We start from the raw sequence: 72,089 nt of genomic DNA on the forward strand, positions 1-72,089 counted from the left end.
ATTCAGAGGTCGGTATACTGAGTGTATGGAGTGCTATACGATCACATTTTAAAATAATTGTTTTCTTTAAATTAATTTTAATGAATCTTTAAATTAAAAAAAATCTATTGAAAATGTCTATGTTTTATTTATATTTTCACTATGCACGCAACGCAACAATAAAAAAACAAGTCAGTGTAGAGAAATATTAAAAATAAATATAAAGATTATAAAGAAGAATTAAGAAGAAGGTCTATAAGCCAAAACGCATTACTGCTTCAAGACAAAAGTAGGCAGGGTAGTGCGGGTTCACAAGATACTCTAGCACCCGTGAATGAAGTTTATTTATTTATTGCTTAGATAACGGTAGGTAGCGGCTTTAAACGGTAGGCAGTGGCTTGGCTCTGCCCCTGGCATTGCTGACGTCCATGAGCAACGGTAACCACTCACCATCAGGTGGGCCGTATGCTCGTCTGCCTATACGGCAATAACAAAAAAAAAGATGGGTGGACGAGCTCACAGCCCACCTGATGTTAATTGGCTACTGGAGCCCATAGATATCTACAACGTAAATGCGCCACCCATCTTGAGATATAAGCTCTAAGGTCTCAAGCATATAGGTAGTTACAACGGCTGCCGCACCCTTTAAGCCGAAACGCAATACTGCTTCACGGAAGAAACAGGCCGGGTGGTGGCGCCTACCCGCGCGGACTCACGAGTCCTACCACCAGTCACTACCACCACTCAAGAGGTCCTACCACCAGCAATTACGCAAATTATAATTTTGCGGGTTTGATTTTTATTACACGATGTTATTCCTTCACCGTGGAAGTCAATCGTGAACATTTGTTGAGTACCTACTTCATTAGAAAAATTGGTACCCGCCTGGGATTCGAACACCGGTGCATCGCTAACTCGAATGCACCGGACGTCTTATCCTTCAGGCCACGACGACTTCAATAAAGTTGGAAGCTATCAATTGCATTAACCTACAAACGCCAGCTTAGAGAAGTGATGATTAGGATATGTAGATAATCAAAGAAATGATCAAGTTTTCTTTATTTAATTTGCAAACCAGAACTTGTTAGTATAGCAGTATTTAATCTAAATTACAACTCTTAAATATACTCGCAAAAATGTAATTTACAGTATTTTAGTTGCGGCATTAACAAAGATGTCACAGAGTCATTAAGGCGTCACTAAAACCTAACCTTAAAACTTTCCCGCGCAAGTCACTAACTCCTAATTATCATTTAAAAGTACAGTCGGGTACACAGTGACCACAAAAGTCTAGTTAGAGGAATTAAATAAAACTAGATGCTAGATAAGAACATACTAATGCAAGAACCGGTTTCAGCTCAGGTCAAATGATAAGGCAGTTAAATGGCTCGGCAGGATTAGGTAAGGATCGTAATCTGAATATTTCTCGGCGGGAATGCCACTATGAGGAAATTCGACTTATTTTATTCAACGATAATTGCCTTAGTAATCGAGCGCTATGTCGCGCAAATGTTGAGTCAGTGTTTTATCATTTATTCGGATAAATACGACTGATAAAAGTAATCGTCTTATTTGTTCTTGATTAAGAGTAATTGAGAAATACAGTTACATTTCAATTTAAGTTTTTTGTGCTTACATTTTTAACCATTTTAGTGTTAGTGAAATATTTCAAGAAAGTAACATAAGCACGATAGCGTTAAAAGATTAAATGCCAAATCTATATATAAATAAGTAAAAAGATAACAGCTATAATTACCATTATCACACCACATTATTACAGATACACCACATTACCATTGCCACAGATACCATTTTCTTCTCTCTTTGTCAACTGATTTTATTTTTCTTTACTTAAACGATGAGTGTTGTGCTATCAATCAATTTTTGGAATTAGTTTTATTTTTTTCTTTCAGAAAAGACAATTTCATCGAAAGAAAAACAAAAGAAATGTATTGCATAAAACGAATCTAAGCTTTGAGATGTCAGCGATTATGGTCGAATTTCGAATTTCATTGGGTGAACACTAGTTTAATATTAAAACTCAAAATTTCTCAAGTTTCAGAAATTAATTAAATAATTATTGCAATTGTAAAGTAATAATTAGAAGAAATTATTTAAAAAAAAAATTATTACGGGACTGACTTTTATCAAGAAATAATGGGGATCGGGCGCTAAAAAACATTCTTATTCGAGTCACAGAATTTTCTGGATCTTATAAATCAACCCTATTCACTGAGAGATAAAGTATAATTTAAACATATCATTTATTAACTTCTATTACGTCACTATTAAATAGAAACCAAAATTAGAGACATTATCAAATTACCTCTATGTTTCAAAAAAAGTTGATTAAACCAATCATCACAACATTCTTACGAACAAGTATTTTTTGAGTACACCAATATCGATTTTCGTAAACTTTCATCAAGATATTTACGTGGTCATAAAAAAACGTGATAAAATAGGGCGCCGAAGTGGGTTCTATATAGAATTTTCCACCTTACAACTTCTTTAACTATTTACGAACCTTAAAAGTATGCCGATAGCGCTGAAATCCGAGTTAAGTGACTCTTATCTAGTGCTAGTTTCCTTTTGGGCTGTTTATACTTTGAGAGCTTAATGCTATTGTGAATGATAAAGAATAGTGTGATGTATTAAATAATTTCGATACTTAGCATGTTAAGGACCGGAGCGGTCCCTGTGGGTTGATACTATTACTTTGCCAAAATGCAAACCTGCCTAGAATACCCCTGACCGCAAGTTTTCTATTGAATATGTAAGAATCGCGGACCCCCATGGCTCATCTAGGCACTAGCTATAACATATTGAAGGGGGACTATTCGACAATATAATTGTATAATCAAAAAACGAAAAGTAGGAATAGGTTATTTGAGTAATCCATATGCATTTAATTACTTTTGGCAAAAATCGCAAAAAATCTCTGTCCTTAACTTGTGAAGTACCTAGCTTTACAGTGAGGCGGCCAAGAATACTAACTTCTTCTCTTCCTGCCGTAGTCGTAAAAAAACGGCTAAAGGATTCAAAGGAGAATGTACAAATACGTTTGAAGTCGTCGGGGCCTAAAGGATAAGACGTTTTTTATTATTATTTTTTATTGCCTAGATGGGTGGACGAGCTCACAGCCCACCTGATGTTAAGTGGTTACTGGAGCCCATAGACATCCACAACGTAAATGCGGCACTCACCTTGAGATATAAGTTCTAAGGTCTCAAGTTTAGTTACAACGGCTGCCCCACCCTTCAAACCGAAACGCATTACTGCTTCACGGCAGAAATAGGCAGGGTGGTGGTACCCACCCGCGCGGACTCACAAGACGTCCTACCATCAGTAGAAAGTGTAATAAAAAGAAGAAAGGAGTGGCCACTCCAGGAAGAGTAGTGCTGGAAACATTATTATAACCACAAGGGAACAAACCTACGGTGAGTTCCTAACAAATTACCAATTATCCTATCGATTGCGCTCTAAATTTACGAAAAATTTAAACTAAAGAGTAATATAACCTTTATAATATAGCGTTTTTAAATTATTAAATGACATTTTCATAATTTTTATCCACAGAAATTCTAGATTAGAAGGAATTCTTATAGATTAAGAAAGAATTTGCTACAAGCTGCATTTATTAAAAAAAATCAGAGTTTAATAATTCTCCCTGTGTCTTTGTGACGCTATTCTTTATTATTAAAACACATTTTAAATAATAAAGTCGAATTGCGTATGTTTTACGTGGACGTTCGGTATAATTTTAATTAAACTTTGAAAATACAAAGTAGGCTTCCGAGGCTTGCAGGATTTTGTGAACTTTGATTGAAGTTACACATCAAAGAGGAAAGCATCATAACATAAAATGGAGGATTATTGAAATTCGAAAATTAAAACTTTTAATATACGGCCAAAGTTTTCGAATTTCAACGGTTAGCATATTTTAGTGTTTGTGATATTTTTGATAAGTTATAAGAGCAGTTGAGCAGTTTAACGAAATAATAACAAATTTAAAACCAATTTAATCAACATTTGTTTAAATGATGCGTACCGAAAATGTAAGGTAGCGAAACGACTTATGCTTAAAATTACGAAATAGCGGATTATGCTATTTTAGGTACGCATCATTTAAACAAATGTTGATATACATATATACTTAGTCTGGCCATAAATACTGTTACAATTAAAAATAAACAAAATATTACATTTGAATTTGGAATCTGCCTTTATTATATGATTGCTCATTGAGTTTTCTCATTTTGGCGCCAATACATTGTACAATATTTTGCGATATTAAAATGGAGTGGGGTGATAAAGAGAACCGAATCGCTGTGATTGCATTACACAAAGTAGGTATGGGGCCAAATGCAATTTTTAAAACTCTCCATACGCTTGGTATTAGTAAAATGTTTGTGTACCCGGTTATTAATAGGTGCAATGAGACCTCCTCTGTTTGTGACAGAAAAAGATCTGGCCGTCCACGTAGTGTTCGTACGAAGAAGGTGGTCAAAGCAGTAAGGGAAATAATTTGAAGAAATCCTGTCCGAAAGCAAAAGATTTTATTTCGGGAGATGAAGATAGCACCTAGAACGTTTTTTTGTTCCGACTTCATTAATTCGGTGCTAGTAGATAGGGCAGTGATGCTTACTAGTTCGTCGGTCGGGCGTCCTCGGGGTGACGCCGCGTGTCTGGTTGTAGTGTTGACTGCGGGAACCCCCCTACTTTGACTGGGTCCTGACCCAGGACGGAGATCGGACGTCGGGTGTAAGTGTGCAGGGGAGTCGTATATTGCGGTAGGGCCCTTAAATTCCTTAGGCCCGCAGTTTGCTCCCAACGCCTGCAGATCGTCAAGTTCCCATACCCCGCGCGCCCCCTAGGCGCGGGGACCTCGTAGGAGGTTCGGCCCCGGCCAGAAAAAAAAGTGTTCCTTACTAGTTTATATTTAATCAAAATACGCCCAACAACTAGATTTCAATTTAGTTTTGTACCGCTAACTACATATTTATTCATAAGCGCTGTTATACTAAAAGTGTTGTTTAATAATTTATCACGTAACTCACAAGCTGTCGGCCTCACAAAGAAACTCTGTGCAAGCGAGCTCAGTCCTCCTTACAGAATGCACCTTTCAGAATTAATATCCGCTCTCTTTGATGCTATTGTCATGACGTATTTTCATAAAACAACTTTGTTGAATACGAAACTTTTCATTCTTAATATATATCTAAGATTTTAGCTTCCTAAATTGAGCATTTCAAATTGTAATTGTAAATAATAAAATAAAATATTTAGATCAGATTTTTAGCAACATAACTATTTAAAGAATTCCTTTAAATTTTATAATTCCAGACACAAAACATAATGAGACAAAAAAACTACATGTGAACTAAAATACAATTAAATTCAATATTTATAAATTTATACTTAAGTACTATTATAAAGTGGCACTTTTGGTGTTGTCGTTTAAAGTGGAATGTGACCTACACAAGTACTTGCGTAGTTGGAATAGTCCCTTAGGCTACCAATAAATAGATAGGGAACAAAAAAGGGACCTATTTAAATAATTTTCTCTTTTTCTCCTCTTCTTCAAAGCATATTTAGACACGCCTTTGCTACTTAATTTAGTCTTAAAAATCCTTGAAACCTTTCTAAATCCAAAAGCTCACTCAGTTTGAAATGAAAAAGGACTATTCGATCTTAAAGGACAAATCCCGCACAACTATGCTTCTGGCCGACTTTATCTGTTAGGAAGGACGCATATTTTTAAGGGCCAGGTTTGTACCTGCAACGTCAAACGAGGATTTCGGAGTGACAAGGGTTCAGCCTGTGTAAACTCATCACATTTGAAATGTTCTTGGTATCCATTACAATGTTTAGTGGCGTATCTGAAAATGTGTTCCAACATTATATTATGTAGTGCCAAATAACATTGGCTACACAATTTACATATTATTATTATTATTATTATTGTATTCGAACAGAATATTTATTTCACTAAAAGACGATAAGTAATAAATTGTTATTTTTTAATTCTATTTTATGCTATAGTTATTCATAATTTTCTAAATTTTTTTCGTTATCATCACAATGTTTGTTTCAGGAAGCAGTAGTAACTCAAGGCCGAATCAATTACGGATTGGAATCGTAAAACTTCCCTTCGGCTTGGTTTATGGTTGCGCTCCACTCACATCTGCTCTAAGGGGGCCAATTTTATTGAACACCCTTAATATTTACGCTCAGAAATGTATATTAAGCAGTTCGGCTGTTAAATTGTCATGAAAACGAGAAAGGCCTACCTTCGAAGAATCAATGAGCCCTAATAGGTAATAGTAATAATTAAAAGGCCAGTTTTTTAATGCTCTAAGTTTTGCTTGTGCCTCAGTCTGTTTAAATATTTATTGTGTAAATAAAATATTTAAAAAATGGGTGTGTCTGTGTGTGTGTGCAAGTCACACACGCTACAAGTGAAACATATAAAAAATAAAAATAATCGCAAGGGTCAACCACTCCGCAGTGCAATGGAGCAGCCTCACCCTGGGGGAACCGCCTGCATGATCACGGTATCCCTACGCCAGGTAAATATCATTAAAATTTAGCAAGAGAAATACGAGAACGTCTATCAACTGTGTAACATCTCGTCACCGCGATTCAGGAACTGTTGAATTTACGTGCAGCGACATCTGTTGATAACAAACTAAATAGAAATAAAAGTATCTCAGGGGGTTCCGAGAGCCACGACAGCGTGCACGGACGTCAAAAACACACTGAATTGGTCGGGGACGCGAGACCGTGTGGAGCGCTTTGTGATTTGTCGGCGCCGCTCGGAGCCGCTTCGGTAAGCCAATCGCAGCACACTTATTTTTTCGTTTCGTTACATTTCGTTTCATCGAGTTTGATATCACAACGATTCTAAAGAAGTTTCACTTCAAAAAACAAAAATGAGATGGCTAGTTATACAATTTTTAAATTGACGTACAAGTATGTGGTAATTAGAACAACACTTCACTGAAAAGTTAAGTTGCGAACTGCTCTTCATGAGCATGTGAGAATACGTAAATGAAACTTCACCGTTTCTTTGTGTTAACTTCGAGAAGTTACTTACCTTTATTTCGGAGAAAGTTTCATCCACAGGTAATTGAAATAGCTACATACAAAATATATTATGCGATCGAGTTTCGCGAAGCAGTCGGATTATATTATCTATAAAATAAACGAAGTGATATTAAAATTTTTAGTCATCATGGAACGATTTGTATATGACGGAGTAGGGACGTCCGTATTGTTTGTAAAAAGTGTGACGTCAGCACCGCTGACGTCGCGGTCATCACTTTCTTGACGAATGACTCATGTTTGGGTTTCCGAAACAAAACTTCACGAGAACTTCACGAGAACTTCGTATATTGCACGAGAAGCATAACAACGTTATAGAGATATCCGTACAGTACAACGGCTCGGACACGAATCAATCAGTGCTAGACAGCACGGCCGTATTTATGGGGCTTCGTACCCGTGAGCGTGCTGACGCGTTTTAAACACGTGAGCGTGTTTACACGTTTTTCAAACACGTGAGCGGGTTTACACGTTTTTCAAACACGTTTTAAAGTATTGAAATTACAATAAAAGGAACTGTTTAACATCAATTTCTTATCACAGAGTAATTAGTTGATGATCAGTAGGTAAATAGTCATATTTGCGCCGACACGGCCATACTGACAGGCGGTGCGCGCTCTGCACCAGCCGCCCATGTATGGTGTATCACCAGAGAATTCTTGGAGTCCATCTGAAACAATGGAATGTCTGTTTCTGAGATTGGTATCTGTGTATCTTTTTATGTTACTTTGAAAGTAACTTATTTTGTGTAGTTTTATATTGTGACGTACACTGTGGTACTTATGTAGTGGACGTACACTGTGGTACTTATGTAGTGGACGTACACTGTGGTACTTATGTAGTGGACGTACACTGTGGTACTTATGTAGTGGACGTACACTGTGGTACTTATGTAGTGGGCGTACACCGTGGTACTTATGTAGTGGGCGTACACCGTGGTACTTATGTAGTGGGCGTACACCGTGGTACTTATGTAGTGGGCGTACACCGTGGTACTTATGTAGTGGGCGTACACTGTGGTACTTATGTAGTGGGCGTACACTGTGGTACTTATGTAGTGAGCGTACACTGTGGTACTTATGTAGTGGGCGTACACTGTGGTACTTATGTAGTGGGCGTACACTGTGGTATTCATGTGGTGGCGTACACTGTGGTACTCATGTGGTGGCGTACACTGTGGTACTCATGTGGTGGCGTAATTTTATTAATCAAAAATAAAAACTTATCCTTATGCCGATTGTTGATTTTGTTGTTCGACCATCCTGGTTTGTGAAGTAGATGGTAGAGGTTCATCAGCTGATGCTGGTGGGTAGTCTTCTTCCGCCGATACGGTTATCTGGTCTCCAGGTTGTTGCTCAGCGGAGGCGGCATGTGATCCCACTTGGGCGGTGCACGCTCTGCACCAGCCTCGTTGATTCTCGTAGGTTTTCTTTGATTCCCATTGATCTGCAGGAATAAAAAGTTTCTCTGAGTAGCGCATCTGTTATACTTGCGTTACTTGTAACTATGTAAGTTTGAGACTATTAATGCGATTTTATTGTAGGGTTCTCGGAGGTTTTCGTAGATTTCTCGGAGGCTCTCGTAGATTTCTCGGAGGTTCTCGTAGATGTATTGAAGGTGGGATAAGAATGTGTAAGGTGTTGTTCGTTGTGTAAGGATATCATGGTCTTCAGATGAATTTTGTGGTGAAATTTTAGTAATTAAAAATAAAAACTTATCTTTTGTATTCATTGATCAGTTGATTGTTGATTCCGTCGCTCGACCATGCTGGTTTGTGAAGCAGACTGTACAGGCTTATCGGCTGATGCTGGAGGGTAGTCATTATCCGCCGATACGGTTATCTGGTCACCAGGTTGTTGCTGAGCGGAGGCGGCGTGTGATCCCGCTTCTGATGACGGAGTAGGGACGTCCGTAATGTTTGTAAAAAGTGTGACGTCAGCCTTGCGACGTCACGGTCATTAATTTGTTGACGAATGACTCATGTTTGGGTTTCCGAAACAAAACTTCACGAGAACTTCACGAGAACTTCGTATATTGCACGAGAAGCATAACAACGTTATAGAGATATCCGTACAGTACAACGGCTCGGACACGAATCAATCAGTGCTAGACAGCACGGCCGTATTTATGGGGCTTCGTACCCGTGAGCGTGCTGACGCGTTTTAAACACGTGAGCGTGTTTACACGTTTTTCAAACACGTGAGCGGGTTTACACGTTTTTCAAACACGTTTTAAAGTATTGAAATTACAATAAAAGGAACTGTTTAACATCAATTTCTTATCACAGAGTAATTAGTTGATGATCAGTAGGTAAATAGTCATATTTGCGCCGACATATACAGTAGCAGTTTTTATGACGGTTTTTTTTTTACGGTCCGCATTAAAGCCGCCAGCCATAAGCTAGGATTTTAGCGCCCTTTTCAAGCATTTCTATGTTATTACATAAATGTCACGGACAGTTTCCTGATGTCTCTAGGTAAAGTGGGTGACTGCATTTACGTTATAGATGTCTACCGGTAACCACTTAACACCAGACTAACTATTTCGCCAAAGTACCTAAGTAAAGGATAGATATACCTAAGATAAGACTTCCGGTGCATTCGTATCGAGCGATGTACCGGTATTCGAAGGCAGGCGGGTATCATTTTTTCTAATGAAATACGTATTTAAGAAGTCTTCACAATTGACTTCCACGAGATACCTTAGAACTCATATCTTTTTTTTATTGCCCTTGTAGGCAGACGAGCATACGGCCCACCTGATGCTGAGTGGTTACCGTCGCCTATGGACTTCAGCAATGCCAGGGGAAGAGCCAAGCCGCTGCCTACCAGTGCCTACCGAGCAAAGACGCTGCCTACCACGCCTTTTTTTTTTGGGCCGTGGCTGAACCCCCTGCGAGGTCCCCGCGCCTAGGGGCGCGCGGGATATGTGAGACTCAACGATCTGCAGGTGTTACTGCCTACCGCATCTATCTCAAAATGTCTATGGGCTCCGGTAAAGTCTTAACACCAGGTGGGCTGTGATCTTGTCCGCCCAACTACGCAATAAAAAAATAAAAAGAAACTTTAAGTACATAATAGAATATTATGGTTAACCTTTACCATACCCGGAAGAATGCCGAAGACTGGGCAAAGTGGAGGAGTTTAAGTAGGACCCTGGCAGTGGACCGGGAAAAGGCTATTAAGAAGAAGAAGAAGATATAGAATATTATAGGTGTTAGGGAATGTTTGTATGTTGGGTCTTTCGTAGCTTACTACGTAAAAACGGCTAAACGAATTTCATTGAACAGACAATGTAATGATACATAATTAATAACAAATGGGATATTTTTTTATCGTACTTAATCCGTGCGTCCAATCCTTCCGATGCCAAATATATCTGCATAACCAATACAATGTGTGCGCTGGTTCGTGATTTTATATTCGGGATTTGCAAATCGGCTGGAGTTTACGGACCAGTGATTGACACAAGCTACACTTTATCCTGAGAAAATATATATTAAATAATTCATATAAAATACAAATTTAATGTGAATTCCACTGCGGGACATGTCTAGAATAGAACATCGTTTTTATTGTATTTTTTTCTTCTACCTATTAGCTGGTAGCCTCGAGAGGCTACTCCAGATTCTCTGTTCTAGTGGGCGATCTCTGAGGGCTCAGCCTAAAAGAATTTCCTTATACTTACATTAGCAAGAGAAGCAAGAAGTATTAGAAGAGGAAAATAAGGGCAAAGTGGAGGAGTTTATGTGGGAAAGCGGACCGTCGCACTAGAATGGAAAAACGATAGAAATAATAAGAAAACTAAGAGCAGTGATTTGCTGAATCTACCACCAGAGCAGAATCCTTAATTGATAGTTTTCCATGCCGTTGTGAAGGTCTACATTACTAACTTACCATAGTACTGCAACTGCTAGCGCACATACTTAGATGTGGTTTGGATGACCTGAAGAGTATTTGATATACGCGAGCTTGGTGTTCGCTCACGCCACTGAACCCACATAGACCCGTTTTGCAGGTTAACTATCGGAGCACCGCGGTTCGTGAGGAACGTCGATCTACATGACGATTTGGACCTTGAATCGATCGGCAATACTGAAAGTCCGCTTCGGAATGGTACCTCGGTAAGGCCATGCGTCATGATAATCTCCTTATCGTTGCCGCCACTAACTACTACCCGACTCCAGCTCACACAAGAGCTAGTTACCGGTGATACCCTAGACACGTCCTTACAGATCCATTTGATCTACTAACTTTATTATTAGACTCTTGCAGCTCTAGCACTAGGAGCAGTAGATATCCTGGTAGCTGACGAGTACTCGTACGATGAGACAGTAGTCTTACCTTTCAAAAAATAAAAGGATAAGCTCTAAAAAAGCAAATTGCGTTAACAACGTTTCCAAAAAACAATCAATCAAACATCCAATAAGGTTTCCTAAATAAATATAATGATATGCTAGTAAAAGGTTAGCGAAAAATCTAATGCTCTCGAAAACATTAGTCGTTCAAACCGATTTACATTATTATTTACCGTGGACACTAACACTGTGCCTTCACGCTACGCCACGCTTAAATCAAGACACATCTTATGTGTCGGATTAACAAAAGTATTCCGAAACATATTAAAAAAACTAAAGTATCTAAATGTACCAGAAAAAAAAAACTGAAATGATCAGCAAAGATAGGGGCCTGACCCGAGCTTTCTAATATAAAAGCTGTCGCATAATAAAGCAATGAAACGTACAATAAAATTTCCCTTTTACTGTATACGGACTAAGTGCAATCGAAGAGAAACTGGAAGATATAAATTCGAATGCTCAACGTATTAGAGTATCAAAATGTTTTAGGTGTATTGTATTTCGTTAATTTCATTGGTTGTATCGACAAAATTATAAAAGTACATATTTATTGTGAATATTTGTACAATATATTAACGATTTTTTTGGAACGAAGTTGCTTATGGGACGATGCGGAGGGGTACCCTAACCGGGAAAAAACGTCCGTAACGTAAGATTTTTATTAGTAATGCACATAGTGTACGACTTAACTTTGTAAGAACGTACAAATTAGTAATACACACAGTGTACAACTTAACTTTGTAATAACGTACAAAAAATTACATATTTTTTTATCATTCATTGACCACGATCTCAGAGCGTTCGTTTGCGCAATACACTAAATCTTATGCAAACAACCGTGAATGAATTGTACCACAATTCGTTCGCACGTTACCGAATGACCGTGGGTTTTTGCGAAACCTCCAGTTTTATTTTCTTTATACCTCGAATAGACCTTAAATTTAATATTTTTATAATAAGGAACTTCGTTCCTATTCGGTGTCCCACGACACCACATATCTTTTTTTTAACTCCGTGACGTCGCCGATTATTGTAGGTTGCTCGGTCGTATCCTTCTTAGGCAAGCCACAATTCAATTAAATTTATTGAATTACCGATAAATTTGATTTTTTTTGATTGATTGATAGGCGAACGAACTAACGGCACACCTGATACCCAAATAGTAATCAGACCCTATAGATTTCCCAATATTAATGCCGCCCATTGCAATAGGAAACCTAACTACCTACCTACCTACAATATGTACATGAGGTTGAAGAACCGGTGGTTTTGTAGAACGCCTGTGCCACCCTTTGACTGAAAAGCTTAAGCATCTCGCGAAAGTTACACGCGCTATGATGGTACCTGCCCGGGCGTGCTTATAATATGCTCAACCACCACGCTGCACCACTCAAATGCATACATTTTGTGGATCAGATTATTATAACACACTTGTATACCTTCATTGTGGTATTATTTGGTGAAAACATTGAAAGTGCAATTTTTTTAAAAGGAAAGATGTGTTTGCTTTGAACTCAGACATAATTGTCTCATATTGTATAAAATACCAATTGGTTAAAACTTTGTACTGAAATCTAACGATTTGGGAAGTCAAATGCTTAATCAATTGGTTATAAAAGCTTGAATAGTTTTTAACAAACATAGGATCGGCATTTTTTTTTTTTTTTGTTTTGAAAATCATTTTTTAATAAGTGAAATTAAAAATAAAAAACCTTTACATAATACATATGCAATAGTAGGTAATTCCGCAATGTTGTAATCTTGTGAAAAAACTATAACAAAATTTATTCACCTTGTTTTTTTTAATTCTGATTTAATATTCACAAGAGTAGTAGAAAATTTAAAAGGTTCATTATAAAGTTATAATTGAATTAAAAGTATCTTTCCGAGAGAAAATTGTAAACATTTCAAAAATTAAAAATTACAAATGCGTCAAGTCTTTCAAACGAAATTAGTTAATTGCCTCTGTCGCAATCTTCTTGAATTGCTCCAGGAAGACCAACAAAATAGAGAACAAAACATCATTAAAATTGTCCAATTAATTACGATTGTTATTAACTTTGATAATTATTTCGTAAACAAAATGTGGATTTATTTAAAGTGCTTAAATAAAATTATCCACCAAAATGGATAAATGTCTATAATTTTTGCCGAGCCTGAAAACAAAGCTAGCGGATTGCGAGGAGATAAAAAATGTCTAGTATTTAACAAGATTTTTCTTGTGACATGTTTCTAATTCATCAGCACAGCATCACAGGCTGCGTTTGGAAGGAAACATCTAAATTTATCGTTGCTTTTACAAATTCACCTGTACAAATACGTCTACGGTTGATTATTTTCGTGCAAAAACGTCAAATGCAAAACGAATACAAACATTCAAATATTTGAACTGTCGACTCGACGCGAAACAACTTCGCCTCGTATTTCATAATAATGTATTTGAAAAGTTCAACGTCTCGTCTCGTTTATCGTCAGAGCCCGAGCTCTTTCCGTTCTAGAAATTTCGACTTAAATTAACAATATCTGGTATACGCAATTTGTCGTTCAGTCAGTTTGATAAACGAATAGATAGATACAAGTTACGATGCTTTGCAAGACTTGTCAGTCAGCGAGAGGCTGTAACTCAATCTTGAAACCATAAATCACAGCGGGAAACTTAAATTAGTTTCTTTTAAGGTTTCTCTGCCTACCTCCGCGAGCATCGCGAGTAATTATAGTCTTAATGGGCAGACAATTTACTTTTCCGTCGCATCTTTCAGTTCTGTTGAATTGTGAATTAAGTTTTAATTAATTTTGTGTAACGTTTGTATAACGAGGCTTTAATTAGAATATTTTATTAAATTTACTTATCTAATTAAATAATAACATCCCTTAATAGCTTTTATTTGGCAGAATTGCTGACGAACTTACGAAAGAGATGATGCGATTTAAATTTTTTTTTTTTTTAACAATCTCGCCACGTTAACTGGTCCCGTGATAAGTTCATAAAGAACTTGTGTTACAGGTACCAGATAACGGAAATAAATGTAAGATTTTTATTATACACATACATATATTTAATATACATCCATAACCCTGGAAAATACATTTATATTTATCATACAAATATCTCCCCTTGGCGGGATTCGAATCCGCGACCCCCTTGTGTAGTGACCATGTCACTTACCACCACTTACACCAGACGGCCGTTAAATATATGCAGTGGATACCTATACATATATAGTGTAATAATTAAAGGAAAATAAATATTCAGGTATGATACTGGTTAATTAAGTGTTAAAATGTTCACACCCGCGCAATTCATGATACGTGTTTACATTCAGTCATTGGATATCTTTGAGGAAACAATTGTCTTTTTATTCAGCAATTTGAAAATGAACTGTAATAATATAAATAAGACACTCGCAATACGAACAAAACCTTCCAGCGTTTGTGTCCCTGGGCGCTCTTTATTGTTTCGAAAATAATAAAGCGTTTTAATTTTATGTTAGTAATGCTGATGAGAAATTCGTTTCTCGAGACCCGGAAATTTAGGACAGAAGTTTGTGATTTATACGACGTCTTAGTGAATATTCATTAAATTTGGTAATTAAATTATATAATTAATTACTATCCTCATGGAATCAGCGTTTATTTTGCGATTCACCTATTGAGTTTTTTTGTACTATTTTTTTACTTTAGTGCCACACTGAACCCAGAGATAGCCAAGTTAATATATTAGTATGTGATAATAAGTTTGAGAAAAATAAAGCAAAGCAATTACGGAAATGAGCAAGCATATTCAGAAAAAACTTCCTTAATTAATTACAATGTAGTAGTCACATTATCATTTGTATTGTGACTCGGAAAATCATCTATGACCTTACTACGAATTATACTACTTATTATTACATAATAAATAGAATAACATGAACGAGTTTTCCTGAGAATGGAAGAAAAAAAATTGCTGAGAATCATAGACGTTTTGGTGATACTCAGCTTTAAAAAAAAATACAAAATCAGTTTGAAGTTTGAAATCATACTCATACATACTCGTAAAAGGCAAACATGCGTGTAAAGCTAAAATTCAATTGGCACATAATTACGGACAGTGATCTCTTTCCTTCAAAAGCGAATAACAATTACGAAACACCAAACTGTCATAAAATTGAAAGAACAAATTCTGGCGACAACACGACCTTAATTAACAAAGAGACCAAGCAAACAATTAGTGGCGGAAATAACTTTGTTTCGGCTAATTGCGTACCATTACCATGTTTTAAGTACATTAAATAAATGCCAGAGGTAATTACATGGATGTTGATATTTTATCTTATTCAGGTTCGCGTGTCTTCAACTGTAAATTGCAGTGAAATTGTATACGACGAGGGGTTTTGTTTTACTCACACTGGCACGTTCCAAAGATCAATTGAAATTATTGGTATATCACCCCTCGAACTGATTTCAGAAATCGACAATAGCTTGTATAGGTTCGCACATTTAATATGTTTACATCAAGAAATTCTACCTTTTAATTGAGAGGGTCCTGACAAAAACATAACACGGGAGGGAACTAAGGGAACATGACGCAGATGATATTTGGCCACACAGAACCTTTTGATCTAGAGCTTAAGAAACTAAATAAAACTTGATATTATCGAACATATTTACATAATACATGGGGTCTTTTTATTGTGAAGATGAAACTCCAAGTGAAACAAACTGCGAAGCCTCAAGATTTCTCCAATTATTTTTGTGTGCGACGAAACTTATATGTAAAATAAATCATTTTTACATAGATGACAATTAGCAAAACATTCAAATGTCGAAGAATAAAACCTAAGTTCTTGTTCCTCCGTTACCACCAAAACATAATAATATGTACCCAAAATGTCGGAAATAATAAACCCAAGCTTATATCGCAATAGCAGCTTCAATTATATTGAAAACATGATTTTAGGGTGCAATCGTGTCGTATTTTCCGACAGTATTTCTACTCGAATAAGGAAGTACAAAATACGATGATCAAGTGGAATGAACACAACTAGAGAAGATAAGGGAATTCCAAGTTATTTCTTGCACCGAACGAAGAATCAACGAGTATTCTTTCATACACTTGAATAGCTTGATCAATTTGAAAGAAGTGAAATACATTTTAGAAATAATGTTCACAACTAAAATTATTGGTACATTTTACGTTATTCTCCAGGAACTCGGAATCGATGTTTCGGAATTCAATACGCATAATTCAAAGTTACTCGAGTGAATGGTGATTGTGTATCTGGAATGAAGATACCTGATTAACTAATTAATTGAATCGTGTAATAATGTAAAAGTGTAGCGCAATGGGGATAGCGTCCGTACCTGATGCGGATTTCATGTTCTAACAAATAACTTTCAGATTGTGTCGTCATCGTGGCCTTTTTCCGGATAGAAGCAGTTAAACCTCCCGATTCAAGGAAGAGGTAAGTAGGATATCCTGTGACACAAAGTAATTGAGACCCTGACCTCTGGTCTCAAACTGGAAGGCTTTAGTACTTAGAATTGCTCTTACAACAACTGACCAGAGAGGCAGTTTGGACATACGATACAGATATACGTACACATAAAATAATCGAGTAAGGAACATAGCATTTTTGGAACGTATGGTTTTCCAGTCAACCGATTTCTAAAATAGGCAAGCATATATTATATTGGAACGACCCTTTATTCCCCTCTCGCGACTTTCTGTCAATATAAGCAGTTTTAAGTAAAACAACGCAAAAAGACGCCTTCCCTTTTCTTTTCACTCAATGAAGACAAATGTTTGTTTATTTTTCCTTTACTTTTAAAAGAAACTCCTCTTTCGTGTACTAGTTTGAAATTACAAAGATAGAAAATTACGTTGGAGTATTTCATTGAAAACAGAAAAGCCATGAACGAAATAGAGAATCAGTACGATTAGCACATGATACCGCCATGTTTCAAAGGTAACTAAATATGCCGCGTGGGCATCCCGTGTTTGGTAATATAATCTTGATTATTGGAACTAACCTCTCAAAATCAGTGGCATTTACGTTGCAGTGTCTGATCTGCATCTGATACACTATAGTTGCAGAGAATGATCTTCAGTATGCTATGAGATCAAATTTCAAGTGGTCTCTTTGCAGCAGGCTGAAAGTCTTAGAATGCGAGGTCGTCCTCAACAGAAATAGTGACTACTTCATCCTGTACCAATGGCTTATACTTCAGGACGTCTAAGACTACCAGATACCTACCAGATTGTTCCCTTCTAATAGTCGTGGTTCCCAGATTTTCGGGAAAGTCTTAGTCCGGATCGTTGGATCTCTTTGCATGCTATATCCTAAATTTCGTAAGGAGTGCTCTGTGGAACTTTTTGAAATGGTACCATCTTTTCTTTACCATCATACCACTTGTCGCCGTTATGGAATTCTCCTTTGCTTCCGGGGACCTATTACTAATTGTACAGTTTGCTACCAGAAGTAATTTCGCTCCTCGACCATCAAGCTCCGAAATTTACTCACAGACTCAGTATTTTTTCATTCCTATAACATGTTGCTTTTTTAACGATGCTTAAGGAAAGTTTTTTAGGTTAGCTAGCAACCTAGCTATGCTCGTGATATTGTTGAAGTCCACGACCTATTTGTTGCTAATAGTTGGAACGCTAACTTATAATAGTAAAAAGTCATTGAGCTAGGAACCAGTCACCAGTATTGTACAAAATTTCTACTCATTATTTTCAATAAGGCACCTGAATACAGGATAAGTTAATTCGGAGAAACTGAAACTTATACGGGCAGCGAGACTGCAGATGTATTATCCGTTGTTGTTATTGACGTTCCAAGTCAAACAGGTTCGAACGGGCTGCGTATAAAAAGGTATTAAGTGGAATCTATTGTCTCGACAAACAACTTAACGGGAACAAACTTCTAAGATCTCTGTTTTGTCGGACGTCAGCGGAAACAAACAATGACACCGGATACCTCATCTTCGTTAGATATTGAAGGATTTGAAGGAGTGGCGACTACCACGCGATTATATCATGTACTTTCTTTACAGTACTTGTGTAAATGTGTCACTAATCTTGTGTAATGCCTTCGTAAGTGTTTCAGACAATAGGAATGTTAATATTAAAACGATTAGACTATAAATATATTTTAATTAGGGAAATAGTAAAAGCAGCAAAAAAAGCATTGTGATTGACGTGAAGAAAACACGAGTTGCATTTTCAGCCGTATTCGATTTGTAGGGTCTTATAGGTTTTAAAAAAAAACACTACAAACCTTAAGTAAAGGAGTACGTTTTAAATCACTACATAGTATAAAACAAAGTCGCTTTCTCTGTCTCTATATAATCTGTCTGTCCCTATGTATGCTTAAATCTTTAAAACTACGCAACCGATTTTGTTGCGGTTTTTTTTAATAGATAGAGTGATTGAAGATGAAGATTTATATGTATAATAACATCCATTAAATAGTGGAAAAATTAATAATAAATTACAGTTTCCGAAGCGAAGCGAAGCCGGGTCGCTAGTAAATAATATAAAACGTAAATTATTGTACATTAGTATGTTAAGAAGTTTTTTTTTTTTTTTTTATTGCTTAGATGAGTGGACTAGCTCACAGCCCACCTGGTGTTAAGTGGTTACTGGAGCTCATAGACATCTACAACGTAAATGCGCCACCCACCTTGAGATATAAGTTCTAAGGTCTCATGTTTTAGTTATAACGGCTACCCCACCCTTCCAACCGAAACGCATTAAGTACTGCTTCACGGCAGTTGTGTTCAGAGATATCGATTGAAACGTATATTCCGCATAAAAGTCTAAAGCGACTATTGTTGTCAGCTCGTCCTACCGTTACGAATGCATAGAAAGGAAGTGAAGGCGATAACGTCAACTCCACTACAAACTCGGCAGTGCATTGTTTGAATTGCGCATCACAAAAGAATAACATTTTCATTTAAAAAAAAAATCCACGTTCCTTCGAATCTGTTCGTCGGTTATCTGATCTGGCTTCCGACATTTTTAATGGTGAAAAACATTAGAGCATTTCATCAGGTTTTCCTCGAGATAAAACATTTAGGAGGTTTGTTTTTCTTTTCTTTTTTACGTACTATTTGCTTGAATAATTTTAATTACCTAAACGAATGTTTTTACGTACAATTTTGTACAAGTTTTGGAATTAATCGTGAAATATGTTAGCTTACAGTTACGCAAACTTCCAGGTGTGATAGGTATTGGAATTATGACGAATATAGACAGAAAACTCTTTTATTGTATAATATATATAATATAGTAAATAAGTTACTATTTCAATATATATTTATTTATTTATTTCTTCGATGGGTGGACGAGCTCACAGCCCACCTTTTTTTTTTTTTTATTGCCCTTGTAGGCAAACGAGCATACGGCCCACCTGATGGTGAGTGGTTACCGTCGCCCATGGACTTCAGCAATGCCAGGGGCAGAGCCAAGCCGCTGCCTACCACCTGGTGTTAAGTGGTCACAGGAGCCCAGAGACATACACAACGTAAATGCGGCACCCACCTTGAGATATAAGTTCTAAGGTCTCAAGTATAGTTACAACGGCTACCCCACCCTTCAAACCGAAACGCATTACTGCTTCACGGTAGAAAATAGACAGGGTGGTGGTACCCACCCGCGTGGACTCATAAGGGTCCTACCACCAGTGCAGAAAATAGGCAGGGTGGTAAAATCATAGCCCATCTGAAATTGAGTTGTTCCTACAATCCAGAGATGTCACAGCATGAATGCCACCCACCTTGAAAAATAAGGTCTGATTCACAATTGTTTTGCCTTTCAGGCCATTGTTGAAACCAGAACGCATAATAACTTCAGGGCAGAAATAGGTATGGTTGGGGTTTTAACGAGCTGCCTATACACCTTCCCATTAATAAATGGTTTCATGTTACATCAATACGCATTTAAAGACACTCGAACTTAAGCTCTTAACACCTAGCAGCTTTGTCAGTATTCATTTTCTAGTTTCTTCTCGAAATGTTCGAAAACTTTTCACCGTATTACCGTTGCAAGTTCGGGGTTCTCACGAGGGATACTGTAGATTGAAAAGGATTTTCGTGTTAAATCCCAAGGCTTCTTTTTGTTCGACGAATTATGAAAGAGTTATTAGGTTTCATTCATAAATATACTTTAAATTCTATAGAATATAGAGCGTTATTTGATTCATATTTTAGTAATTCGGTCGGAGCAATTATAAATTAAATTTTTGTATGCCATCTGGCAATTTAGTCAGTGCCTAAATTGAAACTTATGACTCACAATATACCTTATTACGTATTAAGATAACCTCTGTCTTTGAAATTGTTTTTTTATGTTTTATGGTTTTTATGTGAAAACTAACTACAATATAAGTTAATAAATACTTTAATAATAATAATAAAAAAATATAGAATGAATCGTTCAAGATTATAATATAAGAAAATAAAACAATTTTCATAATCTCAATGTATTTATAATCAACTTCCAATTATTATACTAACATTAATATCACAGTTCATAGGTGTTTAAGAAATCATGTCATATCAAATGCCAAGATCTATGAATGATTAGTAATTTAGTTAATGTGTAAAGAAAATAACATTTATTTACGAAATTGTCGTTTTGAAGTGAATAATACTTTGAACAAAAAATAACTACAAGCTATATTACATTTAAGGTAAATTTATCCATACTAATTATCGTTGGGGATTCAGAGAACTTTAAGTAAGTAAATGAAATACAAACATAATTAATACTACAAAGGCTTGGCAGTTTTTGAATGGGGTTTTCGTCTTCGCGATAAGAGAATCTCTGGTGTAAGATAAGCGCCAACTGTATTCTCTATTTAAGTTAGGGTAATTTTTAATTTCAATGGCCTCGCGTGTCATACATAATTATGTCGACTTGACTTGTTCCTTTATTTAGATTTTGTCAAATATTATCAAATGATCGTTATCACAGTCAAGACTATGTAGATACACAGCAATATTGTGCTGCTAAGATGGAAATAGTAAGAAGAAAACAATAAACACAAGATAAATTGGAAAAAGTAGTTTAAATTTGCGTGTGACTTACGAAAACCGAATAAAATACTATGAGACACGAAATAAAATTAAAAAGCCTGTAAAATTACTTGAGCTTATTTATTGTTGGAAAGCTGAAGAAGCTTTCATATTTATTTACTTTAAAACCTATTCCGCTCTTCTGATCATAGCAGTTTATTTTCATAAAAATATTTGGAAACAAATTGAATTTCAGTATTATAAAATTTATAAATTATCAAAACGACAATTTCGGTTAGACATAAAGTTACAAAACTATTTACATCAAATTCGTATAAATTACAAGTTTCAAAATCATTGGCCTAGATAATTTCAGAATTGAGTGGTTTTTAATCTAAGTGAAACGCAACGAACCCAACTTACAAAAGTATGCATGTACAGCGAGTAATTAAATATATATTGTACGTTATTTGTACAGGTTTTTTATTTATTTTATTTATTACTTCACAAAGATATTTATAGAAAAAAATTCACAACAACAAGCTTTTAGGATAGGTAACATGAAAACTATATCTAATGAGCAAAAGAAATATATCAAATCAGATACGGTAACATCGAAATTTGGAATTTCAGTACAATTTTAGAAGAAATCATTACCGAACATATAATAACAAATAAATTATAAATTAATATAGTAAATTTTGGTACTTGAATCATGAGATCTAATTCCAAATATCTTGACAAACTGTACACAATAATAGCGTCACTGCCACATTATTATTTTGCAATTGATAATATTTGTCATATACTATAATATTTATTGTTCAGTTCTTACCGCCTGGTCTGTTTCAAAGCCCATCCACTGCTACCTGTAATGAAATTATTTTATTAATTTTTAATGATTATTATTTGATTACCTATAAATTTATTTTATTAATTTGTCATTAAAGTTAGCCGTCATAATTCATATCATGTCCTATTAATCAAATAGTCTGCTAGTCAAATAATAATTCAATTACAAAGCTAATTGCTTAACTCGATGTATCGACTATATTCTGTGGTGTAAAGTCAAAAGCAGTAAATAAATAAATAATTGCTACTCTTGACCCTACTTGACTCCTTTGTAATTTAATTAATTGTATTGATTGTCGAAGCTTCGACAGTGAAATTAGCTGTCGTCTACAATGTTCCCTAAGGGCCGTATTAATAAGTACGGACCCACGAACGCATAACTGGTGTTAAAGTGTGAGCATTTGGTAATACCGCGTCCTCTTGTGCACGTATAATCTTGATTTTATTAATATACTAGCTGGCCCGGCAGACTTCGTAGTGCCTCAATCGATAAAATATAAAAGACCTAAACTTTTGTATAAAATAAACTTAAAACAAACAAAAGGAATTCGTCCGACGGGGGACGAATCAAAGGAAAAACAAAATTGCTATTTAATTCGAGCATTTTCGTATTTATCTACCTTTTAAACCTTCTCTGGACTTCTACAAATAATTCAAGACCAAAATTAGCCAAATCGGTCCAGCCGTTCTCGAAATTTAGCGAGACTAACGAACAGTAATTCATTTTTATATATATAGATATCCATGGGTTTATCCATAAATAACCCGGAGCAGTGACTGGTAATGAACGCAAAGCGCAAGAATATATTTTATTTCCACAAATGATTCACAAAAATTTAACGTACAGAATAACAGAATCTGTAGACAATTCATGAATAGCACCTAACGATTTACACCAAGAAGTTTTCCGTGATATCAGAAAGAAAACTGTAATTGAGGTCTTCTCTTTGAAATCGTCTGAATCGTATTTAATAAATAGCAAGGGGGAAATAAAGTTAAGGCTTCAAGTAAGTTTATTTGAAAACAAACATTTCAACAAATATTTGATGTATTTTATTTGTTTTAAATAAAATAACACTTATTGCGGCATAACTATAATAGATAGACGTAATATGCTGTCGCGACACTTTTTGTAAATAATAATGTGTTCTACAAAGTCGTAGTACATTATTTTATTCTATCATCAATAGTTTTTGCAGGGCACGCGATGTAAATAATATTTCAGGTATTTTTTTTACACTTTGGGTTATATTATTGGAGTTTTAGTAATTTCCCTAAATCCCTAAATTAATAAATATCCCTAATTTTGTTCAAAAAAGGTTATAGCCTATGTCACTTGGGAATAGTGTAGCTTCCAAACAGTGAAAGAATTTTTAAAATCGGTTCAGTAGTTTCGGAGCCTATTCAATACAAACAAAAAAAACAAATCTTTCCTCTTTATAATATATAATATAATATATAATAAGTATAGATAGTATCTGTATAAAATATAGATAGTCTTTGAAGGACCTTACGCGAGTTTTTCTATCAGAAATATGGAGCTTTTGAAGCTACCTCATTAGTCTGGTCATTAGTGTCGCTGCCTACAATACTATGGGTATTTGATTCCCATCCAAACTCCAATACATTTGATAAATACAATTGGTATTAGATGTATTGGAGTAATTGAGGCTTGAATATGCTTGTTGTTTTCCCATATAGCTCAAACCTATTGTATGGGGAACTCTTGATTCAAAATTGTACCTCCGCATGCTTTATATGCTAACATTTTCTGCCACTCCATCCTCCAGTGAACAAAATGCAAATTTGCGACCAAATTTTGTAACTATATCATACTTCAAACAGCATGTTTTAGGTGCAGCCCGTCATAAACAATTGTCCGTGTAAAACTTCAGTTGCTAATGAAAGCCAATTTCCTGTAGCAAATTTGGATTGCAGCCAAAATTCTCTGTGTCCATACGAGACGAAATTTCGAATTCAGCACGTAATGTCAAGTGCAGTTTGTAGTCGGTCACTTTAACTGCTATTTTAATAGTTTTGGTTGTTCAGTATTAATAGAATAAAAATTAATAGGTTGTTCGGAAAGTAATTTCGTTTTTTCCCGACTGAGGATTTAATTGTATTATTTCTGGACCCAATTTCACATTTAAGCCGTATAATTTTTATATGGTTTGAGAGCTGATATACCAAGGCTTGTGTGTGAAAATTTTCAATTAATTCTACGTAGTAGTTTTTGATTGGTGCCTTTTAAAATATGGAGAGCTATAAGTAGCATTTTCGAAATATCAATATTTTACTACAAAAAGGGTAAAAATGCTATTCAAGCCAGAAATAAATTAACCGAAGCGTATGAAGAAGGTGTGTTGACAGTACGCCAGTGCCAGAACTGGTTCGCTAAATTTCGATCCGGCAATTTTGATGTCGAAGATGCACCACGTTCGGGAATGCCGCGCCGGTTGAAGCTGATAAAGTCGCGATAAAGGCATTAGTTGATGCAAACCGGCGAATAACAACAAATGAGATCGGATTGAGGTTAAATTTATCAAATTCTACAGTTTATGACCATTTGAAAGGCCTGGGATTATTCTTGAAGTATGTGTTCATTTCCACAAAAAAAAAAACGAAATTACTTTCCGAACAACCCAAATATATAATAATAATAAATGTTTAGGTCAGAAAAAAAGCATCGCGTCTTATTATAAACATGAATATGTGCTGTACTGAAATTAAAATAGTAGGTACCTATATTTAAAATTCTAAATAATTTTCACAAACATATTGGAACCCAGAAATCTTTTAATCTAAATTTGAAGCTAATTGCTAATACTTAAGTAGGCGAATTTCTGCATAGTTCGTAAATACTTTAAATCTATCTAAAATAATATTTTTTAAAGTTCATTACTTTCTAACAAAAATTAAGCATTTCACAAAAAAAAGTTACGCTTCAGTACGTTATTTTATGATTGTAAATGAATAAAATCTGTTAAATAAAAAACCTTGGTCAATTAATTTTGGGTACATTCGCATTGAATTGGCAAATCATCATAAAAGCAGAGTTAAGGTATCCATAATTTGTATATCTGGTAGAAGTTTTGATGAGCTCGCGGCTCTCTTAACCAATAAGTATTTTTTCTAGTATCCATTCAACGAGACGTATCTCGCCATCCATCTTAAGACACGACCGTCGACTTCTGAGTTGTAAAGCCTAGCGACTGTCCTACCCTCCAAACCGAAATGCGTTACTGCATCGCAGTAGAAATATGTAGATAGAATAGTACCGTGCGTGTTCACAAGTAAAAAACATTAGGATAATACTGCTTCCTACAAGTATATTTTAATTTGTAACCAGACACGATATGGTTGTATAAAATCCTCTAAATAAAAATTTAAATTTCATGTTTACATATTTTATGTATAATTAAATATATTGTCTTAATGCAGACTGAAACAGCTGCACAAAACTACGACGCCACGGTAAAAGTCTAAAAGTCATAAATTCTAGTTTCCGGCAATTAGTTCTGGGCAGTGCATGGATAACTTAAAATATTTTTACGACTTCTGCAATACGTTTCAACCTGGAAATAAAGCAATTAGGAAACAAATAATTCAGATTTATGGGAAAACATATGGTTGAAACTGGGTATGATTTGAAAGTACAGACAGATAGCACAAATACCAGGATCCGGTTAAATGAAGAGTCTTGTTTTCTAAGCTATTTCAAGATGGTCGAAAAGTTTACGCATAAAAAATTTTTTTTTAAAAACCCGATTAAATGAGGAGTCTTGTTTTCTAAGCTATTTCAAGATAGTCGAAAAATTTACGCATCAAAGATTTTTTTTATCAAGATCCGATTAAATGAAGAGTCTTGTTTTCTAAGCTATTTCAAGATAGAAGAAATATTTACGCAGCAAATATTTTTTTTTACCAAGATCCGATTAAATGAAGAGTCTTGTTTTCTAAGCCATTTCAAGATAGTCGAAAAACTTACGCATCAAAGATGTGGTACTGGAGATTTCTATTGGAAATCTTTTAGGCGGACTTTCATACTAACAACTCCGTTATAAAAAACCTTAAGATTAAGAATCGCTTATTGTTGAATGCGCAAAAACAACATATTTTGTTTGGTTGCGCAGAAACGTGTGCTCCAGGGCCAGATTATAGGGAAGAAATTGAGTAGATAATTACCTTGCTTGCTAGATTTTATGAGAATACCTCTAGCTATGGTCAGGTACTTCCTTCCACTATTATCAGATTTTTTCGCAATTAGGTAAAAACTTCATGTCAAGGGAAAAAATGTGGATCCACAATATGCACTTTTAATGAAAATAAATATAATAAAATAAAAATACAAATAAAAAAGTCTTATTTCATTAATAAAAAAAACATAAGCGTGATTAATGAAAATCGCTCTAATAAGATGGAACTGCTTCGAATGGTTTTTTTTTTTTTTTTTTTTTTTTTTTTTTTTTTTTTTTTTTTTTTTTTTTTTTTTTTTTTTTTTTTTTTTTTTTTTTTTTTTTTTTTTTTTAAACAATCACGCCACGTTAACTGGTCCCGTGATAAGTTCGTAAAGAACTTGTGTTACAGGTACCAGATAACGGAAATAAATGTAAGATTTTTATTATACACATACATATATTTAATATACATCCATAAAAGACATTTATGTTTATCATATAAATATCTTCCCTTGGCGGGATTCGAACCCGCGACCCCCTTGTGTAGTGACCATGTCACTTACCACTACACCAGACGGCCGTTAAACGTTGGAAGACCTTGAGCAAATAATGCAGGTTGCGCTTGCTGCATTGATAGGCACATAAAACTGGGTATTTTTTATATACCTACGTCTGTGTCTGTTAAGATGGCAGTATTTAGTTTATGCTGCTTTTTAAATTCGAGGACTAAACGTAAACACAATACGTAATACACAAATCACGGGGAGCCAGACTTGCTTGATTTACTAATGGCGTCCTCGTCTGTCGATTGTTGGGTATATTTGTGTACTTGTAGGATTATAATCGGGGCCAAAAATAGAAAAAAATTTCATCAATGTTAGGGGCAGTCTGCAAACAAAAAAATATACTTTCGTAAATATACTTTTGTAGGCAGCGGCTTGGCTCTGCCCCTGGCATTGCTTAAGTCCATGGGCGACGGTAACCACTCACCATCAGGTGGGCCGTGTGCTCGTCTGCCTACAATAGTCGTGACTATTTAAGCGTTTTGTATATTTTAAAGCCTTGCTTAAAAAATAGCAAAATACTAGTATAATTGGAACAAAAGCATTGAATTGTAAACTATAAATTTCAAAAATGATTCCGGAACGAAATATTTTGGATGAATTTCTATTTTAAACACCTTTTTTTTTAAACTTATTTACTTCATGTACATTAAACAATTATCTATGATTTTGACGGTTAAATACAACGATAATAATAGTATTTAGTCATTCAAAATCGTTGGATATAATATAATATGACAATAGTACAACTACCAGAAATGTTTAATTTATTTAATGGTCTAATTTTAAGTCCGTTTTGCTACTAAAATGCGATATTAATTCTCATTGCTAAATATTTTATTACTTAATAAATCTCCAACATTTCTGTGTAACATCAAGGCAGATTATATGATGAGCACAGCTGGCCGGTCGGAAGCTTGTGCCCATAATTTAGTCATGTCATAAAAATGAAAATGTTCTCGTTACATTATTTTTCTTTACACATATTAAGAATGTAAGTACTGTAATTTTTCAGAGATCTATTGAATTTAACCTTCATTGTCAGTTGACTGTCATCATCAGTCATCATTTCAGTGTTTTATATTAGCATTATTATAACAATATTATGTATCGTATAAACATTGGCATATCTTAACACTGTGTCAATGATTTTAACAAAAGAAAATAGATGATAGACATTGAGATAAATAAAACTTTTATAAAAACGGATGTTCGATGTAGAGAACTTATTAAATTTTTACACGATAAATAGCTGTTAACGCTTCCAATAAAATTTCATACTCCTTCGTCCGCCAAATTAGCGTAAAAAGGGATACAAAATTTTTGCTTCACGTATTATTATATAGATACTAATTTATACAGTAATTAGACGCGTCGTTTTGAAGGGCGTGAGTAACGTATTAGAAAATCATTATCATGCAAATGAGTAGCTTTCATAACGTTGCTCCTGGCTGGGATTATAAACAGTAATCGGATTTTAGCTCTGATTTTAATTAGTTGTTCAAGGTCTACCATCAAGGTTCGAGCTGTATCAATTATACTAGTAATTAGTTCCAAGTCTATAATGATATTGTAGTAGTAGAGTAAGATTTTTAGTGATGTAACAATAGCTTGTGAACCGAAAAGTGTACCATCATCCTGTCTATTTCATTCATCATTTCTCTTTCCACACTCCTCTATCATATACCATTTCTTCGCTCACTCCTCTCTTATTCACAGCCTATTCATAGCCGTTACGCTTTCCAATTGGGACTTAGATTTCAGGTCTCAAGTTCGGTATTGGAATTCACGTAAATATGTCTTCGTCAAAAACCAGGAGGGGCATGAGGTTGTTCGTCTACCTACTCAATAAGAAAAAAAATATAAGAAATAATTATTGCTTATCTATAATATTATTATAATATATTGATTCTAGAAATTTAATAGTCTATGACAATAGACCCATAATAATGTTCAAACTTATAATATCAATTAATTAAAGTCGAATTTCGACTACTGAGAAACCACTAGTTCAATTTTAAAACACCTTACATTGTACTTTACTATTACTTAACGGTATTAATCAAGCTGATTTTCTTAAATAAATACAGTGTAAGTGTTTGAATTCGGAACGTCAAAGGTGTCAACGAGCGACGTCCGCTATGACGCCTTACCCCTTTCCATTTCCAGCCGTCATGGGCGACACATCTGTTTCTTATTTCTTATAATCATTAATTTTAAATTCTTTATTTTGTCACTTATAGATAAATAAATTCAAACTAATAATACAGTCCACTCTTATTCACAACGCAACATATGGTCCTTCTCCCGTGAAACAATCGGATCGACGACCTGCGGAAAATACAATTTGAAAACCGACGCTTAACCGCCATCTTAAAATCGTCGGAGCTTCATCGGCTGGACAAAATTTAGCTATTCAACAAAGATTGCTGAAGATATCGTCAACAAGCAAGTTCAACATTCAATACAATTTGGAAGCCTTGGACATCACAGGAACCAATTCTGATGATACATTCAAGCAGATTGCACCATCCACTGTGAGTCCGTTCCAATCATCTCATACATTCCCTTCATAATTTTTTTAATTCTAATATAAATCTTGAAAATTTTCATTCTATTGCAATTATTACTTCATATTAATGTGTTTTTATCAAAAAAAGTGCATAATTTATTCGAACGTTTTGAATACGTTGCTATTTCGTCATACATTTATAACTACAGTCAATTTTTATATTCATCTCTAAAAAATTAATAAATAAAAACGATTTCAAAACTACAGCATTAATAAAATACATATTTATAAAATTTGCAAATAATACATCATTATATTTTATAACATTTGAAATTCTATTTCGATTCAATTTTTTTTAAATTTGTCATCTGTCATCTTATAATTTTCATTTCTTGTCCTCATAATCTTATTGGCTTACATAAAAAATGGCAGACATGAAAAGTCTAATTAAAAAACGAGCTTCAATTAAAGCAAAACTAACACAATTTTCATCATATATCAACATTTCTAAATCGTGCCAAAAACTAAGTGAGAGTCAAGTGATAGAAATCGAATATCGACTTCAAAAATTCGAGTCATTATACGAGAAATATGATGCATTACAGAACGATTTGGAGTCGGTAGTGGATGATCCCAACGAGCAATATGCGGAGCGTGAGGAATTCGAGAAGCAATGTTACGGCTTAGTAGCTTCTTCACGTCAGCTGATCAGTGCAGCGCGCAAGCCTCTACAGGGTGAAGCAGTCTCCGAGGTGGGCTCTTGTGGTGCACATACACACAAACACAACTCAATAAGATTGCCTAAAATAGACCTTCCAAAATTCAATGGTGCTTATCATGATTGGCTGGAATTTAGAGACACTTTTATTTCAATTATTCATATAAACAACAACATTGATAACATTAATAAGTTACACTACCTGCGTGCTTCTTTAAAGGGAAGTGCAGCACTTGTAATTAATAATTTAGATTTTACATCTACCAACTATGATATTGCCTGGAAGTTACTCTGTGACAGGTATGACAATAACCGTCTGCTGGTCAATAACCATGTTCAAATGCTTTTCAATGTAGAACCAATTAATAAGGAAGCAAGCAAAGCATTGCGTTACATCATTGATATTACGAATAAGAATCTTAGGGCTTTATCAACATTAGGTCAACCGGTTCAACACTGGGACACTCTCATTATTCATTTAATGACGAGTAAGTTAGACCAAGTCACAAACCGTCAGTGGGAAGAGTATAGAAACTCATTATGTGATTCACCTACATTCTCTACATTCATCACATTCCTTAATAATAGAGCTGACTTATTGGAAACGATTGAACAGACAAAGTTGGTAAAATTACAGAGCGATTTATCGAAAAACAGTAACATTAAAACAAAAAGTTTAATTGTTTCTGAAAACAAATTAAAACCAATTTCATGTCCTATGTGTAAGCAGTCACATTTCTTATTCCTTTGTCCAGAATTTAGAGAATTATCAGTTCAGACACGTTTGGAAAAAGTTCAACAGTTTGGATTATGTAGCAATTGTCTTAGAGTAGGTCACAATTCAAAAATTTGTAGGTTAGGTCCTTGTAAATATTGTACTGTTAAACATAATACCTTGTTGCATGTTCATAATGAACCTAATTCAAATAGTGCAACCATTGCTCTCTCAGCGGAACATTCAACTGAAAATAGTAAGTTATTGTCAAATTGTAACAATACAACTAGTCTTGCTTTCTCAGCTAAGCACACTACTGATAGTCGTCTAACATTACTTTCGACGGCCCTTGTTCAAGTGGAGGATTTCAAGGGAAATCAGTACACCGCACGAGTGTTGTTGGATAATGGAAGTACAGCAAACTTCATATGCAAAGACTTAGTCAAAAAGCTAAATTTATCCACTTATAAAATAAAATCAAAGGTAATGGGCATTAATGCAAAAATTTCAAACTGCGACGAAGCATGTGAAATTTCATTTACATCAAAAAATCAAGTATTTAGAGCTAGCATACAATGTTTTGTACTACCTAAAATATCATTATGCATACCTCAAGTTTACATAAATACAAAGGCTATTCCTATACCTTCGGACATCCGTCTAGCCGACCCCAACTTCAATACTCCGTCTTCCATAGACATTCTTCTTGGAGCTGAAGTCTTTTGGGACGTCATTGGCGCGGATCGTATCCACATGGGTAGGAATTTGCCCATGTTATGTGATTCGAAATTAGGATGGTTAATTTCTGGGTCAATACCTCAGAACAGCCACCCACAACAAACATGTATGTTAATCAATAGCATACATGAAGATTTAACTCGATTCTGGGAGTTAGATTCTATTGCTACAAAACATACTTTAACAGCAGATGAAAGAGCTTGTGAACAAATATTTATCAATACTACATCCCGTAACAAAAACGGACGTTTTGTAGTCAACATTCCTTTAAAGGAAACGCCTAGTGTACTAGGTGATTCTTATACATTAGCTAAACGTCGATTTTTTTCCTTAGAAAAACGTTTAAGCCGCAACGAAAACTTCAAACAACAATATGTAGAATTCATGAAAGATTACATTAAATTAGGACACATGTCAGAAAATACCAATTTCAAGCAATCTGAACTGTCGAGCTCCTCTTATTTTTTACCACATCATGGTGTAATACGAGAATCAAGCACTACTACGAAATTAAGAGTAGTTTTTGACGGTTCCGCTAAGACATCATCAGGTAAATCATTTAATGACATCCAAATAGTAGGGCCCATTCTTCAAAATGATTTACTGTCAATTTTGCTTAGATTTAGACAACACAAATATGTAGTTTGTGCAGATATAGAAAAGATGTATCGTCAAATACTCGTTAATGATCCACACTGTAATTATCAACAGATAATTTGGAGAGAACATCCTACACATGCTCTCAAAACATACACATTAAATACAGTTACTTATGGAATGTCTTCATCACCATATCTAGCTACTAGATGTCTCATGCAGTTAGCTCAGGAGCATCCTGATCCATCCATTCAGTATACTATAGCAAATGACTTTTACATGGATGATTACATATCAGGAAATGCTACTATTGATACAACAATTAGTCAATGTCAAAGTGTAATTTCTGCTTTTCAAACTGCTCAATTCAACCTTAGGAAATGGAAATCAAATTCAACTGAAATTACACAAGCTTTATTAAGTAATCATAATCCATCTGACATTATTAACCTAAGTGAGAATGAGTTATCAAAAACGTTAGGTTTAAATTGGCATTGTACTGCTGATGTATTTTCTTTCAACATTAATTTATACCCCATTGTTAAGGTGACAAAACGTCATATTTTGTCAACTATTTCTCAGATCTTTGATCCTATTGGTCTCGTGGTACCATGTATTGTGAAAGCAAAGATCATAATGCAACAATTGTGGATCGCAAAATGTTCTTGGGATGACCCAATCCCAACAGACATCCATGATCTCTGGACTGAATTTCAAACAACATTACCTCTTTTAAACAGTTTAGAGATTCCCCGATGGATAACTTGTGATTTACCAGTCAAATTACAATTGCATGTCTTCTCAGATGCATCAGAGAAAGCATATGGTACATGCATCTATGTTCGTTCCATCACTTCTACGGGTGATGTGCATGTTCATCTTTTAACTGCTAAAAGCAAGATAGCCCCGATAAAGGCTACCACTATCCCACGGTTAGAACTATGCGCAGCTCTGTTAGGATCTCGCTTACATAAAAAAGTATGTCAATCCCTTACATTAAGTTTTCAAAAATCTATCTTTTGGTGTGACTCAACTATTGTTTTGGGTTGGCTATCCTCGGCATCAAATTTACTAAAACCATTTGTTAGGCATCGTATTTCTGAAATACAAGATAATGCAGGTGGATCATGGAGATATGTTCCGTCTTCAGAAAATCCCGCAGATCTCGTCTCACGAGGATTGAGTGCAGACAGAATCAATAAGTTCTCACTATGGTGGTCAGGGCCTCAATTCTTGTTAAATTGTGAAGAGAATTGGCCAACATTTCCTCAAATATTTTTAAATTTACCAGATATAGTTTGTTCCAATCAAGTGGACATAACTGAAAACACACATTGTTTAGCAAAAATTACAGAAAAATGTTCCTCTTTCTGTAAATTACAACGTATAGTGGCATATGTTATTAAGTTTATAAATAAATGTCAAAAGAAACCTACTAAGCAGAGCTCTGAATTAGAGCAATCATTGAACAAATTATTAAAATTTAGTCAGCAAGAAACATTCTTTGAAGAATACAATTTACTAAGTACAGGCAAAACATTACCTGTAAAAAATACATTATTAAAACTATCACCATTTCTTGACTCAAACAAATTGATAAGAGTAGGAGGCAGGCTCAACAACTCATTTTATGACTATAATGTTAAACATCCTATCCTTTTATCAAGTTCACATAAAATAACTCATCTCATTTTCAACATGTTTCATAAAACATTAAAGCATGCAGGTCCTTTGCTTTTGTTAGCTAGCATTCGTCATCACTACTGGCCCATTGGCGGTAGAAATTTAGCAAAAAAAACATGTCATCAGTGTATAAAATGCTGTCGAATAAAGGCAAATACACTTCAACCTGTGATGGGTAATCTTCCAGAACAACGTTTACATCTTGAATTTCCATTCTTAGACACTGGAATTGACTATGCCGGGCCAATCATGATAGCTGACCGAAAAGGCAGGGGATGCAAACTTGTAAAATCATTTATATGTGTATGTGTGTGTCTCGCTACGAGAGCTGTTCATCTTGAACTTGTTTCAGACATGACAAAAGAAGCATTTCTAGCTGCTCTTAGCCGTTTTATTGCTCGGAGGGGAAAACCACGCAACATTTTCTCAGACAACGGCACAACCTTTGTAGGAGCCTTTAACGAGTTGGCTCGATTTCTGTCACAAGATTTAGAACTTAGGAATTTCGATTCAAGTATTAAATTTTCATTTATCCCTGCTTATACTCCGCATTTCGGAGGTATTTGGGAGTCTGCAGTAAAATCAACAAAATATCATTTAAAGCGCACATTAGGTCTAACAAATTTAACTTTTGAAGAAATGGCAACATGTTTAACACAAATAGAAGCAATTCTAAATTCAAGACCTTTAACTCCTCTATCGGATGACCCATCCGATCTCACTCCATTAACCCCAGCTCATTTCCTTATCGGACGATCAGTGATATTTGCGCCACATCCTCAAGTACCAGATAGTACCAATATCACTAGTCTGCAGAGGTTTCGCAGAATAGAATATCTCAAGCAACACTTTTGGAAAAGGTTTTCTCAAGAATACATCTCGTGGTTGCAACAAAAATCTAAATGGTGTAAAACATCTGCAGAGCCTTTGAAAGTGGGTGATCTAGTCATCGTAAAGGAACCATCATCATCTCCGCTACTGTGGCCACTTGGACGCATACTTCAGCTGTACAGTGGTAGCGACGATATTGGAAGAGTTGCAGACATCTACACACGACGAGGCGTCATTCGCCGCGCTTTCAACACTATCTGCCCACTTCCCATCAATTATTGAAGACACTTCAACCGGGGAGTATGTTTGAATTCGGAACGTCAAAGGTGTCAACGAGCGACGTCGGCTATGACGCCTTACCCCTTTCCATTTCCAGCCGTCATGGGCGACACATCTGTTTCTTATTTCTTATAATCATTAATTTTAAATTCTTTATTTTGTCACTTATAGATAAATAAATTCAAACTAATAATACAGTCCACTCTTATTCACAACGCAACAGTAAGTGTATAATGTTATAATGCAAAAGAATATTTATTTTCGATTAACTTACCTTGGGTACATAGTGTGTAAATCCGGATGCACAGGAACATGGGTGGCATGTACGGCGTGAGGCGACATCGCAGCTGCATTGATTGCTCGTATCCGCGCCCTTAGTCTTTCATACTGCTCCGGTTGGTATTGTGCAGCTATCGTCACTGCACTCCCAGAATACTGTGCACATAAGGTCTATTGTTGAATGAATTATAACATAATGCCTGAAACGGCTGTCTAGTGAAGAGCAATCAAATAAATAAAGATTCCTACACTTTGAAAATACAAATCTCGAAATTAGAAACATAAAAACGGATTCGATTTTAACCGAAACATATTTTATATGGACTCTACTGTAAGCAGATTTAGATTTTGTCCAAGAACGATTTTAGAATAAAGATATTTTTTGTCACAAATTTTTGAACTGCTTTGTTGGATTTTAAAGCTAATCCAATAAATGGAAATTATAGTTCCGTACCGTCATAAATTTTTCTCATTCGGTTTTCAAAAGTTTTTATAAATTAAATTAAATTGGTTTCTTAGCAAATATTAGTTAAGACAAAAAATAATAAAATAAACTAAGAAGATACCATAAAAAAATTATATATACATCAAATTACTAAGTTTCTAAGAATTTAAACCTTTTAGTAAGTATTTAAGTCGTCGTGGCCTAACGGATAAGACGTCCGGTGCATTCGTGTTGAGCGATGCACCGGTGTTCGAATTTCAGGCGGGTATCAATTTTTCTAATAAAATACGTACTCAACAAATGTTCACGATTGATTTCCACGGTGAAAGAATAACATCGTATAATAAAAATGAAACCCGCAAAATTATAATTTGCGTAATTACTGGTGGTAGGACCTCTTGTGAGTCCGCGCGGGTAAGTACCTACCTACCTACTCTGCCTATTTCTACCATGAAGCAGTAATGCGTTTCGGTTTGAAGGGTGAGGCAGCCGTTGTACTGTTAAATCTAAGAACTTAGAACTGATATCTCGAGGTGGGTGGCGACATTTATGTAGTAAACGCCTATGGGCTCCAGTAACAATTTAACACCAGATGGGCATTGAGCTCATCCAACCATCTAAGCAACAACAAAAAAATAATTTATGTGGCTTACTCAGTCCAATAGCAAATTACAAACCTTCAACGCAGCGGCAGCTTGTTCATGAGTGGCTCTTGTTAAATCACGTCCATCAACGCTTAGTATCCTGTCCCCTCTATGCAGCATACCGTAAGCTGCTCCCGCCACGGATACTCCCGAAACAAATACACCGCAGGTATCCTCCTCGCCTTCAATCCCTTCAGAGTCACCGCCAAGACCGCCGACGATGTCCATACCTAGCCGCGATCCAGAACGGACCAAGCGAACCATCCGAACGCATCTGCGAGGTAATGTATCCCGTAAATCTCACAAAAGTCATCTATAAATTAATGTAAATTTAGGTGCGATAATTAATTTGACACATAAGTTAGTAAAAAGTCTATATTAAAAATAAAGTACAATAATATTTTATCTCGCTTTGTAAAGCACGGTGCAGTTAATATAAGTATGATATGTACAGGAAAAGCTCGTCTATTGAACGGATAGTTTCTAACAGTTTCGTTCTAAATCATGATATGAGCTACGTTTTCTCCACAACAGCTACTTTTCTCACTCAGTATTATCTACTGTAAGCACCCCGCGTTATATGAAGTTTCAAAACATTTGTGAAATTCTCAAAATTTCTCATTCAGTCTATTTCAAAAGTAGTAAATATTTCTTTAGTATTAATATTGTTTAAGTGAACTAGTGATATTAACTGCCTTATATGGCTTTGTCAGCTTGCAATAAATAAACAAATAAATAGACAATATTAAAAATTTCGAAATACAAGGGTCGCCTTTTGTCTAAGATAAACGTTAATACCTATAGGTATTACATTGACTATGATCTAAATAATTTACGGAATTCAATTTTAACATAACAAACCTTCTGTTACGTAAAAACAGATTTTGTATTGGAAATATCCTAATACATTTTAAATTAATGTTAATTGTATGTTCAATGTTAATTTGTATGAAGGATTTTATATTTGAATGCAGCGAAAGGTGAAAGCATCCTACTTATCTTGAACAGTTAATTAAAGTTCGTAGCAAGATAGAAAGACTCCACAAGCAAGCCTAACAGTTTTATAGTATTAACGAAAAGAGACAAAATTTAAGCTTAAAGCGTTCAGAATTTGCTCCGGATTCCGTTAAGGAATTAACTTACTTAGTTAATGTAGGTATAATGATATTAATAAGGTACGCTTTTCAAAGACGAGAGGGGCCAAGCTTGAAAATGTCGTAAAAAGTTCACATTCAAACTTTCAGTGAATATGTCGAACGCTATTTACAGTGAAATATCTTTTTGAGAATTTAACAGCACAAGCATATTACTTAAGTGAGATACTAAAACAATTTATTACATACACTAAAACAGCTTTATGGTGTTTTAAAAACTTTTATAACTCAGACATACTTACATACATAAATACAATAACAGAATTTGTTGCCAAAAGGGATGTGTTTACACAAAACTCAACGCTTAAGTCGAAGTGGTGCCAAAAGTCGACACGTTAAAGTAATTTAAAAAGAGAAAAACAAAATCTAGATTGAAAAGCTAAAGTTTACCTCGGTATTTCACTTGGCTCCTCCTCAAGAAGTTCGTGCAGTGTTGAGCACGAAGTAGCTTGTGTTCTCGCTGTTTAACAAACAAATTAAGTTTAAAAGAAACAATTAAACATTCTTAACATGGACGGAGCGCCGAACAAATGTGTAAATTCTCGAGGAGCTAAGCAAACGTCAAGACCCGTCTATCTACAATCTGTACGCAGCGTCTCCTCAACTACTTCGGACACGTGGCCCGAAAAAATCCTAAGAACTTGGAAAAAATTATAGTTGTAGGTCACGTGGAAGGAAAGAGAAGTCGAGGAAGATTGCCAACCAGGTGGACGGACATTGTTAAGGAGGCCACAAGCACCAGCGTCCCGGGCGCCATTAAGCAGGCCGAATGCAGGCAATATTGGAAGAAGCTGGTGCAAAAACTGGACCATGGTGGTCACGACCCTCAGTAATGAGGAAACGACAAAGCAGAAGAATAAGAAGAAGAACACACTTCTATGCGTACGTTAGCAATTCTTAATCATATTTCTTTTATTAAAATAATATGTATATCAGATAACAAGGTTTACGCTGCTTTACGTTAGGTAATTAAAATACTGGATCTCGTTTGTGAATATTAATTGGAAAATCTGACATTACAGATTATTTATTGAAATAACTAATTAAATGTCGAAGCATTGATAAACGATAGCTTTTTTTTAAAATATTTTACCTATAATGCAATATGATAAATTCTTGCTTGTTTTATATTTAAATAAATATTTTCTGCGATATATTTTTTTACTATAGAGGGACAAATGACCTCGTGGCAGAAATAGGCTCATGCCTGCAATGGATGCTCAAGATACTTCCTATTTCTATATTAGAGATATTATAGGAAAAAGTAGTAAAAACGTATACTCTATAGATTCTTCAAAGTATGTATGAATATGTCAATTATTGCTGATAAATATTTGAAAACCGATTGTGGATTGAGAAAAAGATAATATCAAACTACTGTCATTACGTGGGTAGAGTAACTAACTATTGTACAATTCGCGCTCAAATTGAAATTAAACGTTAAAGCATAAGCATTGTAATTAATTAACATCGTCAGTGTCAGATCCAATCCGACTGAAGAGCATAAGGCATTAATGCTAATGAAGTATTGTTCTCTTATTTAACACTAGCGACCCGCCCTCGCTTCGCTTCGGAAACATTAAAACACAAATGAAACAAAAAAAAAAAAAAAAAATTTTTTTTTTAAAAGTAGCCTATGTTCATCAGGGACAATGTCGGCTTCTAATGGAAAAAGAATTTTTCAAATCAGTCCAGTAGTTTCGGAGCCTATTCGAAACAAACAAACAAACAAATCTTTCCTCTTTATAATATTAGTATAGATATTAGTATAGATTCTGACTTACTTCTTCAAATGTGTATAATGTCTCTTAGTTCTAATTTTATTAGTTATATTTAAGCTCTAATATATTGCTCTGTATAACAAACAAACGAAATAATAAGTCTTTTTTATTGTAATGTAGTTCCGTATTTCTAAATAGAAATAAATTTCACAAAACCACAAAACCGGAAATGAAAGATATGGGGTTAAGTGATAATTCACTTAACCCGGTCAATGCAATATTAACATTCAACGTTTAAAAAAACTACTTTTCCAGTAGCGCAAACGTGGCAAAATTCGCCGATAAGAATAAAAATAGTAATAAGGAAAGTCCACTTTTGTTTACATGTAAAATAAAGATAAACTCACTAGAGTAAAGCGGTGCGGTTTTGGCAACGGGCGGCACCGAACCGGCTGGTAATACTACTAAGGTAACTTGCTCCCCTGTATTCCGAAGTGCAGACACTGCTTGTGCGTGAGTCGCACCGACAAGCGATGTCTCGATTCCCTGGACAAATCAATCGAATGAACATTAACAAGCATTTCAATCAGTCTTCTTTTCGTTTTGTGCATTAAATTTTATGGCGATGCTCCATCTCTTCCCTCGTAAAAGGAAATAAGAAGTTCACCGGAGAATTGGTAGCGGTATTTTCTGAATATAACACCAGCTTCTTGCGATCGGAAATCGACATTTACTACTAGTTAGGTAGGACCCACGCGGACCAACGTCTGGTAATTTGAAGGATTGAAACGCTATTGAGACTTGAACCTCTTGTCGCCAGATGTGTTTTAATTTGTGAGGTCTATAGATTTTGGTCATTATTGTAGAATTACCAAAATTACGGTCTACTAAGTGTAGACTTAGTGGGCCGTAAAATCATTTAAATATCAGGAATAGACCAAGCTAGTTAGAACAATGAAACATTTAGCTCAGGGCGGTCCAAATAAACTCACATCTTCATCCCTGACTGCAAGTATTTTATCGCCTAATCTCAGTCTGCCGTCGTGATGTGCTGCACCACCGACGGCTATATGTGATATAAAAACGCCTCCTCCTCCAGCCGCGTCATCAGACCCTCCCGCTATACCGAGTCCGAGGCCGCGAACGCCACGCCACAACGACACCACCCTTGGTCTTCGGGCACGGCGAACTCGCTTGTGAAACATACAAAACAATATTGAAAAAACGAATAGTTTTTTGTGGACACTATGTACTGAAACAGACTCATTTTATTTCCCTGCCTAATCTGATAGCCTTGAGAGGCTGTCAGCGTAACCGGGCGAATAGGTGAGCTCACGGGACTTAAACCGGGAGTGTTGCTAACACTGGCCCTAGCAAGAGCAGTGCTTCGCAGAATCTACCACCGGATTGCAAAACGCAGCCCACTGAGTAGATCCGGCGAGAAACTCAGTGGGCTGTGTCTATGGGTTAATTTACTCGACAAGCCCTTCGTCGCAAGCGACGGGTTCGGCGAGAACGGTGAGCGGTGCTTGAGGTACAAAAACTCATTATACGAAGATTGTAGCAAATATGAAAATTCGCTCCACGAATTTCTCCTATAAAAGTACTCCTACAAATAAAAACTAGTGGATAAAATCAAAGGTCATTAGCGTTACGGCCTGATACTTCACGCTGCGCTTTACATCTCTCCACTCCAAACCATTTACGGCCATCTCCTTTTGTATTTACGAGCCACGCGCTGCGTCTTTTATTAAACTCTCATATTTTAACGGAACCATCAGAATTTTTTTTTAAAGTTACCTATTTCCGTGAAAAAATCCCAAAAATACGTCGTTTACTTACTTACCGCGCTTTTTTAATTAAACCCTAAATTTTACTAATTAAAGCGCATAGGTTTTGTAAGCACTTGCGGAGTATGTACATTTTATTTAACTCACTAATCTGACAACGTTGCCCGCTTTTTGCAATGCATCCACTGCGACAGAATGCGACGCACCCTCCACGGAGATGTCATTAACCTGTACGACAAACATTTGTGAACCAAATTATTCAGTAGTTTTAATTTTATTTAATGCAGATGCAATTTGATCCAACATATTAATTAGTTTTACATCTAAAGGGTTTTGTGTTTTAGTTTCCTGTGATTTTATCATTTTCATGCTTATAAAATGTAGTTATCTGACATACTAATTAGTTTTACATCTAAAGGCTTTTGTATTCTAGTTTCCTGCGTTTTAATTAAATTTAAATAAATTCAGAAAATTCCAGTAGATGTATCTGTTTATTTGGCCTTTATCTTTGAATATTTTTTTTACCAATGTGGTAGGACGTCTTGTGAGCCTGCACGGATAAGTACCACCACCCCGCATATTTCTACCGTGAACAGTAATGCGTTTCAGTTTGAAGAGTAGCATAGGTGGTGTACTATAAAACTGAGACTAAGAATTCAGGACTGAGGGTGGGTGGAGGCATTTAAGTTAAGACTATAAGCCCCAATAACCTCTTAAAATCAGGTGGACTATGAGCTCGCTCTTTGCTCATCCTTCTAGAGTTCCAAGTAAAAAGTAGAATCTTTGAATATATTTTATTAAAATAACAAAACAATAATGAAATTAAGGGATATATCCATGAATAAAATTTTACTTCATCACCTCAAAATACAAAGCTTCAGGACATTCATAGTAAATTCAGTACACAAGATAAGGATCTAACGACCTAAATTAGCACGGTAACCGTAAGACGTTGCAAATTAGGCCTTTTGTTAGTATCAATAAAGATCTCAATCCTAGGGACGGGGCATAAAGCAGGATGATTTCGTTAATCGTATAGATGATAATCTTTCCTTTATTGCATGTAGTTTAGAGATAATTTACATCTAGACGGCTTCATTGGGATCGTGTAGGTGCTTCGAACTTCCTTGTCGAATAACTCTACAAAGGTTATCGGGGTACTTAATGTGAGGTTTATGATTAATTGCCATGAATATTCAATTAGAATTATGGATATTACAGGTGAACGAAATAATTCATGCTTTATTTGATGTAGCTGAGATTAACGTTCGTGAGATGTAGGCGTGTCTGAGCTATTAACTAACTCCAAAGACCATTTTTATTATTTATTAAGAAATCTAGGTACATGTTGTATTAATGTTTTGATTATTTTCCGATTCATAAATCACGAGCTATCAGATACCTAGAAAGAAACAATACGCAGAAAATTCGTTTCAAATTTCACAACATCGCGTGAAGCAACTAACATTTTTCATTAAAAATGTTTTTTTTTCTGTGTAACCTTTAAACAATGAATTTATGACGTCTTTTATAGGACGTTTAATTTATTTTATTAGCTCATAAAATGTACTGTTTTGTTTTCATTAATTTAACAATTTCGACAAAGATAATATTCCTCTCTGCTTTTGTTCAGTCTTTCTCGTTTTTATTTAATAAGGGCTGTTTCCTGTGAGTTCATTCAGTACATTGTTTTATTGTTTTAAATGTACGTGCTTTATGGGAGCAATCAGAAGACAGTTTTAAAATTAGTGACAAAACGATTGCTTGACGAAATGAGTACTCTGTTGAATTCTATTTCTAATTGAGGCAAAGTCCAAATTTCAATAACTGTTTTCCCATCCTGCAGATCGGAATGTGTCTTGCTGCTTTACTGTAGAAGTAGGCATAGTGATGGAGGCTTACCATACAGATACGAAACCATAACTGTTATTTGAGTTTCAAAAAAAGTAACATGTAAAATTAATGGAAACCCATTGAATGGACCGTGAAGCCAAGGACAAGCTTTTCCTTTAATAACAATAGAATGCATATTTTTAATAACTAATACAATATAATAAATAGAAGTCACAAAAATTTATGAAAAACCTAAGGGGCCTAAGCCTCATAAATAAACAATAAAATCATGTTACATACTTACTTGCAATAAAACATCGCCTATTTGTAGTCTGCCATCTTTCTTGGCTGCCCCTCCGGCTGCTAGTCTGGTGATTGTGACGTCGCCGTCTGTCTCGCCCCCCGCTATGCTAAGCCCAAGACCACTCGCACCCCGCTCCAGCGTTACGTCACAAGTTTCCCAGTCAGACTCGTCCGCTTCTGAAGTGTACTGCGAGATTATAAATGGAACTTCACTTCATTTGTTATATGGATCAACAAGTTCATGGCCTTGCCTAGCCTAGCCTAGTGTGAAATGGTTACTAAAGACCATAGACATCATAATGTGAATGCTACCGCGTCCTTGAGTCGTGAATAATTACCAATCATTGTATATTATTTATTCAGCTATGATAGTTTCAAAGTGCTCATAAATTTTAAGAGTAGTTATAGAAAAATCTCTAATCACAGCTTTAACCGTACATGTAAAATATCTTTAAAAAAGTACTTGAGTATACCTATTTGTAATCGCTGCATGGTCATATCAATTGATACGGGAAAATCGAGCGTCTTATCAAATATACTGTGGACGTTTTAAATATATATATTCATACTGCATGGTAATAGTGCATTCCGTATCGGACTTATCACGGGTAGTTTTGGCATTGCTTTTTTTGTGAAGAAAAAATTTTTTTTAGGTAAATTGGGTAAAAAAACCTCAGCCTCAGTAGGATGGTACTTAATGGTGGTATGGCATCTTATAAGCCCATTTGGGTACGTACCATCCTTTTTTTTAACGCTGGGGAATCCATTTACGGATACCCTGTCGAGGGGGTTACGGACCGGCTTATGTTGGACTCCGACGCCTCCAAAGAGGAAGAGGGAGACGAGGAGAACCAAGGTCCTCCATCTCCCCCAATTACTCACAAGAGACTACGCCTTGAAAAAGGCTCGCGATGCGCTCACCCCGCAAAACCAAGTACCTACTAAACCCCATCGAGCTCTACCACAACGGCTACACCCACCCTACGGTACCGCAGTGCGTGTCGAAAGTCCGCCTTCGTCGGTACCCGTCCTAATGATACGACAGGATTTTATCTACGAGAATATCCCGAAGGACGTCGTCAGGTAGGTACCACCAAGTACAATGTTTTAAAATACTGATAAAAATAAGTTTAGGCTGCAGTTAATTTGTATGAAAAAAATGAAAATTAAATTAATTGTAAACTATGAATTTATTTATCTAGCTGGCATGAATCATACTTAAACGAAGTTAAGCAATACGGGTTTCTGTTTATGAAGTCACAAATGGGAACAATTTAGCTAAGAGCACTACAAACACGTATGGTGTGTTTGCTGCTTTAACAAAATATTCATTTAGATAGAAATTTACGGTGATGGTTGAAATAAAATAACATATTATATTATATACTATTCTTATTTATTTTCAGCTTACATTTTTATCAATTTTTTTAAATCGAGGATAAGCCCCGCAGCAATTTTGTCAAAACTAGGATCCCTTGTAGGTACTATCGGAAACTGATACATTTTTATATAAGTTTCAAGATATACCTACACATATAGAGATAAAACACCTTGATGAACATGAAACAGGCCTAATCATTAATGTTGAATTAATGCCGTATTTTATGAATACGGGTGTTTCCACTATGTGGGGGAATGGAACCTACCCTAACCACCGCGTCAATACTACTCATTGTAGTAGTGGTCTAATTAAGTACAGGATTTTCTAAATTCCAATTAAAATTCGCATAATAAATGCGAAAATTACTGAAAATGTAAATAATAGCCTCCCGAGAGAAACGTAAGTCCTTATGGATAGGCATCACCATCCTGTCTAATTCTGCCACCAAACACTCTTACATTTCGGTTCAAATAGTCGGGGTGGCCACTAAGCTTTGCAATCGAGAATAAGACCTCACGAGCTATTCATATATATATATATTAATCTATCAGTTACCCTTTTGAAGTTAGGTCGATCATAACCTCTTTCACGTGTCTGCGTATTAAAAAAAATACAAAGACAAACACTATGTTTGAATTGATGTTCGACATTAAAGAAAATCGATCTTTTAATTCGGTAATGATCCTAAATATTGATGTAATATAAAAAGTAATGTAACTCAATCGAATGGCCGGTTCAGCTCCGTTAACATGCGGCTCCCAGCATTGTTACCGACCTGTAAAAGGCTTCAGCATTATCATTAAACTCATGCATGATAAAACGTTATGGTAAACAATAAAAGGTTATTATCCTCCACGCGATGAGAGTACATCGTGTTATGGTGAAAAAACAGTTTTCAAAATGATCTTCACCAGGCAAGCCGAGCTTCATACACTTTTTGAAACAAGCATAAAGCGGCCGTTTGTTTGAAAAGTACACGAACACGGCCCAAATTACGGTTGTGCCGTTAGGAGTTGAGCCGAAATAATTTGTAGGTTACAAAAAAATGGATAAAAGAGGTGCCTCTATCGGATACCAGGGTTATTTGCTAGACTAAGAAAAAAATATTTTAACGATGGAAAACATTGCTAAATTGCCGCTCCACCAAATTTTTCCAAAAAGAAATCGTCGGAAACGGTTTTAGCTAGAAAAAAAGGTTAACAATTTTCCTTGTAATTTGTTAAAGTGTAGATGTGGATTATAGGGCATTCAGTATTCATTTCGTAAATTAAAATCGTTAAGGGTTTTTATATTGTATATTAAGGAACGGACCGATTCTTTCAATGAATGGAAGATACTACATGTTTCGGATGTTACGAATAATGTGAAGCGTGCGTGGCCTAATTGATAAAACGCCCGATGTACTCGTATTGATTTGTATGATCACGTCGTTTTTGAATCTCAGGGGATGGTCGCAATTTTTCTAAACAAATATGTACCTACCTAACCGTTTATTTTCACTAATGACTTTCACAGTGAAAGAATAACATTTGGGTTATTTACCAAAAACAAACTTGGAAAAAAATATTTCATATCGGTAGCCGTAGAATGTAACGCCCTCATAGGTGTACCACTTTCTTACCAATTTCTGAAATTACATTCTTGTTTAAATGGTAGGGTAATGGTATTTGTCATACAATAGCTCAATTGAAACTTCTTCAAGTCATTCAATCCCGTTTTTGCAGGGTAGCCCATGGTCGGAGCACCATAGTTCCTAAGGAACGTGGATCTCCATGATGATCTGGAGCTTGACTCAGTCAGTCGGCTTCATTGCGCCACTTCATGAAGGCGGCACGACATGAAAACCCTCTTGTCATGGCCGCCGGAAATTACATACCCGATCCTGTTGACCTAATGGTAAACAGTCGACGTCGCCTAAAGCACGTCATTACGGATCCTCCCGATCCATTAACGGTGCTTTTAGATACCTCAAGCACCGGTCACCGTCTTTGTCGAACCCGTCGCTTGCGACGAAGGGCTCGACGACTGAATTAACCCATAGAGACAGCCCACTTAGTTTCTCGCCGGCTCTTCTCAGTGGGTCGCATTTCCGATCTGGTGGTAGATTCTGCGAAGCACTGCTCTTGCTAGGGCCAGTGTTAGCAACACTCCCGGTTTGAGCCCCGTGACCTCACCTATACTTCAAGGAGAAGCTGAAATAACCTCTCAATGCTAACAGCATAGGTAGGGAGAAATAAAAGTGCACAGAACATTCCGGTTCGAGCTGTCTAACGGAGCGGTGCTCTCTGTTGATATCTCTGTACACTTGAAATATAATAAGCGGAATACATTGGAAAAGTAAGTCTTTATTACTGTCACTATGGAAGGCAATGATAATGATGAAGAGCATGGCATCAACGACGCTGACGTCAACATTTTATAAACACCATGTAACCGATCTCAATCCGTCATATATTTTACATTTATAATAATGACTAGCGACCCGCCCTCGCTTCGCTTCGGAAACATTAAAACACACATGAAACCAAAAAAATAAAAATAAAAAAAAGTAGCCTATGTTCATCCGGGACTATGTCGGCTTCTAATGGAAAAATAATTTTTCAAATCGGTCCAGTAGCCTATTCGAAACAAACAAACAAACAAATCTTTCCTCTTTATAATATTAGTATAGATAACTCATTAAGCCGAAAATACTTGTAATTTAAAAAGAGTTTAATACGACCCGTGTTTCCTCAAACAGAATTTGTGCTACGAGGAAACCGTAATACCATTATAAAAACTGAATGCCGCTGTGTCCAGTTTGTAGGTAGTTACTGTGTAAAGCAAACCTGGTAGCTTCCTGCAGAACGTCGGGCGTTTCTGGGACTTTGTGCAGTCTGCTCTCGGCCGCACTCATAGTTACCCACGTTAGCTGAGAACAATAGTATAACTTAAGTTCTATTTAATCATACTGAAACATTTCTATTATGTCGTAACTAAAACGAAAAGATAACGTAACTGCATTTATATTATATACAATTATGGATTTAATGCGGCTAGTTAAGTAATAATTATTAATTAATTTGTGGCGAGGCTTAGGGGAGGCTTATTTCCAGTAGTGACGTCTGTGGGCTGATAAGAAGAAGAAGTTAAGTAAGAAACATAAAAGGTTTTTGACACCTAGAAAAATTTGAATGTAAATTGTAAACATTATTGTAAAAAATAATTAGCACATATTTTATTTAGTTGGTGGTACATACTGCTTTTAATATTCACTACAGTAAAATACGATTTTTAATTACAAAGATATTCAAGAAATTTTGTATGGGTAGTGAAAGGTACTAATCTACTTTAGTACTAGTGATATACTGATAAATGAGTCGACTATTATCAAAGGCGGCAATCTGACTTTTGGACAATGATTGGTAAATCAGAAAAACGAATTATTGACTTTGTATTCCATTGGCAGTTACAAAACTCTTCGGAACGACATTTTAGATAAATAACAGGTTAACTATTAACCTTTATTTAATGCAGGTTTTGAACCGTATTCTTTGAAGGAGACGATTATATTCAAATAAATCTGTATTGACATATCAATAAAAATGTTTTGTCCAAATGTACAGATTGCCACCTTTGATAATAGACGACTCAAATACTCTGTGCCTGAGTGTGACTCGCCTGTGCAATAGCTAGCTTTCCTGACTGTTGCGAGTTCGATTCCCACATCGGGCAAAACATTCATGTGATGAATAGGTTTGTTTGCTCTTTGCCTGTGTGATTATCTTCTTTTTTTTTTGTTTAGATGGGTGGACGAGCTTACAACTCACCTGGTGTTAAGTGGCTACTGGAGCCCGTAGACATCTACAACGGCTGCACCACCCTTATTAAGTATTATAAGGATATACTTAACGTATGTAAGTAAGTATGTCAGTCTCTGGTATCCGTGACAGGGAATCCTAATTAAGGCCGGATGACCGTGTGTGATTTATTCCCGGTTATTTATTTATTAAGCGACTATCAAAGCGAATCGAAACAAAAAATCAATGTCCCACTCACCCTAAGATTAAATGGAGCCTTAACCTTAATTGTACTGTAATAACGGTAAAAACGTTTTTTTTTATTACTTAGCAAAGAGTCAGCGAGTTAAGAATGAGCTCACATACGGCAAGGACTCAGTGAGCCGTGCATCCATAAATTCGAAACACGCAAAGAAAGATTTATTTGAATCTCGATATGCGGACTTGTAACTGCTCTCTTAGAAATACAGGAAGAAGAAAAAATGTATTGAACAAAAAATCGTATTTTTCTTTTGAAACCAATGAAAATATGTTTTCAGTGTTATATTATGCACTGGATACGACTAACCAAAATCGGAGATTTTATTAGAATTTTGTTTATTAAAAATAAATAAATAAATTTGCAATTGCTATGCATGGCAATTTTATTATCTACTAGCTGATATGGTCATGTCATCATAGCATCATACCATCATATTATGGTGTCATGTCATCATACCATTTTTAAGCCTTTCTCTTGTAGACAACTAAGCTTATCACTAACAAATTAGGCGTTGTTCTATTTCAAGGTAGGTGAATCATTCAGATTCAACAGGCTACGCTAAGAGTTTAGGTTTGTGAGCTCTGTTGGTTTAGGAGCTTAGGAAGACATCGACAACCTAATTCGAGACACAAAACAATCGATACAAAAACTTTGTCCATTTTGTATGGCGCAGCAGAGGTCTCATGCCAGTTTCGCAAGTTCCAGACTAGACACTACTTTCAGCCTATTCTTAGGTTACGTTCCGGTTCGATATGTAGGAGAACCAATATTACAGAACAGTCGAGAGACTTTAATCTGATATCTCAGGGTAGACCAAAATAAAATTAAAATTACTGCTTTAAGTACTAAGTCACGAATCAGCAATGTTATTTAATAATGGCATTTTTTATTGCTTAAATAGTTGGACGAGCTCACAGCCCACCTGGTGATAAGTGGTTACTGGAGCCCACAGACATCTACAACGTAAATGCGCCACCCACCTTGAGATATAAGTTTTAAGGTCTTAGTATAGTTACAACGGCTACCCCGGCCTTCAAACCGAAACGCATTACTGCTTCACGGCAGAAATAGGCAGGGTGGTGGTACCAGACTTCCTCCTGACACAAAAGATAGGTAGACCTTTACCACTATCTATCAAAAGCATAAGTTTTACTTGGTAACAGATAGATGTATATTTATAACATTAACCAATCTCATTTAGTCGACAAAAGAACCAAGAAAACTAGAAATAATTCTGAAAGAATTTATTTTATGTTCTGTTTCCAAAAATCATTATCTAAAAATATACCTCATACATGCTTATTTTTACCAGAAGCGTTTGAATCAGTAGCTGTCTAACTCAAAGAGGTTAGCTGGAAAAGCAAAACAAAGGACAATTTCATTAAATCTAAATCACAAAAACAGAAGGTGCCAAAAGCAAAATGTTATTCAATTAATAACATTAATAAATTTTGATTGGATCAATTACTACAGTGTTTTGTTTACTTAGAAATTTCGTGATAGGCTATAATTAATCTACAGTATCAAATTATTTGTATTATCGTAAAGGAAAATGTTTTCAACAATTTTATTTCATCAATAAGAATTAAATACTCGACAGAAACTAATCTGTTTGATTTGTTTGTAATCTGTGTTTATGGTTTGACAAGACAGATTAAGGGGGACTTTTTGGCGGGAACGCGAGGAGTGAAGTTGTGTGATTTGTTTTATTTTGTCTATTTAGTGTTTCTTCAGGTTTAAATGTGTAATAAAGGTGGTTTATTAACTGTTTAATATCTGTGAAAGTGCACAAATGTGGGAAAATCAAACAAAGCCGCTGGACGTAACTTCTCGGGATCCTCCAAAAAGTCCACTGAAAAAATCTCAGTAAATGACTACCATTTTACTGATATTATATTTGATCCCATATCATCTCATTTCATTTAATGTCATCCCAGTTGATTAATATCTCAAATTAATCATCATCATTTCATTTCACTCCATATTATCATTTTTCATAAAATTAAGAATATAAATTAAAATAAGACATGACTTAAAGGTCTTAGTTACCAGATCATAAAAACCCTTAAAAAAAAAGACAGATTAAGGAAGTGAAAGATACAAACGAACTGAGAATATTCAGTAAATGTTTGAGTTGCGAGGAGTGTACCACGGCTTAGGCCACAGTAAATATTTAGCTAATAACATGAAAGTATCTGAAAAGAGAGCTCAGTAAATATTGGTTATTCATTTTTGATTGTCTTGTTGGTCAAGTGCTTAAGTGTCCGTGTTCGATATCTGGTCCGAATCAGTATCTTCGTGACGGATACTTGGTTTTTAAAGTCTGCGTTCTTGTTTCAATTATGTTTCGGTACCCATAAATCAAAGAAAAAAACATTTTTTATTATTATTTCCCGTGTAGGCAGACGATCATACGGGCCACCTGATGGTGAATGGTTACCGTCGCCCATGGACTTCAGCAATGCCAGGGGCAGAGCCAAGCCGGTGCCTACCGCTTAATACTCTCCACAAGCCTCGTTTGAAGTAGGATATGTCATAGCGCTCGGGAAACACCGTGGAGGGAAGGAAGCTCATTCCAAGCCGGATGGTACGTGGCAAAAAAGATTTCTGGAAGCGCATTTTGGATGAACGCAGTGGTACCAGGTAGTATGGATGAATTCTACTCTGGTGGCGGGCGCTGCGGTTTACTTTTGTTTATCGAAAATTTGATTTTACTGAAGTATTTTCGGCTAACTCATTTATTAATTTATATATATATATATAGTTCTTTAATACGTAATTCTTTACAAATCTCATCCACTCTACTCGCGAGAAGAGTATTAGATTAGTAATTTGATTTGTGTGTGTAGAAGGATTATAGAGATGAAAATACCTATTAAACATGTTAATTAAAGTACAGTAATATACAAAAATAGATAGCAAATATGCAATACTTGCATATAGATGTACATTACGAGTGTTAACATAATTTTTATTGCATAGATGGGTGAACAAGCTCACGACCAGCATATTGTGAAGAGGTTTCTGGGAACCGCATACATGAGTACTTTGAGCGACCCATCTTGAGACATGAGGCTATAGGCTGAATTATACTGTGTAGCGGTTATCCTACCCTTCAAACTAGAACAAATGATTAGTTCACGGCAGCAATAGGCAGGGCGGTGGTAAATACCTACCCGTGCGGACTCAGAAGACGTCCTACTATCAGATTGTCATCTTTTGTCATCAAAGAATAAATGCTACTTGCGATAAATGCGTGCTACTTGTTTGTTCTACGTAATACATTATTGCATTTTTATAGTTTAGTATTTTATAGTTTTTATAGTTTAGGTATAACTGATAATATTCGTAGACTTTGTATTTAAACACGGAAACAAACTTTTAAACTCGAATATCAACCGCAGCGAATTCCACAATCTGAACTGGACACTTACTGGAAATATTATAGAAATTGCTTTTGTGGCAGGTAAATGTCTGGATAGAAAATTAGGTAAACCTATAAGATGGACTAGGAGTACGAATGAAAAAATCGTTCACGTTAGTAAAAAGCAGAGAAAAGAATAGGAATCGTAATATTCAAGTATAATTAAGAATTCACGGCAAAATAAAGCGTTTATGAATGTAATCCATTGAGCGTAAACCGTCGATAGATCGACTCTCTATTAATGCGTATAAAGTGCGGAGCGTCGGAATACCGACTATTTGCGCAATTTCATTATAGATTTTAGGTATCAACATGTACGGACGTGTATACGCGTGCATAGGGTATTTAATAAGTGAATAACATTTATAAATAACTATTTAAAATTATTTTGCTGTGATTTTAACATTGATTTTTGTAATTTTTTTAGTTAAAGTTTTTTATAAGGTACTTACTATTTTTCAAAAATCCTTTAAGAATTTCTGCAAAATATGAGAAAATAATATCAGCACTAAAATGGCTAAATTTATTGTTTCCGATCTTTCGAATAATTATGTATACGAATGGTGAACAATAGTGAAAGTGTTGTAGTATTATAATATCCAAGTTAATACCTGCCTAAATTTGAGTTGAGCTCTTTGCGAAAATGAGAAACATGGTCGAGATTGCTGAGATTATAAATAAAGCGAGTACATAGGCTTTGCAATCTCTCAAGTTTGCTTAAGAGCTCTTCAGTGGCACCCCAGTACAGGCATCAGCGTAGTCAATAATGGTTAGAATTAGAGTTGGGATCAGCGAGATTTTGCTTCATCGTAACGAAATTATTAATGTAGCAGCTTTAAATTATAATAAAAAAATCTAAACCTACACTTAGCTACATCTTAACAACAAATCTTTACTATTTTTTAAATGTAAGGTCATAAGGTAATTTGAAGGGCAAAGCCGATTTGGCGTCCAAAATGCTGGGAGTCCTCAACAGAGCAAAGCGGTACTTCACGCCTGGACAAAGACTTTTGCCTTAAAAAGCACAATTCCGGGCTCGCGTGGAGTACTGCTCCCACCTCTGGGTCGGACCTCCCAAATACCAGCTACATTCATTAAAATTTGACTCCATTCAAAAAAGAACCGTTCGCATTGTCGATAATCCCATTCTCACGGATAATTTGGAAATTCTGGGTCTGAGGGACTTTGTTTTTTTCTGTATTTTGTACCGTATGTTCCATGGGGAGTCCTCTGAGGGATTGTTTTTATGATCGCACCGCCCGCCACCGGAGTAGACTTCATCCATACTACTTAGAACCTCTGTGTGCATCCACAGGGCGCTTCCATGGATCTTTTTTACCACCATCCGGCTTTGGAATGAGCTCCCCTCTACGGTGTTTCCCTAGCGCTATGACATGTCCTTCTTCAAACGAGGCTTGTGGAGAGTATTAAGCTGTAGGTGGTTTGGCCCTACCCCTGGCATTGCTGACGTTCATGAGCGACGGTAATCACTCACCATCAGGTGGGCCCATGCTCGTCTGTCTACAAGGGCAATAAAAAAAAGACTTTTGTTACAATTTGAAAAGTATTGTGTTTATTTGGACTCGCTCTCAAAGTCGTAGATTTTTTATAATTTAAATGTATCTTATGTATATTCGTCCCAGCAGCACATAGAAACGATAACAGTTGACAGATATTGATAAGATAACTACTGATTGCATTTACAATGAGACGTAAATATTTCAAACTGAATTAATTATAGTTTTGAAGAGTACATACTAAAGAAAATTTTAACGATTTTTTACTTATTGTCGTCTTACTGTTCTTAACTTATTAGTTATGTTGTACAAAGAGCTATTATGAAAATTCAACAGTTTTACCTAGTACCTGTGCTGGCAAAAATGCACAAGATAATAGAAGTTAATACTTTCCAGTTTCCCGCTTAATGCTCTCACTGGGTACTGAATTTAAAAGAATTAAATTAAGCTGGTTTGCTTGGTGGCCTTCAATATCTCTGAAGACAATACTAAGCTTAGACTTTGAAAAACAGAAAATCTATTTCAAACATCCTTCTAAAATTCTTTAGATTTCGTTTGGCTGCCTTTACAATCGAATTGAACCTAATCACTAGGCTTAAAAAAGTATCGATAAAACTGTGTCCTTAATGTCGCCAAGGTTAATGAGTGAAAAAAAAAGCGATGCTGTGAATTTTAAATCTGAAGCCCAATTTAGATGTTGCACGTGATCTGGGTCAATTTAATCATCTTATTATCGTCACGAATTAAACGAACCATACGATTCCGAAATCAAGAGCCAAGCCTTATCGGTGAAACGACCATACTCTCGGTCCATGAAGAAATTTCGAATTGGTCTAAAGGTCGTTGTGGGTAAGTAAAAGTATTATCTGGCAGAAAATGCAGCTTATTGCCGGATTTTATGATGCTAATATAATCCAAAAAGTATATTAAGCATTATTATACATATATTTAAGAAGCATTATATAGAAGTAGGAAAACTCTCGATATTATTTTAATGTATTATAATATGCTCTTGTTGTTTCGTTCAGTCCACCTTTCCATATGTCGGAGCCATTTCATAAAAACTGGCCATGTAGAAGGTGCTTTTTATACAATTTTTATACAATATTTATAATAGTATAAATAATAAAACACACTAAATATAGACCACTATCGCAAAATTAAGAACAAAATATGAATTAGTGTTCCATATAACTTATTTCATATAACTAAGGGAAAATAAAATAATAGTGTACACTAAAAGAGTTTGAGAATCAAAGTTATCCTTTTAATTCAATTATTTATATTTTTATCCTTTTAATTTTTTCAGTGTAAAAATATCCAAATGATTCAATTATAGGCTGAAAAATATTCATTTTTTTTCATAATAATTTTACAATAATAAAACATTCTTTTTTCGAAATTTAAGTCTATTTATATGACCCGGCCGTAAAATTTTACATGAAATATGATAAAATGATGACAAATTGATACATAAATTCTAAGTTTTTTTTCATTTTTATTTCTAACAGAAACGGCAATAATGTAGCTCCCAATGTTCTCAAACAACAAAGAAGTGCCGGTAACATGACAGTTTATACGATTTCTATACCGTCACGGAGTATTATTGTATTTTCTCAGTAAACATGGCGCCGGGAGATGTAAGGAAAGATTTATGGCACAATATTACACGGTAGATATGTGCCAGATTAGGAGATACGGTGAAATGGAAATAGCTGCGGATCACGGCCGCGTGGAAGGATAATAACTAGTGTAATTTCCTGGCACGTTGAATAGTTACAAAGTAAATGCTTCTAAACAAATGAGAACGTTCGGCTAAAGAGTAGCTCTAATACTCACTTGTTTATAGTGCACTTAAATAGGTAGTGATTACTAGTATTATGTGCCGGAGCTCTATTCATGCTAGTATTAGCATTTAGTGTTTATGGTTTGTTCCGATTTTTCGGAACCATGTCTGTTACTGTAAAAATAAAAATAAAAAATCTTTTATAACATTTAAATGACAGTTGATCAATGAAATCATAGTAAAGATAAGTAACTTAAGTAAGGAAATAAAACGGTGGAAAATTTTCAATTCAGTACTCGGTAAAGACCAATGATTCTACTAAAAAAAAACTAATCCGAAATGAGGTTAAGTCTGAAATTAATATCCAGTCTAGATGTACTAGGTACTAGATATTACGCCTTTTTTATGGCAAGTAAGCAGACGAGTATACGGCCCGCCCGATAGGGAGTGATTACCGTCGCCCGTGGACATCAGCAATGCCAGACGCACAGCCAAGTCACTGCCTATTGCATCATGCAGGCTTTTATACTTCAAATTATCCATTATTACTACTACTACTACTACTAGCCTTGGCTTACAATAAGCTTTATCACTAGCAACGGTAGCTTGACGATCGTAATATGCTGTTCTAATATTCAATAAATCACTATCGTTCATTTTACGATGAGTTTCATTATCAGCATTTAGGACACCTACGAAAAGACATTAGTGATTTTGTCCGAAGCGCCAATACAATACAGGAGCTTAAAAAAAACAAGTAACAGCTTTGTATGTTTCGATGTAGTTACTACACGTGACTTTGAAGATTTCGTTAGATGTAGTAAGAGCATTATGTACTTAAATTTGTATCAGTGTTTTATTAAAAGTCTTAATACCAACCCTTCAAGACGTAACAGAACTCGTGCTTGATTAAATTAATTTGAATTTTGTATTGGCTCTAAAGCTATCGTTCTTAGTATAGACACAATAGAGAGCAAAGTTTTGCAATATTTTATGAACCCTCAAAGTGAATGTTAAATTTTATAGTAAAATATACAAGATCCCTGTGATGTAAGTACCAGAGACTGATATAAATACTTATATACGATTAAATATATACATATACAGACAATAAACACCCAGACAAATAGTGCAAATAAGTTGCATTTTAAACAAACTAGTTCATCACAAGATTGTTTGCTCGATATGGAAACCGAACCCACGACCCTCAGCGCAACGGTTAAGGCCGCTAACCACCGCTGAGTCAATCTTTATATTGTACCAGCTGACCCGGCAGATTTCGTAGTGCCTCAATTGATAAATAAAATACCTAAACTTTTGTATAAAATAAACTTAAAACAAACAAAAAGAATCGGTCCGACGTTGGACACATCAAAGGAAAAACAAAATTGTTATTTATATTATATTACGAGCATTTTCATATTTTTTCACCTTTTAGACCTTCTCGGGACCTCCGCAAATAATTCAAGGCCAAAATTATCCAAATCGGTCTAGCCGTTCTCGAGTTTTAGCGAGACTAACGAACAGCAATTCATTATTATTTAAAGAGAAGAAGAAGATTTAAAGTTTCCCCAAACTTCGTAATAGGGCTATTAAGATAGGAAACAATAAAGTTCAATAATTATGAAGTTGTTTACTCACATTCCTCAGATATTTGGAGCTCGATCTTATCGAGGTCTTCGATCTCTTCGTCCTCAAAGTCAGTTTGTACGGTGACGTCACGAGTGTAGTGCTGTAGCGCGATGACGTCAAAAGACGCCCGTTCTTCTGTTGGTGAACTCTGAGAGGCTGCGCTAACGTTCGGGATCTCGATGGTCTCGTGTCTGACGCGCTTGCACGCGGCACAACCACAGAGGGAGCCGCGCACTCGCAACAGCCACACTAGCCCAAACAGCGCCATCCACGTGGTCATGCTGTGACTACACACTTCACCATTACAACACGCTTCACTGTCGACTAACTAAATTTATCTCTCGGACGCCAAACTGATCACTTGTGTCAAACTGATCACTGTCTTATTATATACCGTTATAGTTTCTAAGTCCATAGCTCATTTCTGTTGAAATTGTCTTTAGTTTTTTTTTTTTGGGACGAAGTTCCTTATGGGACGATGCGGAGGGGTACCCTAACCAGGAAAAAACGTCCGTAACGTAAGATTTTTATTATTTATGTATAGTCTTAGTATGATGGCTATACAGTGTCTAATGTATAGTCTACATGATGACGGTTATTATTATTATTCATATAAATAGCTGTTTCTTTGTTTGTTATTATTATATCGACGCTTGAAAGGCAAACGTGACTAAGCGACAATGCGTGAAATTTACAGTAGACTAATTTAAAGTTGAAATACCTGAAAACAAAATTTATTTTAACGAATCTAGCTGTAGTAGAATCTAGCTAGTAGCTGTAGGATTTAAATGATTTTAATAGACCTAGAAATATTTTTTTTTGCGTATCGAATATGGTTATTGCCTATCATTTATGCACAAAGCAGTTATTGGCGCTTAGTCACTTTTGCCTTTCAAGCGTCGATATATTTTTTATAAATCATTGTGAATAAAATAAAGTTGATAACTTTGTAAAGTAGTAGTTTTTTCATCAATAAAAAAATCATAATAAAAAATGTATACCCGAATAATTATTTTCTTTATACCTCGAATAGAACTTAAAATTAATATTTTTATAATAAGGAACTTCGTTCCTATCCGGTGTCCCACGACACCACACATCTTTTTTTTTATAACCTTTACTAATCGTTAGTAATTATTTCATCGAAAATACCGTCTAACAAAGGGTTTGGAAGTATTATCTCTATTGATAAGCTTCAAATGTAATTATGAGGTCTCATAAAAATACTTATACGGCAAATTAGATCTCTCCACTACGTTATGACGCGCCAAAGGAACTCGATGAGATGATAAATGAAGGCAATAAATTGCAGCCGCTATGATACAAATGGCAGCTCTTAACGTGAAGGGCTCATGAAAAATATCAATTCGTCACAAGCGATTGGTGAAAATGTGCGATGGGATAAATTAAGGTCAAAGCTTTATATGTAGCTTTTACATGTAACTAAGTATTCTTTGGAAAAAGTTTCCCCGTTTGACTACTCGTAATACCATGCCTATTGATAGCTAAGTATAGGCTTAGTCAATTAGATAATTGAAATATCAATAATGGGTGGTAATGCTGCCGAACGTACTGTACTCTTTAAAGTCATTTACAGTAAGCCGCTGCCATATGCGAACGCTGGACCGATTCCATCTGAAATGTCTGCGTAAAATTCTCAACATCTCCTAGTCTGATCGCATTCTGAATACGGAAGTTTTGCTGAAAGCCAATATCATGGGAATTGAGGCTAATATACCGTTAGATCAATGTATGACAAAGTGCATCTTTTTCTTGGAACTTGAGGAGGGCAAGCGTAAGCATGGCGGACAACTCCTCAGGTACGATATGTACTTAAGCGTCACATGAAGAAATGCGTCATTGAGTCTTCTGAGCGGGAGCAAACAGCCGTTCGACAACCAGAATAGAAATCTTAGATGAAAACCAGAGTAAAAAATATGAAGAGAAACACTGCTTTGAAATAGATTATTGAAGCGATGAACTGAAAGCACGCCGGCCTTGTGCTATCTCTTACAACTATTATAACGGCATGCTCACATGTCCACATCGTGCACGTTTTTTTTTTTTTTTTTTTTTTATTGCTTAGTTAGGTGGACTAGCTCACAGCCCACCTGGCGTTAAGTGGATACTGGAGCCCATAGACATCTACAACGCAAATGCGCCAGCCACCTTGAGATATAAGTTCTAAAGTCTCAAGTATAGTTACAACGGCTGCCCCACCCTTCAAACCGAAACGCATTACTGCTTCACGGCAGAAATAGGAAGGGTGGTGGTACCTACCTAGCTTTAGGAATAAGAACGGCTAAGTTAACCTCATACGAGCGCACTGTGACAATTAGATTCGGAGCTGAAGAGGTCGCCGTAGCCGATATTAGCCAAAAAGAGAGTAATTGAAATATAATACTACACGAACCCAACCAATTGTATAAATCAGCTCATGAAGCTCCAACATCTTAAAGCTTAAAGTTTTTGATGGCGTGTTAGAGGCAATGTTCTATTTATATTTCCAAACCGATTCCATTAACGAGTTTTAGGATGGGTAGAATGATGACATCACAGTTCAATATATTTGTGCTCTCGATCTAAACTGAATTTATATGATTCACTTCTATATTTGACCGTTCATTAACTTTTTTTAAGGAACCTTATTTTATTTTTATTTTGTATTATTAATATTAAATATAAAAGTCGTTTCTTTGAAAACTTCCAATCCTATTTGTGCTTCGAATCTCACTTTTATTTCGTTCAGTAAATTAGCTTAGGAAATTTTCGACTTTCATTAAGTATCTTTTTGTTGATTATATTACTACAAAGAGTTGTTTCTAAACTTTTAATTACAATTTCTCAATTTATTTTGAACTAAATCGTACTAGACTCGTTTCGAGAATGCGAGGAAAGCAATTGTAATATAATTAATAGCTAAATAAATATTTCGAAGAACACGAGTATGCTCGTTTGACGTGTAATGTATTATCATTTACGCAAATGACCTCACACACGAGGTCAAAGTCTTAATTTCATTGAAAAAATAAAAGTTCTAATTGTGCTTTTATTTCTTAGAATTTTCCAAGAGACTTTTAAAAAAGAACTCGTAATTAGATTGAAACTTTTATTAATTTGAATTCTAAATGAAAAATGTCCTGGCAATCAAATTAAGGTTCGTCGAATTTGTTCTTACTCGTATCGTGGATTTTAAAAACACAATTAACTTCAATAATGTCATTGTAGATTTTGTGAATAGGCTATTTATTATTTTTCGCTGTCCTTATGGTAGCCGGTACCGCTCGGTATCTACCATAAACTTTAACCCATAGACACAGCTCACTGAGTTTCTCGCCGGATTTTCTCAGTGGGTCGCGTTTCCGATCCGGTGATAGATTCTGAGAAGCACTGCTCTTCCTAGGGCCAGTGCTAGCAACACTTCCGGGTTGAGCCCCGTGAGCTCGCCTACATGTTAAGGTGAAGCTGTAATAGGCTCTTAAGGCTATTAGCATAGGTAGGAAAAAAAATAGAGTGCTTCAGTATTTTGGTCGTATATGAAGAAAACTCTTTGACAATTTTGAGACTCATAGTGATCGGCAAAGGGGAGAGAACATGATCTAGGAGTCAGAGCCAGAAAAGATGGAGTGATCAAGTGCTCCAACACCTGGACACGAGACTGAGAACTAACCGACATAAGCGGTTATAGATCACAAGAAAATGTCTCAGTTGGACGCATCACGATGATCAGCATTGGATAATGCATTAGAAGAGGAAGAGGGGGATGCGATCAGTGCTTAGTGTGTTCACTTGGTCCGGAGATCAAGGATTATATATTTCTTAACATGATATTGTATTTGATTAAGCCTCAAACAACAGTTTATGTATCTAATAGAGCTTTCAAAAGATAAAATAAAAACATTCATACAATTACGGTATGGTAAACATGTTGTTTGTGTATTTGAAATCTTATTATGCTTTTAAATTAAATAGGCTGTTAATTTGGCCAACAACAATTTAAATAATACAAACTTCTTCTACGATGATGATATCGGAAAATCACTAAATTATGACTGATAAAAAGTACTGTATGTCTGTCTCCGCGTTCGTTTAGTTTTAATCATTTTAGCTATTTTTACATGATTTAGTAATGACATAGGTACATAATATCTAATATATAAAATTCGCGTGTCACAATGTTCGTTCCCATACTCCTCCGAAACGGCTCGACCGATTTTCGTCAATCTTAGCGTGCATATCGGTCAGGGTTTAGAATTGAACAACATCTATTTTTCATCCCCCTAAATGTTAAGGGTGGTCCACCCCTAAATGATATTTGTTATTTTTTAGACATAAGTTTTTGATTTTATTTTTTTATGATACAGCATACAAAAATACATACAACCCTAAATTTTCACCCTTCTACGATCAACCTTTATTTTTTATTTGCTAATTAAAACTTTAAATTTTTTTGCGCGAATTTTGTTTTTATTTTGTCTTGACGTAGAATAAAAAAATTCATATTACTCTGAAATTTTCACCCCTCTACGATCAACCCCTATCTTTTATTTGTATAAATATTATTGTTTATAATTATATAAACTTTAATTTTTTTGGCAAGATTTTCATTTTTATTTTGAATCTGATGTTACTCTCAATTTTTCATCCCTCTATGATCAACCCCTATTTTTTATTTGTTAATTATAAACTTTAATTTTTTTGGCAAATTTCTTATTTTGTTTTGTCATGACTTAAAATAAAAAAAAAATATTATTATTACTCCCAATTTTCACTCTTATACGATCAACCGCTATTTTTCCATCCCGATTAATATTTTTTTTATTCTATGCACAGATCCGCAATAAGGTTGCAAGATGGCAATCAAATATTATAATTGTAGTATGATAAATTCTTATTCAGAGTTTATAATTTCAAGTTCCTTTAATTATGTTTTTTTTAAAATTGAATTTGATCTCCCGCCCTCGCCGGTCGACTACTGATCAACTATCAACTGATCAGTTATCCCCGCCAGGTGTCACCACTCATCCAGCATACATCACGTAGTAGGGATGAGGACGAAGCCGGTCTCCAGTCTTACTTACTCACTATACATCATAGATTATACACTTAATATATTTGAGAGCTATACAATACTATACATTTTTCAGCCATGTTTTTTTGGTTTTATTTGTGTATCAATAGTATGTTCAGTAGGTCTGAGAATCGGCTACTATCTATTTTTCATACCCCTAAGTGAAAAGGGTTGTCCACCCCAAACATTTATTCTTTATTTTAATTTTTTGGATATTTTTTTTTGTTTATAATGAAGTATTATGTGGTTAAATGAGGTTTTTTTTTCTACAGTAGAATTTCCCTAGAAATCTTATTTAGGGCAACACAACGTTTGCCGGGTCAGCTAGTAAACCTATAAAATTTCAAGCATATAATATTATATAGTATAGATTATTCTACGCTAATACAACTATGACCGTTGTTTTTGAAATGCTAATGTCCTCCAAATAACAATATTACTATTGATGACAATCGATTTAGTATACAAAATTACTTCGTAAAAAACCTTAGTATGTAGGTTTCGTTTAAAAAAGATCCGATTGGGAGCAGTTGGAATCTAAGGACAAGATCGCAATTTTGTGCTACTCAGTTTTATAGATTATGAAATCAGTTAATAGTTTTATGTTAATGAACCAGAAAGACATAATTGAGAGACAATATGTTAATTGGGTTTTTCGGGGTTGGAGGGATTGTCGATGGTCGAAATCCCTTTCTTGCTTGACTGGGCTATGTATGCGAACTCATGGGCTCAGCTAGGAGTGAGCAGTGAAGCAGCTGCTTCGTGTGTGCATCTACTAAGAGATCGGAATCGCGACCCTCTAAGAAGATCCAGCGAGAAACTCGGTGGGCTGATATAGACTAAAGTTAACATCGAACTTTTTGGCGAGTTCAACCTGACATAAACATTAAAATAATTCGGACGAAAACTCCGTGAATTTAAACCGAAAATGCAAATCATGTGCGGTCATAAACCATAGCTATAAAACAAAAAGATAAACGACATGTGCACACCCGGTGCTGTTCGTTGTAGAATTAGTATGCATAATATAAATTTTGTAATAAAATGTAACGTCAGCATAACTTAGTTTCGTTTCGTTGCTTAGCACGAATCCGAACCTCGCTAAGTATGCTGTGAATTCATTTGAAAAGTAATTCAAATTTGGTTCACTCCGACAGTTCAGTCGGAATGAATAGAGTCAGATTTCATACAGGAAGCAGTATTATTTTCATCATGCTCCAAATTTGACTGAGGCCGTTGCTTTTAAATGTAAACTTGCATATTCATCTTAGTGTACCTTACTAGTTTTTAATGTAATCATCTATTAAACACAACTGGTGGTAGGACCTCTCGGTGAGTCCGCGCGGGTAGGTACCACCGCCCTGCCTATTTCTACCGTGAAGCAGTAATGCGTTTCGGTTTGAAGGGTGGGGCAGCCGTTGTAACTATACTAAGATCTTAGAACTTATATCTCAAGGTGGGTGGCGCATTTACGTTGTAGATGTCCATAGGCCACGTAACCACTTAACACCAGGTGGGCTGTGAGCTCGTCCACCCATGTAAGCAAACAAAAAAATAAAAAAAAAACTGGGACACCATACCAAAGTATAATTTTAGTAAAGGTCTACTAATGAAAATTTATCGAAGTTATTAAATGAATTCTTGTGGCTCTTATTGTTCACCAATATATGTACATAGTCTTTATTATAGGCGAAGCAGAATGCAGAATACGTGCTGATGACTTGTGAAATATAATCTAAATCACAGCTACTTACACGAGCGAAAAATTGTACGAAGAAAATATTATTGGGCCTTTATTCATTACTTGCTTTACCAACCGTGAGTAAGTACTCATAGAACTGCGTACCTATATAAATATATGTATATATTAAAAATATTTCTTACGTATAATATTTGAAATATTTAGATTTCTATGTTAACATAAGTATGCTAATTAAGCTTATCATGTAAATAAATATGAACTCAAGAGTTTTTGTTTATTCGTAATCTACGTGTTTTTTATTTATTTATTGCCCGAGCAGGCAGACGAGCATACGGCCCATCTGACGGTAAGTGGTTACTGTCACTCATGGACATGGGCAATGTCAAGTCAGAGCTAAGCCGCTGCCTACCGCTAATTCATCAAGGTAATGGTTTTTTCGATTGCTTTGAAACTCGGTACCTTTCGCATGGGCTTTTGATAAATATGACAAGTGATGGGTGAGCGGATTGAACTACTATCTAAAAGTAGTAGCGCCTATAGAAAGACTGTATGAGTATTTACTACTATGCCTGTGCTACTCTCGTGTACCAGTTTGGGATAGCTGATACATAAATTCAATTGCGACTTCGTTTTCAAGGTGGATTGTCTTCACAACGTGAATATAGGCAAGTACGAGACTTGAAGACGATTGACGAGACTTGATATGAAGACGAAATCTCAATTAAACTGTACGATGTTTCACATTATTGATGCTCCTGTAGTACAGACTATTACATCCATGTCAAAATTAGATGACGTTCAAATCCAGTGGTCCATACATTGTGATTTATTATTTATTGCTTTCGACGGTAGACTAGCATATGGTCAATTCTACTGCTGATTATTTGGCTGTTCGGCTCATCAAGAGATAAGGTTACACGACCCCGGACATCTTTAACTGCCATTTCTACATTTCCTTAATTGTACTATCCTAACCGTAATTATCTTTTCCTTGCCAAAATTTTCCTGCTTACATCCTGTCCATTCCTGCGACATAATAAGAATACCACTTTAGAAGGATACAGTTATACTTTTGCACACATTTTAATTTTTTTTCTTTGTAAGAGATTTGTAGAAGGTAATAATGATTTGTTACCTTCCAGTATGAAAGGTACACTAGTCATATTACAATACTAAGGCGCTTTATACCTTTATCTCGATAAGTAAGGTATCAGAAAACTTAAATTTAATTTTTTTCGACCGCCCACATAATTCTTCATAGCTTCAATAGCTCAAGAACAATCGCCAAGAAGCTAGAGAGGTTTCTTCTAATTTATAAAGCTACATAGATTCTGGTGTTAGTTGAGACAATGCCTGGTACTGTAACTCGATTTTATTTTCATTGGTTTTTTTCACTGTCTCCACTGAAACCTCCTCAGAAATCAGCGGTTAAACGAAGGGTAAATGACCTTGAGTGACACAAAGGGAAGTGTTTGTGAGTAATTTCCTTAGGGTTTTTTAATATTGCGTGAAATATGTAGAATATTATTATAAACTAGCGACCCGCCCTCGCTTCGCTTCGGAAACATTAAAACACACATGAAACAAAAAATAAAAATAAAAAAAAATAAAAAAAGTAGCCTATGTTCATCAGGGACAATGTCGGCTTCTAATGGAAAAAGAATTTTTCAAATCGGTCCAGTAGTTTCGGAGCCTATTCGAAACAAACAAACAAACAAACAAATCTTTCCTCTTTATAATATTAGTATAGATCAGCTTAAAAATCTGATCAACGACGTCGAGTGACATTCAATGGATAGATGGGAGATTTAGGTTGAATTGGTCCCATTTGGCTGCCCATCAAATACAGTTTTGTTTTAACTTTATATTTTAAATAATAATAAATAATAATAATAATAACTTTATATTTTAAATAAAGTTAAAACAAAACTGTATTTAATGGGCTAAAACGACATGAATACAATACCCCAATTAGGAAATGATCTCAGTATTTTATAAGCTGCCCATCAAATACAGTTTTGTTTTAACTTTTATTTAAAATATAAAGTTAAGTAATTGGGGTATTGTATTCATGTCATTTTAGCTTCGCATATATTTATGGTACATATTACTGTGGCTTGTGTTGTACATACTATACAAAACTTTAAGAAAATTGTTCTACAAAATATTACGGTAAACATATTAATCTTGGTTTTAAGAAAGAAAATCAATTACTCTGCGGATGATATACTAATATATGCCAATCATGTAAATGAAATAATTCACAATCGAGACGACGAATTAAATACGTGGTGATATAAAATAAATGTTTCTAATCAATTAACGATCTCTGCCTGGCGTTCAGAATCATTAAAAAGAAGTGTGTACTTTATCATCGTTCGTTGTACAATAAACTTTGTAAAACATCACAACGACACTTTATGTTAGTAAATTTAAGGTAATATTTAGATATTTTTTGTGGATCACGTCACTAAATGTTTAAAGCATATATATTGTAATGATTTTAAAATTTTGCTTGATTTGCTTGATTTTGGTTTTATTTCCACAGCTCACTTTACCAGCTTTTAAATACAGTTAGTCTTTTCTTAATTTTTTGGCTTCTACAGCTTCAACAGTCTTAGAAAAGTTATGTTGAAATCGTCAATCATATAACCTATCGGTTATTTCTTATCGACAGTTGTGTTCAAAATCAATCTTATTATTATAGCAGTTCTTAATTATTCATAATATGTACAATCACATAGCTCAGTAGTTCTGCTTCGTGCGAAACTTTTTAACTAATGATTATATCACGTTAAAAAAGTAGTTTAATTTAAATCTAAATCTGCTAAATTAAAGATTAAAAATGATAAACATAATAAGATGTGATCATGAAACTAATGCATGTAAATCTAATAAGTAAAGCTAATATATCGATTGTGTGTTTTTTTTTAATGTGAATCGCTCCTAAAAGCAACGTAGAGGAAATTTCAATCTTATGAAATCCTCGGAAAAAGCTTGAACACTGAGCTGAGTTTTCGGATAACTCTTACTCTAGCATCACATCTGAATAAGTTATTTGATAGTCAATGATTCCAAACACTATTTGCAAGCTTATACTTATGTGTTAACCGTAATATAAAGCATTTGAGTACTTCTAGAATACTGTGGGCTTTTTATTCGCTAGGGATCCCTACAATTTCAAGATTTCCTTTTCATACTTTTTGGTCACACTCCAGAGCCAAAAAATGCATTTAATAAAAGTTCTCCCACGAAATTCATAAGCTTGTTTTCCTCATTCGAAAGTATGTGTCGAAAATCTACATTAATGAAATAAGTATAAAACATCAAATCAAATATCAAAAAGTATTTGAAAATAACAGAAGACAGTTTTATATGGATTTACGTGAAATTAGCAAATTAAAATCTATAAGGATACACTTCAATATTAGAAATGAGATCGTGCAGAGCAACCCTTCGATTCCAAGGTACGAATTTTCAAGTTGGCGGATTTATTTTGAATTAGAATGAAATCAAATTTTCGAGCTGTTTCTTATCTTAGTGTAGAAGCGTGAAACAAAAATGACTATTGAACTAACTTCTATTTCCATTTACCCTGAAGTCATCTGAAATTTGAAGTCGTCGGGGCCTAAAGGATAAGACGTCCAGTGCATTTGTATCTTGCGATTCAATAGTGATCGACTCCCGCAGGCGGGTACCAATTTTTCAAATGATATACGTACTTAACAAATGTTCACGATTTACTTCCACAGTGAAGGAATAACATCGTGTAATAAAAATTAAATCCGCAAAGTTATAATTTAGGTAATTACTGATGGTAGGATCTCTTGTGAGTCAGCACGGGTAGGTACCACCGCTCTGCCTATTTCTGCCGTGAAGCAGTAATGCGTTTCGGTTTGAAGGGTGGGGTAGCCGCTGTAACTATAGGGAGACCTTAGAACTCATACCTCAAGGTATGGCATTTACGTTATAGATGTTTATGGGCTCCAGTAACTACTTAACACCATTCAATAATACCCATCTACATAAAAAAGCTATAGTAGGTAAGTACTTGAACGTAATTATTCATTAACTTCGTCCAATTTTGCTATTTAGTTAATAAAAACAAGCTACAACTACGTTAAAATTTATCTAGCGCTTTATTTATCATAATATTATTTCTGCTTCATTATCTGTGTAATGGTTCTGTTTTCGTAAGCAATTGCCTCTATATTGGGTAAAAGACAATTTTTATATTATGTATCGTCGTGACGTGAATCTCAAGCGAAATGAAATGTTTTGTAGAGGTTGTATAGCTAACATTCCCCCGAGAGCTCCTTCTGATTGTGACGATACGCTCGTCCGTAAAGGAAAATCCAAAAAAAAACGCTATTGCAAGAGTTGGGTGGAAGCGACGATAAAACCGTGCGAAGTCAGAGAATGATAATTAGTTGGGGGATCTTCCATCCAATCAAGCGACAATGGACCGCGAAAATGTGCCGACGTTCGGCAAAGATTACTTACACTTTAGATTAATAGAGGCGGCCGTCGTCAATACTTAGGTTTTGGAACATAATATTTGTGGTACAGCTAGGTAAAATAATTGATTGTCTAATTGACTGCGGGACAATTTTTTGGAAAATATTTTTTAATGGTAATGCGCCTAATAATAATTAAAGCGATTGTTTGATATGTAATATTAAAACTATTTCATTCTAATTTACCACTAAGTGTCTTATGATTATAAACAATAGTGATAACAACGTACGAACAATAAATCCTTATCCTGACACTTATTTCTTTAGGGAATTTAATACAAAATTCTAATTATTACCAATTTCCCGCCGCGCAAACTTTTTTAAAAGCAATCTTATAGTTGCTTCATGAAAATAAACGACCACTTTTCACAAATTACAACGTAAATGAATTAATTACTTTTATAAAAATCGAAGAACTACTAACAAAAAGATTGTATCAATACTTCAATACTTTACACAATATGATAATTTACTTCTATCTTGATAATTATACTCATTAGACTAATACAACAAATATTCAGAATACACATTAAAATATCACTAAGATTTTTATTAACAAACGTTCTAATAGAATACGTCACATTTCCACAAACCGTAACGAATCGGGTAATTCAAACACTAAAGCACAGATATTAACTTCGCGATTTACTTTGAATTTTATGACTTGGTACTTTCAGATCGCGTAGTGTGGAGTTGATTCGCTCGAGAGATGGGACGTGCTTCCCCCTCGGCATCTCCTTGGGCACTGAATGTTCTGATAGGGTGGTTTACGCATGCGAATCAAAGTAGAAGCCTTTAACCCTGATGAGCGGCTCTCTCAGAGTGTCTGATAATGAAACACAACTACTAAACGACTTAAGAGGTGAAAGCTTGCGGTATTTGAGACAAGACTTAAATTTTGCGTAATTACTGTCTAAATACGCCATGTATTGTACGACCGTATGAGTAGGTACCGCCATTCTGGATATTTCAGTAATGCCTTTCAGCTTCAACGGCGTTATACATAAGAAATCAAATGTCATGAAAGTCGAGGTGTAAGGTAACCATTGAGGTAGATATTTTGTGTTAACTATAGGTACAAAAGTAAAAATTTCGAGTGAGAAATAATTTTGAAAATTTGACATTTACAATCATGCCACATGCATGCCATATAAAAAATAAATTAATGAGTAATCAAAAATATACTTCGATACTTATCGTTTGAGACTGTTTCATGGAATACCTTATTTTACTGATAAGATAGCTTATTGCACTTTTAGGTTAAAGTTTACTTTTCCTTAGAAAAATAACACGTTTTCACGAATAATTTCAAAGCTGAAGCTATCAATGTAGCATTAATTAATTAAAATCTAACTTGATTTTTTATTGTTGTTTAGGCTTACACTATTGGCAGTGCTGTTCTGATATCTCGATTATAATGGCTGATGGTGTTAGTTTGGCTATTTATTTATTTATTTTTTGCCTGTCTATTGCTAGGAGCCTAGAGGCAATATTCGCTTAACAGTGCTACAGAGCGTAACACTTTTACCGAGGTCTGTCCAGCACACGGTTGAAAAACTACAGGACCTACTTACTTGTTGTAAAACAATAATAATGTATGATGTATATCATCCAATATACATGTAACATAAGTATAGGTAGCAAGAGTACAGTGTAAAGTTTTTTACTGGTGATATTGCGTCTAGTATGCCTGCACGGCTAGGTATCCGCCACCTTACCTTGCGAAGCAGTAATATGCTTCCGTTTGAAATGTGGGGCAGACGTAAACGTAAGCCGACTTTAGAAGTCATGCTTCAAGATGGATAACGGCATTTACGTCAAAGATGTCTATGAACTCCTATACTTATTACTGCAACCAAGAGGGTCGTGAGCTTGTCTAACCATGTAAGCAATACAAAAAAAAAAAAAAAACAATCTCCACATACAAGTTTGTTATTAAAACCTGAAAATTTTAATCCAAGATATTTAGTGATCAATGATCGATTTGGAATTAGGAAATGATATATGATGATGCCCTCGAAATACACTTCTTCGTCATCTTTATCTACACAGATATTGATATAGCATGGAACTAAGTAATGATGAGAAACACGAACAAAATTCACTTTTGGTTAAGAGTGAATAGAAGATTGTAATGTCGAACGTATAACGTGTTCGTTTGATGAAAGCCTTGTTATAGCGCGCGAGAAATTCTGTGAGGAGAAGTTGATCAAAAAGCCAGATGGTACGTGGTGAAAGAGTCCTCTAGAAAAGTGCTGTTAGATCGTGAAATCGAGATGACGAGATCACCGCAAATAATTCCACAGAGAGCTTCCCGAGGAATATACAGTACGAAACACAAAAGAACCGAAGTTCCTCTGTAGACTCAGAGACTCCAAACGATCGCGAAAACAGATTATATCGTGTCGCTCTCTTGAGGACTCTCAACATTTTAAAGGCTACTTGACTTTGACCTTGCTCGAAATACCGCTTTCGAAATATCGTCCCGAAAAATATCAATAGTCTCAAAAGTGGCTGATATTCCTTTTACTGTCCAAATAAATATGTGTGTTCTAAGGGTCGAGTTAAAATAAATTTAATTAACGCCATTCAGAGGCCGATCCCAAGAAGCTTATCGTTACAAAAACAAATTTAGATCGTCTCCCCTAAACTATGTTCCAAGAAAAAATCGGATGGCGAGAACCAAAGGTCTTATGGTGTATTATAAATGTTACCGTTGGAGAGAACGAGTTAATATGCAAATAAATCTGTGTGTTCTAAGGGTCGAGTTAAAATAAATTTAATTAACGCCATTCAGAGGCCGATCCCAAGAAGCTTATCGTTACAAAAACAAATTTAGATCGTCTCCCCTAAACTATGTTCCAAGAAAAAATCTGATGGCGAGAACCAAAGGTCTCATGGTGTATTATGCATGTTAGCGTTGGAGAGCATGTATTTTATAGGCAGGATAAAAAAAATAGGGAGAGCATCAAACCCCGTCGAACACACTACTTGTTACAGTGTTCCATTAGTATTAAGTGAATATTACATTTAACTGTCATATCATTTTCGTTCCACCATGAGAAATATTATATACGCTTTTAGTATTTAGTTTAGTGTTAATTTGCTTTTACTGTTTATAAGTGCAAATAAAAACACGGTCCAGTTCAATGTTTACTGGAGTGACGTGAATGCCATTAGCCTTGACAAATGAACGCGAATTTTCAATTGCAATTTTTTTTTTTATGATTTATGGATTATTGGTCCGGAGGCCTTTCCAGTTTTACTAGGACAGGTGGGCGAGCAAAGGCTCAGCCAGAAGGCGTGGGTTTTGCGAACAGCTGCCCGAGCGCCTCCGAAGGAAACCTAACATTCGTTGCCGGCTGACATCAGAGTTTGCAAGTCTGTTTGCAAGTTTGCAAGTCTGTTTCTGTTTTTAAATACAAGGTCAAACAATTTTATCTCTCATCAACCGAATGACAATGGTTCTATACTCTTCGTATATACGAGTGTTACTGTGTTACTTATAATATTTGCTATGTGTATGTGCATTACTATAATTCTCATGTTGTATTTGTTATTTTAGTTATGTGTTATTTGTTCTACACACACTCATCACTTTTTATTATTATTCTCATTATCCTCTCGCAGGTCTGCTGGAAGAGATTTCTTAAAGAAATAAGCAGTGCCTTTGTACATATTTTTCCTATTACTCTGTACTATGTCTTGTTTTCTGTGTGTACATAAATAAATAAATAA

General features: G+C 35.3%; 2 protein-coding genes across 3 annotated transcripts; one reads left to right on the forward strand and one right to left on the reverse strand.

Annotated features, from left to right (window-relative positions):
• Positions 1-20,902: 20,902 nt before the first annotated feature.
• Positions 20,903-57,485, reverse strand: LOC114239804 (discs large homolog 1-like protein). 2 transcript variants are annotated; one of them, XM_089729952.1, is made up of 10 exons: positions 57,071-57,485; positions 47,490-47,572; positions 43,282-43,467; positions 41,292-41,372; positions 40,347-40,547; positions 39,762-39,900; positions 38,024-38,093; positions 36,513-36,753; positions 35,386-35,546; positions 20,903-22,314 (listed from the first exon to the last, which is right to left on the reverse strand). In XM_089729952.1, the coding sequence occupies exons 1-10, from the start codon at positions 57,339-57,341 to the stop codon at positions 22,311-22,313; spliced, it is 1,437 nt and encodes a 478-aa protein (XP_089586078.1). In that variant the 5' UTR covers positions 57,342-57,485; the 3' UTR covers positions 20,903-22,310. The 2 variants fall into 2 exon arrangements, with proteins under 2 accessions (XP_089586078.1, XP_089586079.1); XM_089729953.1 differs by lacking the exon at positions 20,903-22,314 and having other exon boundaries at positions 35,382-35,546; positions 57,071-57,429.
• LOC149502387 (uncharacterized) lies at positions 29,915-35,327 on the forward strand. The gene is made up of 2 exons (XM_089729951.1): positions 29,915-30,306; positions 34,792-35,327. Exons 1-2 carry the CDS (start codon positions 29,976-29,978, stop codon positions 35,112-35,114), a joined length of 654 nt encoding a protein of 217 aa, XP_089586077.1. The 5' UTR covers positions 29,915-29,975; the 3' UTR covers positions 35,115-35,327.
• Positions 57,486-72,089: the final 14,604 nt, after the last annotated feature.

Source organism: Bombyx mandarina, chromosome 09 (assembly GCF_030267445.1).
Source record: "Bombyx mandarina strain Sakado chromosome 09, ASM3026744v2".
In the NCBI taxonomy this organism is placed as follows: domain Eukaryota; kingdom Metazoa; phylum Arthropoda; class Insecta; order Lepidoptera; family Bombycidae; genus Bombyx; species Bombyx mandarina.

Coding starts and splice junctions, on each gene's coding strand:
- LOC149502387 (XM_089729951.1), top strand. CDS start 29,976: ATGGCAGACATGAAAAGTCTAATTAAAAAACGAGCTTCAATTAAAGCA. Junction 30,307..34,791: donor TGAAGCAGTCTCCGAGGTGG/GCTCTTGTGGTG, acceptor CTCAAGTACCAG/ATAGTACCAATATCACTAGT.
- LOC114239804 (XM_089729952.1), bottom strand. CDS start 57,341: ATGACCACGTGGATGGCGCTGTTTGGGCTAGTGTGGCTGTTGCGAGTG. Junction 40,548..41,291: donor CGGGCAACGTTGTCAGATTA/GTGAGTTAAATA, acceptor ATGTTTCACAAG/CGAGTTCGCCGTGCCCGAAG. Junction 39,901..40,346: donor TTGCAGTCAGGGATGAAGAT/GTGAGTTTATTT, acceptor TGATTTGTCCAG/GGAATCGAGACATCGCTTGT.